The 72,089-nt window shown below is 44.8% G+C and overlaps 4 non-coding genes and 2 pseudogenes across 4 annotated transcripts; 4 read left to right on the top strand and 2 right to left on the bottom strand.

Annotated features, from left to right (window-relative positions):
- Positions 1–18,083: 18,083 nt before the first annotated feature.
- Positions 18,084–18,156, bottom strand: trnak-cuu (transfer RNA lysine (anticodon CUU)). Its single transcript has one exon. It is a non-coding gene; the product is annotated as a tRNA-Lys (tRNA).
- A 1,622-nt stretch (positions 18,157–19,778) lies between these two features.
- trnat-agu (transfer RNA threonine (anticodon AGU)) lies at positions 19,779–19,851 on the top strand. The gene has a single exon. It is a non-coding gene; the product is annotated as a tRNA-Thr (tRNA).
- Positions 19,852–28,010: 8,159 nt separating this feature from the next.
- Positions 28,011–28,219, top strand: LOC133143283 (U2 spliceosomal RNA; annotated as a pseudogene).
- A 16,545-nt stretch (positions 28,220–44,764) lies between these two features.
- Positions 44,765–44,846, top strand: trnas-gcu (transfer RNA serine (anticodon GCU)). Its single transcript has one exon. It is a non-coding gene; the product is annotated as a tRNA-Ser (tRNA).
- Positions 44,847–53,500: 8,654 nt separating this feature from the next.
- Positions 53,501–53,582, top strand: trnas-gcu (transfer RNA serine (anticodon GCU)). The gene has a single exon. It is a non-coding gene; the product is annotated as a tRNA-Ser (tRNA).
- Positions 53,583–64,369: 10,787 nt separating this feature from the next.
- Positions 64,370–64,578, bottom strand: LOC133143279 (U2 spliceosomal RNA; annotated as a pseudogene).
- Positions 64,579–72,089: the final 7,511 nt, after the last annotated feature.

Raw genomic sequence — 72,089 nt, forward strand, 5'->3', positions numbered from 1 at the left:
GTGGAAGAAAGCCATATCGAGAATCCAGTCCAAACCAGCGGCGACTGGAAAGCGGACTTTAAACCGATGATGATTGTTGAGAGATGCTCTCAATTATACATTCTTCTATTGTATGTTTTGTCATATGTTTAAATCGTATTATTTTCTTATGACAGCATCTTGATTTATTGTGATTGGAACCACCTGTGAAGAGCTGTTAAGTGGGCGTGTTTAATAAAAAGCCTTCCTGCATGCTGCACAGGGGGTCCCTACAAGCCAACGCCGCAGTAGAAGCAGTGAATGGTGTCCAACAGAGTTGATCGGCCTCCTCGTCTTTCTTTATTTTATTCCACCGAGTTTGGTGCAATTGGATTCCTCACAAGTACCTGCTGCTGTATGGCTACTCTGCCAACAGGTTATGGGCCCAGGTAAATCCAACACCGCATGTTCCCACCGACGTACTGGTGATGATAGCACGCTGTGAGCACCATGAGAGGACGGGTTGCAGAGAGGAACAGTTTTGCTAGCCGCTGGTCGCGGTTAATGTTCGACGGTGATGAAAAGAATTACGAATTATGGGAGGCAAAGTTTTTGGGCCACCTGCGATTGCAGGATTTGAAAGACGTTATCTTAAACGAGCCCACAACCGAGGAAGAAGACGAACTACAGCAAGACGCTAGAAAGAATGAGGAAGCGTATGCAGAACTCATTCAGTTTTTGGATGATAAAAGTTTGTCGCTGGTGATGCGCGATGCTGCAGATGACGGGCGAGGGGCCCTGCAGATCCTAAGAAACTACTATCAAGGCAAAGGCAAGCCACGCATCATAAGTCTCTACACAGAACTGACATCACTACAGAAGTCTGAGAGTGAAAGTGTGACCGAGTATGTGATCCGGGCAGAGACCGCAATCACAGCGCTAAGAAATGCCGGTGAGACATTAAGTGATGGACTATTGGTCGCAATGGTGTTAAAAGGTCTGCCGGAGTCCTTTAAACCATTTGCAATCCATGTCACACAACGTGATGAGACGATGCAGTTCTCTGAATTCAAAACAAAGATGCGCAGTTACGAGGACACAGAGAAGATGCGGGCTGAAGCAGATGACAACGTAATGAACGTACGGCAGAGGAGAGCGAGACCTGACAGACCAGCTGACCGGGGAGCCGAGAGGAGCGCCGCGGAGGTGGTATGCTTCAAGTGCGGCCTGAAGGGCCACATGGCCAGGGCCTGCCGACGTAAACTGTGGTGCAGTCATTGCAAGAGCAGCACACACCGGGACGCGACCTGCAGGCAGAAGCAGGGCGGCAACCGGGACGACGCACGGAGGGTCCACGGGAAGACGGAAGACCAGGACCGAGACGAGTACTTCTTCCGAGTGAGCGAGGGGGCAGCAAGAGTCGACGTGAGAGGCCTGATGGTTGACTGCGGGGCTACCTCGCACATCATAACAGACCTGGCGAAATTCAAGCGGTTTGATGACGGGTTCCAGGCCGAGACACACTGCGTGGAGCTGGCGGACGGCACGCGGTGCAAGGGCGTCGCGGAGCGCCGAGGTGATGCAGAAGTCTGCCTGATCGACAGCACAGGTAGACACCTGAACGCAACGCTGAGGCAGGCGCTGTACATCCCATCCTACCCACAAGACATCCTATCCGTGAAAGCAGCTACTGCCAGGGGAGCCACTGTGGTCTTCAAGGAGGAGAAGAACGTCCTCATCTACCAAGACGGTACGAAATTCCCCATCCACGTACGTGATAGACTATATTATTTGCATACAGTACATGATGATGATGATTGCGATCATGATCAGTGTAAAGGATGTCATGATATTCAGACGTGGCATGAGATACTGGGACACTGCAACTATAAAGACATTCAGAAATTACAAAATGTTGTTGATGGCATGAAAATTAAGGGGTCAATAAGCAAACCTCAACATTGTGAAGTGTGTACTAAAGGAAAGTTTTTCCAAACCAGGAACAAAGATCCTGATGTGAGGGCTAAGACCCCTCTAGAACTAGTTCACACAGATTTGGCAGGGCCAATCCACCCAGAATCTAAAGAGGGTTACAGATATGCAGTTTCATTTACTGATGATTTTTCCAGCACTGTTTTTGTGTATTTCTTAAAGAACAAAAGTGACACTGTTCAAGCTACAGAAAGGTTTCTGGCAGATGTAGCCCCATATGGCAAAGTAAAATGTATCCGATCTGATAATGGTACTGAATTTACAAGTAAATATTACCAGACTTTGCTCACTAAAAATGTGATTAAACATCAGAAATCAGCACCGTACTCTCCTCATCAAAATGGTACTGCTGAGCGCAATTGGCGAACACTTTTTGACATGGCAAGGTGTATGCTCATTGATAGTGGTTTGCCAAAACAACTATGGACCTATGCAGTCCAAACTGCTGCTGTGATCCGGAACAGGTGTTTTAACAAAAGAACAGGGCAGACAGCCATCCAGATGTTGACAGGAAGAAGACCAAATTTGTCTAGGATGCAGAGGTTTGGTTCAGAGTGTTATGCCTATAAACAAGACAAGAGAAAGCTTGATCCAAGGTGTGAAAAATGTGTTTTTATTGGGTATGATAAAACCAGTCCTGCATACATTGTATATTCCCCTGTCAGTAAGAAAGTGCAAAAGCACAGATTGGTAAAGTTTGTGGCAAAATCAGGTGTAGAACAACAAACACAGACTGTCACATCTGAGGATGATGACTTTGTAAGAACCAAACCAAGAAGTCCAAATCTTGTGTTCGGAGAACAAAAACCTGAAGTCAGCCACCACCAACCACAACAAGAAAGAGCTGAAGTCAAACGTGAGCCTGATGGTAGCCGTTACCCTACCAGAGAGAGAAGGCAGCCAGACAGATACACAGATTGTAATGTGTCCAAATATGTGTCTGATGATGAAGAGACTGATCAAGTCCAGAGTAACATTGATTACTGTTATCGTGTAATGTTTAACATACCTGTGTCATTTTCAGGAGCTGTAGCCTCAGATAAGGCCAAAGAGTGGGTTAAAGCCATGGATGAGGAAATGCATTCACTTAAAGAAAACAACACATTTACCCTGACCAATTTGCCAGAGGGCAAGAAAGCAGTGGGGGGTAGATGGGTGTATGCCATTAAAACAGATGTTGATGGTTCTGAGAAGTACAAGGCCCGATATGTTGCTAAGGGATATAGCCAGAAGATGGGTGTGGATTATGGGGAGACATTTTCTCCTACAGCTAATATGACCAGTGTTAGAGTTCTGATGCAGAAAGCAGCGCAGGAAAAGTTGATTTTACACCAAATGGATGTGAAAACCGCATATTTAAACGCACCCATAGACTGTGAGATCTACATGGAACAACCAGAAGGGTATGAGGAGAGATCCCAAACAGATAGGAAGTTAGTATGCAAAATTGAGAAGTCATTGTATGGGTTAAAACAATCAGGCAGAAATTGGAATAAGTTGTTGCATGATCATTTCACAGAAAATTATTTTACCCAAAACCAAGCTGACCATTGTGTTTACACAAGAGAGACAGAACATGAAAAAGTCATTGTGATAATATGGGTTGATGACCTATTAATTGCAGCAAATAATGAAGAAGCTATGGAGGTCACAAAAGACATGCTGACAGCAAGGTTCAAAATGCAGGACCTGGGTAAACTGAAACATTTCTTGGGCATCGATTTTGAGCAAACCAGTAACTGTGTAACCATGTCTCAAGCTAAATATGTTGAGAAAATTTTAGATAGGTTTAATATGCAAGATTGCAAAGGTAGATCGACACCTTGTGAACAAAAACTGAACTACACAGATGATGCTGCGTTACTGAGTGATGTTTCAATGTACAGAGAAGCAGTGGGTAGTCTTATTTATTTAACTGTATGTACAAGACCTGACTTGAGTTTTATTGTAAGCAAGCTGTCACAGTATTTTAATCAACCTACTGTTGAACATTTTTGTACAGTTAAACATGTGCTAAGATATTTAAAGGGTACTAGTGACAAGAAGTTGTGCTACCAAATGAGTGATGAAAACCTGGGTATAAAAGCCTACAGTGATGCAAACTGGGCTGGTGATGTAGATCGACGTAGTACAACTGGTTATTGTGTAACTCTATCTCAGGGTGGTACTTTAGTGTCATGGAAGACAAAAAGACAGCCAACTGTAGCACTGTCTACTTGTGAGGCAGAGTATATTGCTCTGGCTGCAACTATCCAAGAATGTCAATACCTCACACAACTGCTAGATGGTATTGATAAACATGTGTATATGCTACCTGTAGTGTTTGAAGACAACCAAGGCACGATTGCATTAGCAAAGAATCCTGTTAAAAGACAGCGATGCAAACATGTGGATATTAAATACCACTATATATATATATATCCGGTCGAATGTTACAGAGGGTAAACTGTCTCTTGTGTACTGTCCGACTGAACATATGGTTGCGGATGTAATGACCAAGCCTGCAACAAAATTTAAGTTGGCAAAATTTGCTGGATTTATGTTTGGGTCTAACTAAAGGAAAATGGACTTGTTTTCTGACTAAAATGTCAAGGTAATCTTTTCTTTAGGTTTATAATGTGAGAGCAAGTGGGGGTGTTGAGAGATGCTCTCAATTATACATTCTTCTATTGTATGTTTTGTCATATGTTTAAATCGTATTATTTTCTTATGACAGCATCTTGATTTATTGTGATTGGAACCACCTGTGAAGAGCTGTTAAGTGGGCGTGTTTAATAAAAAGCCTTCCTGCATGCTGCACAGTGGGTCCCTACAAGCCAACGCCGCAGTAGAAGCAGTGAATGGTGTCCAACAGAGTTGATCGGCCTCCTCGTCTTTCTTTATTTTATTCCACCGAGTTTGGTGCAATTGGATTCCTCACAAGTACCTGCTGCTGTATGGCTACTCTGCCAACAATGATGACGATGATGATGATTTGCTGATTGGTAATATTGTTTGCCATTCGAATTACCATTTCGTTCACTGATTTTTCTGAGAGAGGCAGGTCTTTAATTTTTGGAATGATTTCGGTTTTGTTTTTGAAGTCCAAAAATAGGCACTGATATTTTAACGAATGAGTCCTTCATCGGCCATCGGTGAATGGTTTTCCGCGCTTTATTATCTCCCGGGCTGCAACAAAACTTGCAGCAGTCGTAGAGTTTGGAGATGCAATCTATTTCTTGAAACTGTTTTTTCGTTCCTCAAATTGCACCTTTCCTCTCAGTTCCAACCTGGTGATCAGCAGCAAATTTAGCATGCTTTAGCTGAAAATGTCACTCCAAATTACTCTTCTTGTTATATTTGAAAACTTCTCATTGCAAATCCAACATTCAGGCAATCCTTCAGCATTGGTAATGAAAGCAAATAGTTGAGTCCCTTCTTTCTTAAACCCTCTGTTCTTATCAGCAATCTTTCTCTTTCTGCCTTTAGAATCCATGGCCCGTCACTCAAACACCTGTTTGTTTACAACTCGCCTGTGCTGTGTCGCTTGCTATGACGCAATTTTGCGCCATTCTAAAATTCAGTATTTTTAATATATTCACAACTACATACATTTTCTACAGAATAAGAATGTTTGTGTCATGATTACCATCTAAAAACATATATAAAAAAAACCCATCTTTTTCCATTTTCACACATTTTTGCAAGAGCTACAGGGAGCAGCTAGGATTGTGCTAAAGAGCTGCATGAGGCTCTGGAGCAGTGGGTTGACGACCCCTGAACTAGCCCCATTTAATCTGAGGTGCATGTCATATGGGCTATCAATTGCAATGAAACGGCTTGAGTTAATTGACCTTGGGTCTCTTTCGTCTGCTATTTTGATTCTCATCATACATGAAACATCACTTACATCTGCCACCATGTGTTACCCATTGCGCCACTCGCCCTACAACACTGTATTGACTGTAAACTTGTGTGGAAAACTGTCATTGTCCAAAGCAACAGTGACCAGCAGACAAATTCAACAAGGTAATTTGATTATGGCATAACCCGTATTCGAACCGAACCAAGAAACAAACCAAAAGGAACCAATCAGATGGCCCGAATCCAAGCACGGTGAATGGCGGCGGTGGTAAACAGTGATATTTGAGAAGTGAAATTAAGTTCATAGGATTTGCAGACAGTGTGGAATCATTATTTCAACGAAAGTAGGCAGGTGCATACATTTGGGCACCCCAAGAGAAAAATGACATCAATATTTAGTAGATCCTCCTTTTGCAGAAATAACAGCCTATAAACCAGGGGTCCTGAACCTGGAATCGGTCAAACTAGGGGTTCGGTGAGTCGGTCTCAGGGGTTCAGCAGAGCCTCTACTGGGGAGGTCCGAACACACCTGATTTATCAATTTGTGATAACGCATATCTGAACTGGTCTGGTAAAGGCAACAGCAGAAGTCACACTGATTTGCTGGTATGTCATTTGACGTGAATTCATGCATTATGTTGGTTTTATTCTTTGAACAAGGTGATGTTCATGCATGGCTCATTTTGTGTGCCAGTAAAAAACATCTATGTCTTGAATTTGAAAAAAATATATACATTTTTTTCACTAACGAGGGGTTCGGTGATTGCGCATATGAAACTGGTGGGATTCGGTACCTCCAACAAGGAACCACTGCTCTAAACACTTCCGAAAGCTTCCAATGAGAGTGTGGATTCTGGTTGAGGGAATATCGGACCATTCTTCTTGACAAATCGTTAACTCCAATAAACTTCATTTCACTTCTCAAATATCACTGTGTCTGTCTGCTATATGATATATTTAACTGAAATTGCTGATCCGAACAGCCAAGGATTTATAAAGAAAATGTTGAAATTGATTGGGGTGCCTAAACTTTTGCATACGACGTATTTGTATATGACTAAAGATTTGAGGTCCAACCGGGACTAAAACTGAGATCACTGGATTTAGAGTCTAGAGCGCTCACGGAACCCTCAAGTGTAGGGAAGCATACAATTTCATGGGGCAGCACACAAGCTATCACCATTTCGCAAATTTTTCCCAGCTAAATGACAAACAATTTGAGGTCCCACCAAGACTTGACCTCGGATCACTGGATTCAGAGTCCAGAGTGCTCACCATTACACCATAGAACCCTGGCAGTGACAGAAGGAGGAGCATAATTTTTCTGAGCACAATGGACTCACTAACTCAGGTGCTCATTTTACGAAATTGACAGAAGTAGTGGAGGCAGGGCTTACACACTCATAGGGCTGTCCACAAATTACTGAATTGGAATTTCCAATTGTTCCATGTAAATGACTACAAATTGGAAGTTCCACCAAGACTTGAACTTGGATTGCTAGATTCAGAGTGCTCACAATCACACCATGCCAACATTGATTAATTGATTGATTGATTGATTGAACATTTATTGATCCCGGGGGTGGAGAAATTCAGGCCCAATCAGAATCCATACCACAGAGCGGGTATACAAAAGACACAGATGGCATGAGCGCAACTCAATAGGCTCTCATAAGGCTGCCACACAAAATCGCCACAAAGAAAGCCAGTAAGTGCGAAAGATAAAAGCCATCAAAGCAAAGGAAAAAAAGTAACCGGCCAACCAGCACCCCTCAATATCAAAGAAAGCCCCAAAACACACAAAATAGCTTCCATGGGGTCCATAAACAGGTGTAAGGACAGTCCAGTTCAACGGCGCCCAATGGACCGTGGTCTGGTCATGAATTGGTGAAAACATCACAAAACAGGCAAACGTGTGAGCAGCGTCCTGGGCACGTGCAGATGGACACCACGGGGCTAGCACGGTGAAAGTCGTTGGTTCCGACGAGCACGAAGATGCGAGGCCAAGGCGAGTGTTGGAATAATTTAAGTGAAGCCTTGGCCTGCCAGACCTGTAAGCCTTGTCTTTACGAGTTTATGGCTTTCCTTTTATCTACGTTCTTTCTCTTTAGTGACAGGGATGTCTTTTGATCCCTGTCAGCCATATGTGTCCTTCCTGTCCTTATGTTATCTGTGTGTTTTTGTTCCTGTGAGAGGCCTTCACTAACAATGAGCAGAGCTTATTTGCATAGGTGAAATGTTCCTATTTGGTTTAAAGAAACTCCATTCCTTTTAGTTAACTGTAGGTTTGGTTCATATATTGTTGTTGATCAAAACTGTTTTTCTTTGTTAAGTGTTAAACACAGTTTGAAGTGGTTGCCTACAAGTTATCCCATATTTACTCAAGTCTTGTTCAAGTGTTTAGGACAAGTCACTCATTGTTATTGAGTCTTAATTTACTAAGTAGATAAAGTCTAGCCAAGGTTAAGTTGCATTGTTCCACAGGAAAAGCGGTAATTCAAGTTATCTGATCACACTCGAGGACGACTCGGCCAACAACTGGAGAAGAACAGATGGACAAACTCTGCGGGGGTCACGGGCCGACAATGAAGTGCTAATTCACACCACACTACATTCCTTAGCTAATCAACGTTGCTACAGACACAATCTTCCCTCCCTTTAGTGTAGCAACGCCTCTGTAACCAGGGCAACCAAAACATTAAATAGAGGAGCACGTGGAGGGAGAACTCAGAATTGATGGAGATTGTCCCCGAGTTTCCTCTCTCTATCGTTCTCCTCGCAAGAAAAGACTTAATATTCTGTCTCACTTGTGGTTTGTTTGCTGTTGCTCTTCTCTTAATAGTTATTCAGTCATTGAAATAAACCTGGCAGAAATTGGGGGCTCGTTCCGGGATCTCAACACGCCCTGAACGGTTCCAGCGGGCTCTTCGACACAGGCGAAAATCCTCGGCCGAGGTAAACAAAAGCCCTTTGACGGGACTGTCTCGATCAGTCCGGCTGGACACCGGGAGGGTTGACGAGATCTTCCGAGGAAGAGAATCAGCAGACCGTGAGTAGGAATATTAATTCTACTAAAAAGGAATGAATGAGCTGTGACAAGAGGTCACTTAATGAATGAGCTGTGACAAGAGGTCACTTAATACACTTAAAACCTTGAGAATTCTAGACCCTATCAAGTACAATTAGTAACAGTTAAATTCTGCAGGGGCGGATGTGGAGCTCCCTAGCTTTTAAGCTAGTTAAATTCCGCAGCAGGAGGGGCGGACTCCTCTGTTATTAAAAAAAATAAAAAAATAAAAAATAAAATCGCGCGTGGTATGCTTGTGTACGGTTTGACTGAAAGTGATCTCATTTGAGCGCTCTTGTATATAAACACAGAGGATTGTAAACGGTGGCTTTGTGTGGGTGCAGAGGTAACAACTCTCCGTTCCCTTTTGGGGGAGGTGAAAGGAGACTTACCACACATTTAATTTTTAACCACTGTCCTGTGAATAAAGTTGGTTTTAGGACACTGTAGGTCCCATCCAAATTACCAACTTTAAAATTTAGAAAAATAAACCATGGGAAACTTAAATAGTAAGCGAAAGTCCCTACCTCGACATGAACTAAAATGCAAGGATTGGAAATTAATGGAATGGGTCGACCCAGAAAATGTAAAATATCTTGACAAATGGATAACCGATTACAACTTTGATGGCCAGCTGAGCTCAAAATCATTAAACGACCTAAAGCAATCAATTAAAGCCAAGTGTGGCACGAATAAAAAGAACAAAGACGGGTATCATTTAATAGTACAATGGGAATTGGAAACTTAGAAAAGAAAATGTGGACAACTGAAAGAAAAATTGAAGAATAAGGGAAGTGAAGAAAAATCCAAAGAGAGCTTGTTGTTGCATAGGCAGGAAGATGATGAAACGACATCAGCGCGGCCTCGCTTGAGGGCCGTAGCTGAGGGTGTGACAAATGAAGATGAAAGGATGATCAAATTACAAAGAAAGGCGTTGTGGGACGCCAAAGCGAACCATCCTTTCCGACTTTGTACCCCAAATTGTCAAGCCCAGGTGATCCTCCAAAGTATAGTGATTCTGCTCATGCCATGGTGACGCGGAGCTGCGTGAAGTCAGAAGCTCCCTCTCCCTCCGCCCCCGCGGCGAGCTGCGGCCCAGGCTACATGGGAGCGGAAGTAGCTGACGCTTACCCTATGATTCAAATAGCAAATCCTCATGATGACGGGGGCCCCACAATTTTAGTATACAGAACATGGACACAAGCTGATGTAAAATCAGCTACAGAAGGAATAGCATTGCCTTCTGAAGACGTTGAACAATACTGCACCGACATAATACAACTCGTTGCTTCCTATAACTTGAGAGGTGATGAGGTGCAGCAGGTTTTTATGGCAACCTTGACCAAAGATTGGGCCGGTGTCAAGGGCGGGTGACACTTTTGATGACCAAGGCCGTCCATTAGAATATAATGGGGTGCCATTGAAAACTCAAATTGACCAACTATTGGGTAGGATCAAAATAAAATTTCAACGTAGAGCAAATTATACAGATATTGGCCGAACCAAACAAAAAGAGGATGAGTTGTTTGAAGATTATAGACACAGATTGGAGAAGGTGTTCAAAGCCAATAGTGGTTTGGAGCCTGGAACTGATGTCTATAACCAACAACTCAAAAATGCTCTACGTACATGCAAATTCACGACCAGCAATCCAAAACTGGGTTGCTAAACACATGATTACTTTCCCAACCTCTACATTGCCACAATTTATTGATCATGCTATACACGCTGAAAAGGTTGTCAATTTAAAAAAAGGGAAAAGAAAAAGGGAAAGTAGCCGCCATCTTTTTTGCAAATGATGATTCATCTGAGGTGTTTTATCAAAACAGAACCTTCGAACCACGCCAGAGAGGGCGCGGTCGTGAGAATTTCTGTGGCAGAGGGAGAGGAGGGTATAATCGTGGTGCGCTCGATTATGACCCAAACGGCCAGCCCGCCCAGGGTCAGTCAAAGCGATATGACTCCCGACCTCCTCTTTGTTGGTGATGTGGCAAAGAGGGCCATGTAGCAAAATACTGTCCAAATTCCCATAAGGGTCAGGCTGATCCTCCTTTATGACTAACCGATGGTCAACAGAAAATTGAAAAGACTGTCCTGGCGAAAGCTCCCCCTGCTGATGTAGATTTGAACATTCAGGACTTGTTGATGAACAATGTAGAGAAACCTTTGATAACTTTGATGGTAAATGGGACTCCCATAACGTTTTTGTGTGACTCAGGCGCGTGTGTGACCACATGTCGCGACATACCTGCTGATGTGCGAGAAGGAGGAAAGACTTTCTGGGTGAGAGCGGCAAATGGTGTGACAACCCCAGTACCCCAGTCTCGTCCAGTCTGGATACGGGACCCAGAAGGGGGAAGTTGTTGCATTCCCATTTTGCTGATGCCCAATTGCCCTGTTAATTTGCTAGGAAGAGATGCTCTCACTGCACTTAGTCTTTCCCTTGTGCCCAATAATGACAAAATCATTGTCAAAAGGCGACATCAATTACAGATTTTTGGCCAGTTTCATTGCTATTATTTCTATTCATTGGATTTGACTAATGCAGAAGTTGTGCAGTTTGGAACCCCTCTTTTAGCCCAGGCAGGCACCCTGTTGCGCTGCCCTGAACAGGCGATGGACCCAACCAACCTGCACGTAACCATGTGGCAGAAAGACACGCCTGGTCCTGATCACAACTACGAGAACATGCTTGAGGCTGTTACGCCTGCCTCCTTGAAGACATCCTTCCTCCTGCATGATGGTGAAAGCCGTGCCTGTGTTGTCATAGGGCCGGCTCCCTCTGAGGTGCAGAAATTGCACATGTCTCCCACTCCGCTCCACATCTCATTGTTTCGGCCTTTTACGGCCACATGGCAGAGTTTGGGATTTATGGCCAGAGATGCACTGGTGGCTTCTGATTGGACTCAAGTTGGGCCTGACTCCTTTTGTAGTCCTTCTACTAAGTTTTTTAAACAAAACATGAACCAGGTCCTGTCATTTGTTAGTGGAGTTCACGTTGACTCCTGTTCTGAGAAAGCATCCTCATTTTGACATTTTGTGCTGTCGTCAGATGACGAGCAAATCCTCGCTGGGATTCCAAGTGAACTTTGGTCGACAGGTCCCTCTGACGTAGGTTTGGTGAAAGGAGCACTTCCTGTTGTTATTAGACCTAAAAATGAATACCGCCCTTGTGTGAGACAGTACCCATTGAAACCCGATGCCTTGCAGGGTATTGCACCTGTTATTTCAGATTTATTAAGGGCAGGTGTCATCATTCCTTGCCCTGATTCTCATTGCAATACTCCAATTTTCCCTGTGAAAAAGGCACTACCTTCTGTCGGGTGGAGATTGGTGCAAGATTTGCAAGCAGTGAACAATGCTGTCATTCAAAGAGCACCTTGTGTCCCTGACCCGCATACCCTGTTGAATTCGTTAACACCTGATGCGAAGATATGTTAAGATGATGAACCAAAATTTACAGAGAGCTAGAGAAGAAGGGGGAGGTCTAGAGAAAGTAGAGAAGCATGTAGAGAAAACACATGCTACAAATTCAAAACTAAAGATCATAGCGGGAGGAATACATAAATCACACCCTCCATGCGGAAAGAGTAGTAATAGACAAACAAAAACGAAAACAAATGAAAGCTTCAAAAGACACTTTTCCGGTAGACCAATAGGATGCTGGAGTTGCGGGGTAAACGGTCACATGGCACGCGACCGCACAAATGAACAAAGACAGTTATGACTAGGCCAAAATCAAATCAGATTTCCATGTAATGAAGTGGGAACCTGGCTGCCAAAATTAAAGAGAAATTAGCTTAAATATCCATCCATTTTCTGTACCGCTTAGTCCCCACTGGGGTCGCGGGCGTGCTGGAGCCTATCCCAGCCGTCATCGGGCAGTAGGCGGGGGACACCCTGAACCGGTTGCCAGCCAATCGCAGGGCACACAGAGACAAACAACCATTTGCACTCGCACGCACACCTAGGGACAATTTGGAGTGTTCAATCGGCCTACCAAGCATGTTTGTGGGATGTGGGAGGAAACCGGAGTGCCCGGAGAAAACCCACGCGGGCCCGGGGAGAACATGCAAACTCCACACAGGGAGGGCCGGAGGTGGAATCGTACCCTCCTAACTGTGAGGCGGACGTGCTACCCAAGTGCGCCACCGAGCCCCTAGCTTAAATATACAGGAGATATTTGTGTTAAAAGGATAAAGTACTACAAAGTAACACTGAAGTTAAAGTTGGCAAAATAAATGGAAAGGAATTACAAATAGCTTCTAAAAGTAAAATAGAGAATAAATCTGACAAGTAATACGAGCAAAAAGGTGTTCCTAGTGCATTCTGTGTGTTCTTATATGTTGTGGGTCATCCTTTTGTGCTGGTGTGTGTGTGCGTGTGGGCGCAGAGGATCCTCATGAATGGGTGTGTGTATGAGTGCGAGTGAGATGTGTGTCCTATGGAAGAAATCAGTAATGGAGAATGTTCTGGAGGCTGTTGAGCAATAATAGGGAAATTGAGAAGTGGACGATGATGTGTTTAAGTTGGTTGGAGAAACTAAAATGAGCAGTGTGTGGCAGTAGAGAAAATAAGACGTGTGTGGCAGACAGTGACTAGAATGGTGGCTTGATAGGACGAGAATGAGACAGCAAATGTTGTGTAGAAGACTGAAAGCTGTTGAAGGTGAGCATGATGAAGGGGGCAACGGCAAAGTTGGCCTGCCCTTTGAGAAGGTGAAACTGATAAGCGTGCCTGCGCTCGCGCGTTGTCGCGAGGCGGGGCTGTCCGCGTGGGCCTTTGCTATGCTCGTGTGGGCGGTGGGCCGGCATCATGGTTTTTGCAGGAAATGGCCAGCCTGTGACCAATCAACATTGATGCTGCGCCCCCACCCCTCGCACAAGGGGTGCTGTGGCTGCAGGCGAAACAGAGAAAGTGTGAGTTTCTCAGAGAATGTTTGAATATTTGGAGCAGGGTGATGCTTAAGGAAAATGTGACAATGTTTGCATTAAGGATGAAAGGCACTGATGAAAAAAAAGAAGTATAACCAAAACGTCAAAGGAGGATGATGTTTGCGCAGCGTTGTTTGTTGGTATTGTTTGTGAGCTGTGTCTGAAATTGAAATTGGCTAATATAGGTGCACTAAGGTATTTATTAGTCTGTAATCTATCTGATTTGCACTGCAAAACAAAAACGATTTTGTAAAAATAGGAAGTAAAAAAAAGCAAGCAATTAGTTTATGGGCAGAAACTATATTAATGAAACTTAATTAGAAACTAGCATTAAGGCTAGGAATTAATGCCTAGCCTTGATGAAACAAAATTTGAGAGATGGAAAGAACTTGCTTTCTGGAATTGGATGAAGAAAAATTATAAAATAATGACATTTTGAAGCTAAAATTAAAGGGTATAGTCAATTGGTTGTGTCAAGACTTTTAAGTTTTTACATTTGAGAATAAGAGAGCGATCGAGTTGAAGTTAAGAAACAACAACAATTAACTATTATATTAATTTACTGACGGTTAATTTGTTGATTTTTATCTTTTCCAATTCTGCTTAATCCGGCCGGTGCTGACGTGTCCCTCGCCTTGCCTGTTTTGTGATGTTTTCACCAATTCACGACCACGGTCCATTGGGCGCCGTTGAACTGGACTGTCCTTACACCTGTTTATGGACCCCATGGAGGCTATTTTGTGAGTTTTGGGGTGTTCTTTGATATTGAGGGGTGCTGGTTGGCTGCTGTTACTTTTTTTCCTTTGCTTTGATGGCTTTTATCTTTCGCACTTACTGGCTTTCTTTGTGGCGCTGTTGTGTGGCAGCCTTATGAGAGCCTATTGAGTTGCGCTCATGCCATCTGTGTCTTTTGTATACCCGCTCTGTGGTATGGATTCTGATTGGGCCTGAATTTCCCCACCCCCGGGGATCAATAAATGTTCAATCGATCAATCAATCAATCAATCGTTTAATCAATGTTGGCATGGTGTGATTGTGAGCACTTTGAATCTAGCAATCCAAGTTCAAGTCTTGGTGGAACTTCCAATTTGTAGTCATTTACATGGAACACAAATTTGGAAATTCCAATTCGGTACTTTGTGGACAGCCCTATGAGTGTGTAAACCCTGCCTCCACTACTTCTGTCAATTTTGTAAAATGAGCACCTTAGTTAGTACATTGTGCTCAGAAAAATTATGCTCCTCCTTCTGTCACTGCCAGGGTTCTATGGTGATAATGGTGAGCATTCTGGACTCTGACTCAGCGATCAAATTATTTGTCATTTAGCTGGGAAAAATTTGCAAAATGGTGATAGCTTGTGTGCTGCCCCATGGAATTGTAGGCTTCCCTACACCTGAGGGTTCCATGAGCGCCCCTCACAGAAAGACGCATATTCCACCTCCACGAGATTTTCCCCCTTGTACAATGGCCCGGTCCGCCCGATAACACGCTAGCCGCTACATGAGATCCGCCTAGAGTTTTTAAAGGCTCTGGATGTTGTGGGACTGTCATGGCTGACACGCCTCAACAGCACTGCGTGGACATCGAGGACGGTGTCTCTGGATTGACAGACTGGTGTGGTGGTTCCCCTCTTTAAGAAGGGGGACCGGAGGGTGAGTTCCAACCATAGGGGAATCACATTCCTCAGCCTCCCTGGTAAGGTCTATTCAGGGGTGCTGGAGAGGATGGTCCGTCGGGAGGTCGAACCTCGGATTCAGGAGGAGCAGTGTGGCTTTCGTCCTGGCCGTGGCCAGTGGACCAGCTCTACACCCTCGGCCAGATCCTCGAGGGGGCATGGGAGTTCGCCCAACCAGTCCACATGTGTTTTGTGGACTTGGAGAGGGCGTTCGACCGTGTCCCTCGGGAAGTTCTGTAGAGGGTGCTTCGGGAGTACGCAGTGCTGAGCCAACTGATAAGGGCGGTTTGGTCCCTGTATCACCGATGAGTTTGGTCTGCATTTCCAGCAGTAAGTCGGATTTGTTCCCAGTGAGGGTTGGACTCTGCCAAGTCTGCCCTTTGTCACCGATTCTGTTCATAACTTTTATGGACAGAATTTCTAGACGCAGCCGAGGCGTTGAGCGTGTCCGGTTTGGGGACCTTTGTATTGTGTCTCTCCTTTTTGCAGACAACGTGGTTCTATTGGCTTCTTCAAGCCGTGATCTCCAGCTCTCACTGGGGCGGTTCGCAGCCGATTGTGAAGCGGTCGGGATGAGGGTCAGCACCTCCATATCCGAGGCCATGGTCCTTGGTCGGAAAAGCGTGGGATGTCCTCTTCGGATCGGGTATGAGATCCTGCCCCAAGGAGTTCAAGTATCTTGGGGTCTTGTTCCCGAGTGAGGGCAGGATGGAGCGTGAGATCGACAGGCAGATCGGTACAGCGTCTGCAGTAATGCGCACTCTGTAACGGTCCGTCGTGGTGAAGAGAGAGCTGAGCCAAAAGGCAACATTTACCGGTCGATCTACGCTCCTACCCTCACCTACGGATACAAGCAGCCGAAATGAGTTCCCTCCGCAGGGTGTCCGGGCTCTCCCTGAGAGATAAGGTGAGAAGCTCGGTCATCCGGGAGGGACTCGGAGTAGAGCCGCTGCTCCTCCACGTTGAGAGGAGCCAGATGAGGTGGCTCGGGCAGCTCACCAGGATGCCTCCTGGACGCTTTCCTGGGGAAGTGTTCCGGGCATATCCCACCAGTAGGAGACCTCGCGGCCGACCCAGGACGTGCTGGAGAGACTATGTCTCTCGGCTAGCCTGGGAACGCCTTGGGATCTCCCTGGTTGAGCTGGATGAAGTGGCTGGGGAGAGGGAAGTATGGGAGTCCCTCCTAAAGCTGCTGCCCCCACGACCCGACCCGGATAAGCCAAATAGAATCGATAAATGGATGGATGATAAACGAGGGATTGTCTGTCTGCACTTATTATATATGCACTTATTATGCACTTTATATTTACCTTATTTATCTTATCTTATTTCATATTTATATAGAAATGTCACTTTTTATCCAGCCGAAATGTCATTCCTTTGTTGAGAGCCGTATGCAACGTAATTTGGTGTTTACAAAATGACAATAAAGTCTGTCTAAGTCTAATATAGATTGGTCATCAAGGACTTTGTCAGCTAGTGTGAGCTCAACCAGCTTCAGCTGAACACCAGCAAGACGAAGGAGTTAATTGTGAGCTTCGGGAGGACAGCACCCATCTTCACTCCGGTGAACATCCAGGGATCGGGCATTGAGGTAGTGGAGAAGTACAAATTCCTGGGTGTTCGCCTTAACAACAAACTGGACTGGACTGATCACACCCACGGCCTGTACAAAAAGGGCCAGAGTCTCCTCCACCTGTCAGACTTTACAACATGCATGCCACCTGATAAAATGAATGTGTTTTGTCTTTACTAGCAGCACTTGTGTTTATCCTTGTCTGTTATTTACCCTTTTTTGTAATTCTGGCAGTTGTTTTATTCTTGCACTCGTATTATTCTTGCACCCATGCGCTGCTGTGACAAGTGAATTTCCCTGCTGTGGGATGAATAAAGTTCAATCAATCAAGAGTTGGTTCAGACTGAAATAAAGTGTTTGATTTCTAAAGCATGACATTAAATTGACTATGAAGGGACTCAAACTCGCAATCATCTGATCCGAAGGCAGACGCCTTATCCATGAGGCCACATCGCCATGTGAAAGACTCAATTTTTTAAGTGAGGCCTTGATAAGACTAAGAATTGAACGGCTCCCAACAAGCAGGGACGCCCAACGTGGGGCTTGAACCCACGACCCTGAGTTTTGTCTGCAAAACAGGGTATGTAATGTCTGCTGTAGCCGCACAACCCCAGGAATCATAGCATCTCCTGGACGGTGGGAGGCCGTGGGATGGAGTTTCTATGTTCAGGCGACATGGCGAGGCCACTAGGGGTCAGCACACGTTCCAGAAAAGTGACCTGTTGGCGACAGATTGCAGGTTCAGTCTTGACACCTTGAACCCTTTCTCCCCTAACCACAACAACACTTTCTTTGTTACTGCGTGCTCGTCTTTTGCTGCAATCAACAAATCATCGACATATTGCAACAACAATGTGCCGACCGGCATGGTTCGAGGAGTGTTTTGAGGACCTGATTGAACAATCCGGGCAAATTTTTTAATCCCTGCAGCACACGAGTGTATTGTAATTTCATCCCTTTGTAAGTGAATGCAAACACGTGCTGCACTAAGGGGGAAAGCGGGAGGCAGACGCCAAATCAATCACGGTGAAGCAGGGACGCCCAACGTGGGGCTTGAACCCACAACCCTGAGATTAAGAGTCTCATGCTCTACCAACTGAGCTAACCAGGCTTCTTCTATTAGGAAGTGTTTCATTCTTTCACTTTTTTTTTAACAGGTTTGGTTCACGAAAACCAGCAGACACGTTTTAAATCTAGCCTCTGAAACACATTCTTTGATAAGACTAAACATATAAAGGTTCCCAACAAGTGGCAGCTGTCCAATGTTGTCTCTAGTTGGAAACCCCAGCCCAAGTTGGAAACCCTAATTGGGAGCCCTTGCCCCAGTTGGAATTACTAGTTTGAAACCCTACCCGGAGTTGGAACCCTAGTTGGAAACCCTAGCCCTAGTTGGAAACGTTGGCCCTAGTGTATAACAGAGAAAGCATTTTTTCTTTTGGTTTTTGTTAGAATAATTAGTTTTGCTGAAGCGCTGGTCGGCCTGAAACCGAAGGTCACATATCTTCGCTCAAGTCAACATATGTGCCGGCTAGCCTTGGGGAGTCCTTATACTCCATTTCCTTGTCTTATCTTTGAGAGGCCCTCACAAGTTAGAAACAGAACATCTTTGTTGTTTGTTTCTTGTTAGTTCAAGAGAAGTCCTCTCTCTGTTAATTGTTTTGTCCGAGACAGTGTTTAGTTATCCCATATTTACTCAATGTTTGTTTAAGTAGACTTCATACAAGTTATCTCACATCGTTGTTGGAGTGTATGCACGAGAGAGACACGGCATCCAGTTTTGGAGATTGCAGCCAGGAACAAGGATGCCAACCATCTAAGAACAGACTCTGCATTCCTGGGGTCACTGATCGGCCAAGGCCATGCGGCCTCGCACCACACAACATTATTAGCTAGCTGAAACAGTGTTGCTACAGACACACTCTCCCCTCCCTTTAGTGTAGCAACGCCTCTTGTAACCAGGGCAACCCAATATAAAAAGAGGAGATGACGGTAGGGCAGGTCAGAATTGGTGGAGGACTGTGAACTGGGCCCTCTACCTAATTCTCCTCGCGAGCAAAAGAATACTGGTTGTCTTCTCCTCTTTGTTTCCAGCGTGTAAATAAATGTCTGATGGTATTTAGACCTGACAGTTTTTGTCCCTTTGTTGCACTGAAAACGGAGATTGGGGGGGAGTCAGCACAACAAAAAAAGAAATCAGAAACCAAAACCCTTTCTGACAGTATACAAGAGTTGGTTCAGACTCAAATAAAGTCATTAATGTCATATGAATTATATTAAATTGACCATGAAGGGACTTGAACCCTCAAGCTTCAGATCCAAACTCAGACGCCTTATCCATTAGGCCACATAGCCATATAAATGACTCTACCAAGTGAAACATGGCAACGACTTCTGATGACTGCAGCCTGCCAAGTGAAGTTCACAATTGTTACTGACATAAATGGCCTGTGGATTATTCAATTTACCGTAAAAGAGGATTGTAATGCAATTGACATATTACCTTGTTAGTGCAAGTGGTCGTGCATGAGTCTCAAAATCTGAAGGTTGTGAGCTCGACCCTCACACGGGGCGCTGTTTTCTATAGTCCACAGTAAAATCATTGTCAATTTCAGAAGATACTAGGTTGCTCAGAGTAGAATGAAGTTTTCTGTCTGTGAAGTTGAGTTTAATTGAAATGGCCGGTGGTTGAATCAGTTTTACAGTAAAACAGGTTTGTAAAACCAGCTGTTCACGGCCTTGTTAGCGCAGGTGGTAGCGCGTTAGTCTAGTAAACTGAAGGTCGTGAGTTCAACCCTCACACGGGGCTCTAATTTATTTAGTCCTAACTCGACCCCTTGTTGGAAACTCTTGCCCCAGTTGGAAACCTTAGTTGGAAACCCAAGTTTGAGAATGCTCAGACAAAAGTAACTTTTTCTTTCGATGAATTGCAGTTTGATGGAAATGGCCGGTGGTTGAATCTTTTTTACAGAAAAATAGAATTTTAAGACAGGTGCCACAAAGACTCGTTGGCGCAGGCGGTAGCGCGTCAGTGTCATAATCTGAAAGTCGAGGGTTCGATCATCACACGCATGATTTATATATAGTCCAACCCTAACTCTAGCCCTTCCTGGAACCCTAGTCTGAGTTGGAAATCCTAGCCTAGTTAAGTTTGATCAAAATGGGCGGTGGTTGAATTAATTTCACAGTAAAAAACAATTGCACAAAATGCAAAGACAAACCCTCGTTGGTGCAGGTGGTAGCGTGTCAGTCTCATAATCTGATGGTCGTGAGTTTGACCCTCACACGGGGGCACACTTTTATATAGTCCTAACTCGAGCCCTAGTTGGAAACTGGGTAGAAACAGCTTCGTTACATTCCGATTGGTAGCGAATATAAAATGGACCTGAGGACTGCCTTTCAGTGATTAATGAATTCTGATTAATATCATAGATGAGTCCTTTCAGGGTCGTAATTGTGTGTCGACCGCTTCCTCGTGGCAGCCAGCCCTAAAAAAAGATGGGAACGCCTAAGGGAGTTTCGCCAAGATGAATTAGGAAGAACTTTATGAAATAAAGTTGATGTTAAAACGTAGGTGGACATAATGTCTGGAAGCTTGGGTTCAACAGAAGACTGTTTGGTAACAGTGAACACAGACAAATTCATAAGGGTAATTTAATTACCCCATGACCCAGCTTCGTTCCGGGGATGCTACGGCCATAACGCTATACGATCATGCAATAGCATACAAGAAATTTATGGTCTTTTCTTTGGGATCTTCAGCCGACATACCCAGGCAGACCATGAAAGAATGTTGATGTTAAAATGTTGATGGAACTATCCAACTGCGCAGATCCGAGGATTCCAAACATTTGGGGTGAGACAACATTGAACAAATATTTTTCTTTGTTGACAGTGTCACTTCTTTTGTGGCTTAGCTCTTCTTCGTTTCACATCTAAAGTATCGTATCATTTTACCTTGTAGCTTATACTACACCGTACATGCCATATCATGTCGCCCATACAACTCATGCATGAGATGCGATGGCTGAGATATTTAGGCGATGGGTTGCTACTCCACTGTGCTCTCCACTCATCATTTCATATCACATCCTCGTCGGATTTTCAGGACTCACAAAGTATCTTGGTACAACGTACATAACGTGTATTGTCAATGCCAGATGAACAAGACGAGGTGGCGGAGAGGTTAAGGCAATGGATTGCTAATCAATTATGCTCTGCATTCATGGGTTCAAAATTCAATTGTCGAATCTCGCGAGCCGAGAGGACCCCATGCCCACTGACTCGGTTCGTTATTACATTCTTGTTACTCTGAGGATTGCAACAACTCTAATCATGCCTCCAAAGGAAGCAAGTGGGAGCAGTAAAGCCGTCCTAAAACACAAAGACGCTCCTAAAGCAATGCAACAGTGAGAGCCCAGCACGCTGCGGTTGCGTGATCGGACCAAATTAAGGTCCCTGCGCACTGAGGTCCACTTAAATTTTGGATAGTACATCAGGACTTTAAAAATATTTTCTAAATTTCAGTGACGGGTCTGTCACAATATTGCGACCAGTGCGGTGTAGTTGCGCGGTCGGCGACGCGCTACGGTTGCGCGGTCGGCGGTGCGCTGCAGTTGCACAATCGGACAAAAATGCGCAAATGAACAAATGCTTAAAAAAGGTGTTTTTTTGCTTGGAATGGGTTAATTTTTATTCCATTATTTGTAATGGGAAAACATGATTCGGAATTTGAACGATTCACTTCTCGAACAGCCTTCTGGAACGGATTGTTGTCGTCAACCAAAGCTCCACTGTATTTGTAATGGGAAAAATAGATTTGGAATTCGATCAATTCGCTTTCCGAACCGCTTTCTGGAACGGATTGTGGTCAAAATCCAAGGTTTGACTGTATTTTTGCTATTCTTGTTAAAATCACACTTACATGTGAACTGGAAATGACAATAATAACACATAGTGAAAACCAAATTGAGCAAATTGGCTACTTCAGAAGTGTGTGTCAAACTGGTAGCCCTTTGCCTTAATCAGTACGCAGGGAGTAGCTTTTGAATTAAGAAAGGTTGGTGACCCCTGGCATACAACAATAGGGAAAAACCACACTTAAACTATAACTAAAGAGAATAATGAATGGATCCAGGTTCATATGGAAAGCGTCAAAGAGAAGTGATTTCAGAGCCTTCTTAAATTGGTGATAAGATAAGTCCCATAAAAATAGTGGTAGCGAATCGATGGCATTTAACAATGTCACATTGAATTATATAGATGCATTAAGATGCAGATATAGAAGACATAGATGCAGTAAGATTATCAATAGAGCCGATATATGCTTGAAATATATCATTGGAGCCACCGTGTATCACTATATCCGAGTGGCTAGTTTTGTTGGAACTACGCTGTTGACTAGACCTATTGCGAGCTAGCACCCTTAGATTAGCTTCTATGTCGGGTGCTCCGTGTTGGGTTCACAACATTTATCTGAACAGAATCTCACAGAGGCGGGATATGTCTTTGATGGCCAGCAACTTCTGCAGAAGGGCGCACCCCAGCCACACAGCGAGTGTGGTTGAGATCCGCGCCTTCCCTCAGTTTGGTCGTGCCTTTTATTGAGGAACAAACAATGGGGCAAGTGTACATGAATGCATAGCTTCTTTAGACAGGAAGGACATTCCACAGCACAACAGGATACTATCTCGGACAGAAGCGGTATGGTCGGCTCGTGACTTTAGCTAGACAAATGGGACGGATACCCTTGTGGCGGTCTCATGATCGCCACTTAAACAGGACGTTTGTCTGCTTCAGACATCCAGGTGCGAGAGCCAGTAGGCCGAGATGGCTTGGGACGGCTATGCGTCTTAACTGGCTTATCGTGGTTTGGGGCTAATGCTAACTGGGCTAGCAGGCTGACTACAGTCCGCATCTGGGTCCGCCACATTTACTGTTATACCACTATTCTGCTCTAGCTGGCGGACACGTCCCTCTAGCAGGGACAACCTCTCTGAGAGAAGGGTGCAGTTGGTGCAAAAAGCCGTACAAACCTCTTGATCTGCAGCCATACTTACGTGTCCGATGATCGACGGTAGACAAACAGCCACGAAGCCTCCGCTGAGAGCCAAACAGTGACGCGATTGAAATGGCAGGAATTGACGGTCCGCGACTTTCAATAATAGTAAACTCCAAAAAGTGGAGTAAAAAGCGAGGAAAAACTAGAAAAGCATATAGAAATGTAGGAATGTAGATCGTCTCTCTAGTGACGCTGCGGCGCTCTACGTGGCAAACCGGAAGTATGATACAAAGTGAGGTTAAAAAGATGTAAAATAACACAAAGTAACAGAGAGCGACTTACCGAGGTGGCCATCTGCGGCGCCATCTTACGATGTAATGATACCAACCAATGCATCTATATAATTACTCTGCTGCAAAAACTGGTTAACGCACATGGATTGAAAACCTGCTTAAATGCTATTTCGCACAAAGAAGTAAACTCCCCATCGGGGAATCGAACCCCGGTCTTCGGCGTGACAGGCGGAGATATTGTCCACTATACTAACGAGGACTGCGCTGCAGGGGGCAAATTGCGGGAGAAAGGAAAGCGAGGGGGCGGGCGAGAACGCTCTCGGAACACATGCGCGCATAACTATCATGTGGATTTTAACCGTCTGTAAAGGTTTCTAAAACACTTCTGAAATGGGGCAATCTGCTGGTCCGGTTCGCATATGCCTGCTTTCAAGTTTAGAGAGCACTACCTTTAGTGGGAGCATTAGAGATTAAAGGTGAGGGGGTTATGGTAGGTGGGTTAGCAGGTTAAAGTTTAATTATTAGGGTTTGTTCATTGTTAGGGTTTTAGGGTTAGCGTTAGGGCTTGAAGTTGGGGAATTGGGAGCCTTAGGCCAACGAGATTTCATTTATTCCATAAATCACTGGCATTCAGTCTTCAGGGCTTCCAATCAGAATGTAACGGGGTCAGCTGGTCTACTATGGGGCTCATTGGTGCAGGGGAATGATTCTCGCCTAGGGTTCTTTGATTACCCGGGTTAAACTCCCGAACGAGCTTTTCTTTGAAACACTGTTGTCTATCGTTGTGTGGACTGTTTGACAGGCCAATGTTACACAGAATGTAACATGGTCTGCAAGCTTTCTTTGAGGCTCAATGGTCTAGGGAAGGGGTGTCAAACTCATTTTTGTCGCGGGCCACGTTGTAGTCAAAGTTTCCCTCGACGGGCCATTATGACTGTCAACCCAAATAAATAAACACCTCATATTATATACAGTATAAGGTACAAAACAAACTGACAATAATAATAATAATAATAATTGTTTTTTCAAGTCAGAGGAGTGGAAACTTTTCAAATATTTCAAGATTCTTGAAAGTTACGACAATTTGCAATTTTAGTATGACATACATTTAATGCACGATTTGTCGTTCCGGGCCACAGAAAATGATACGAGTTTGACACCGGTGGTCTAGGGGTATGAATCTTGCTTTGGGTGTGAGAGATCCGGGGTTCAACTCCCAGATGATCCCTTCGTTATCACATTGCTGTTGATCAACTAGCCCGATTTCATCTGAGGTGCATATTACATGGGCTGTCAATTAAAACGAAACGGGTTCAGTTAATTTACCTCGGGTCTCTTAAATCTTTTGTTTTGATTCTCATCACTTTTCGTCATGTGTCTTCTATTGCGCCACTCACCCTACTAGACTGTATCGACTGTAAACTTGTGTGGAAAACTGTCATTGTCCAAAGGAAGGCTGTCTAGCAACAGTGACCAGCAGACAAATTCAACAAGGTAATTTGATTAAACCATAACCCGGATTCGAATCGACCACTACACGATCATGGCGTGTATGCAGTAGCGTTAAAAAAGTTATGCATATTGGCTATGATCGTATAGTGGTTAGTACTCTGCGATGGAGCTGCAGCAACCCTGATTCGAATCTGGGTCATGGCATAATTTACTTTCTCCCTTGCTCACTATTGCTAAACTGCCATCTTGTGGACAACGACGATTTTCCACACAAGTTTACGGTCAATGGCCGTAACTTGTAGGGCGAATGGCATATTCAAATAATGTCACCTTTTTTTTTTTTTCATTTTTGCAAAAGTGTTACAAGCCACATATTCCCGTGGGGCTCGTGGAGCAATGGGTAACGCATCTGTCTACAGATCAGAAGATACCAGGACTCCTGGCCAGCTCACATGCCATTTTGTGGTCAACATTAGCTATGTGTAGTTTATGTGAACTTTTGGGTTGAAGTAACTCACAGACACTGTCAACAAATAGTCTTTCCAATTTTGTCTCATCTCAAGTCTTAGGGATCATCGGATCTGCGTAGTTATTGGATAGTTCCACCAACATTTTAATATCAACATTCTTTCATGGTCTTCCTGGGTATCGTGGTTGAAGATCCTAGAGAAAAGACCCTAAACATGCAACTGCATATTGGCCATAATATAGCATTGAGGCGGCTGCAACCCCAATTTGAATCTGGTTAATAGCAGAGTTTTTATTCACCCTAAACAGTCTTACGTTGGACCATGACAAATTTACATACACACAAGCTTACAGAAAATGACAACTTCCCGTGGGGCTAGTGGCTCGTTCCTTGCTCTGAACGGACAGCCAAAACGATTCCTAACACTTACTTATTAAGTCCTAACCAGTTCCTGTGTGTGTATGGGGGGGGGGCAAAGGAACCAAATCCATGCATGGCCGATGACGGCAGTGATCAACACAGTGATATTTGAGAAGTGAAATGAAGTTTATAGGATTTGCAGACAGTGTGCAATCATTATTTAAACAAAAGTAGGCAGGTGCATACATTTGGAAACCCCATCAGAAAAATGACATCAATATTTTTGCAGAAATAACAGCCACTAAACCAGTGGTTCTTAACCTGGATTCGGTCAAACTCTATGAGTTCGGTGAGTCGGTTTCAGGGGTTCAGCAGAGCCGAACACACCTGATTTATAAATTCGTGATAACGCATATCTTAACTGGTCTCGCAAAGGCAAAAGCAGAAGTCCTACTGATTTGCTGGCATGTCCTTTTTCGTGAATTCATGCATTGTGTTGGTTTTATTCTTTCAACAAGGTGGTGTTCATGCACTTCTGCATGAGTTCCGCTCCATTCTTCTGGCCCAACTCTTTCGGCGCAGCCGTTAGGTAGATATGATGACCATGGAAAGTTCTTTGTGAATTGTCAATCTTTGCCTTTCATATTCATCGGGACTACACTTTTAATAGGTACCTACTCTGTGTATTTGGATAGAGACTGCTGAAAGGGTACACATATGCCTCGTGAACTACATGCATTACTGCGGGTGAAGCGTGAACAAATAAGTCAGCAGACAAGTTTGCCGATTTATTAGTGCCCAGAAGAGAAGCACTTCACAGTTTAACTATTTAATGTCTGCCAGAATGATCGATGTACAGCTGTGGAGCCCTTTCTGCGAGATGCGAAAGAAGGTCCCTCTTTCAGCGCCAAGGTTCTTTATACTACTCTGGGCCGCCTTCCTGCAAGGAGGCGACTCTGCCTAGCCTAGCGGTGGCCAACCCGCATGCGGCTCTTTGGCTGGTTTCATGCGGCTCTTTTACGTTCATATCAACATTTGTGTTTATTTTTTGTGCGTATTTGCTTCGCTTGAGTTCAATATGGTATTTTGGTCAAACGCGTATCCGCGTGAGGTGAAATCCCGCAAAGGAGGAGGGACAAACAGAGCGACTGGTTTTGCTGGCTTTTTAATGAATGGCGACTGTGACTACGGGGGCCCATTAGGTCCAGAAAAGCTGACACGACGCTTGCCAAAATGGCAAGGGAAAAATGAAAAGCTAAACGAATATATGACGATGAACACAGGATGGTTTTAACAGAGTTAAAGTTGTTTTTTGTTGAACGCTATGGCAAGCCATTCTGCCTGATATGTCGGACGTCATTGGCGCATTTAAAAGCTTCAAATGGTCAGCGCCACTTCAGCTCACTTCATGCCAATATCGATAAGGACTTTGCAAAAGGGACTGAATTTCGCAAGCACAAGTTTGGAGACTTTGTTTTTGTTTGTGGAATTTGTTGAACTGAGTTTGTCTGTGTGAGACAATGCACACGATGTTCATTGTCTAAAATGTGGTCTTTGGTCTGTGGTTTTAGTACTTTAGGAGTCAATTTGTCATTATCATGTCGGTGCGTGACATAATAATGTCACACAATAAATTTGGCTGAGCAGAGGGGTGTCTGTGTGTGTGTGTGCGTGCGTGTGTGTGTGGGTGTGCGTCATTGTGTGTGTGTGTGTGGGGGGGGGTCATGTGTGCTCAGGTGTATGATGTGGCTCTTTGCGATGACACAGTAAAAAATGTGGCTCTTAGTCTGTGATAACGTGTGACCTTGTAGTCTTAACTGAGAGCGACTTCTACATATGTGCAAAGGGTGTCATAGAGAAGAGAAAGCTAATAAAGCAAGACAAGGGTTACAGCGATATAACAGCATAGCTAAAGCTACCTAGCTAATCAGATGTGCCAAAGAGGCCTATTCTAACAAACCGTTGGTGAGAATGGGTAGACAGGGAAGCCTGTAATGTCATGACTCGTCCCCGGTCACGTCCATGTTGTCATAGTTCTGTCCGTGTGTCTGTGTGCTCACCCCTCCCCTCCTGTGTGCCCATGATCAGTGCGATCATTCTCACCTGCCTCTTGTTACCTGTCTTGTATATTAAGTCCTGTCTGTGTATCACTCCCTGTCGGAGCATTGATGTGTTTGTCACTGTCATGAGGTTTTTTTGGTTCCTGTCTTGGTAATGTCACCGTGTCTTTTTGTCTCACGTCTCTGTTGTTGGTTTTGTTAGTAAGTCTTGTCAGTTTGCCGAGTCTTTTGAGTTTGCTTCAATAAACCGTGGTCCAAGCTGCACTTGGTCTCCCTGCTCCATTTCCACACTCCGTTCGTAACATGTAAGCGAGTCCATCACTCGTGTACTCCATCGCTTTTCGGCCTTTCGGCTAAAATCAAGTGTAGTATCTGTTCTTGGGTTTGGGGAATTAAGAGAGCTGACCATAGAAGAGAGAATTTTAACCATAAAAGTGGTGATTTTACCCTTGGTTTTACTAATCAGTTCTGTTTTCATCCCAACAATGAAGGTGCTTTTAGAGTTGGACCGAGCCATTTTTTACTTCATCTGGAAATCCAAGTTGGAGAGACTGAAGAAGGACACCATGAAGAAAAACAAAAAAAATGGAGGAAAAGGAGTGCCGGACTTAAAGCTCTTCTTAAAGCCTCCGAAGCAGATATGTTGCCCTGCACCTGCGAAGCGCGCTCCTTACACCAAATGCACCGAAAAGCCAAGCAATGACACGATTCTGGATGGACTCATACCTCCGGAAACTAAAACTAATAACCACCGACCAAAGAATTCCTGTGTCTTTTAACCTGCCACCTTCTTATTCCTTAATCAAGAAGTTTTTGAAGAACTTTAAATTAGAGCAAGAAAATAGTGAAATTTTAACAAATCACAGATGTATGATCTCTGTCGTACAGGAGCGGGAAGCGGTGCGTCCAGTGCGCGGGCTTGCATTCGGCGAGCCCGCAACAGTTTGGCGCAACGACAACCACCCCGCCCTGTCAAAACAAACTTCAGGACCTGTCATGGATGGTGGCCCATGATGTCCTCCCAGTCAGGTCCGTTATGCACTCTCGGGGCATGTCAGCTCTCTCAACGTGCCCCTGACCTGGCTGTGGCGCCCAGGAGTCAGTGTGGGACCTGCTCTGGTAGTGCAGGGCTGCCGTAGACCTGTGGGTGACCTGCAATTCCCCGCAAGGTAAGCGCAGAATGCAGACCTTGTACTCTATGCAGTGACCCCGTTGAAAATCAAGCAAGAAGACTTTACAAAGCAGTCGCTGACCTTTGCTGCCATCAAAGACGCCATGTGGACTTCCAGTAACTTGCTGGTAAGGAAGAACAGACAGATACCCCCCCAGCCCGTGGCTGTGCTCCAAATGGCTGCAGCAACTCTCACAGCTGCACACGGCAAACCTAGGAGACATCGACCTGGTATTGCAGTACCTCCAGGAATGGTGCACCCCCTCTACTGGTCAAATCAATAGTTCATATGTTAGAAAACCATTTCAATCCGTTCGCTTCATTCTTACAGGATTAAGCAGTCAATTATGACTTGATGGAGTCTGATCTCAATGTAAGATGTTAGGATTTGAGGCTTCCCCACCAAACGGTTTGCAAATAGGTTCATTTCTCGAGGCTTCATGTGCACACAACCCCCCCCCCCCCCTTGCTGGTCAAAAGGAGTAATTTATTCCATTAATGAGAATTACACTCACCTTTATATTTTGCTTCATGCAGTCTGATCAAAATGAATAAAACTTCTCTGTATGTCCATTCACGTGTAACATTGAAGGATGTGGACGTGTGTTTCAATATGTAAATAAATACCATCGTTGTCTATTAAGAAGTTAAAAGTTGATGAAACACATTTCTTTTTTGTAGGGATGCTGTGTTTTAACAAGGAAAGACTGATATGCTTATGGATGAAGATGACTTGTACTTGTGATTGTGCTTGTAAACAGTAAAGAGGAGTGCGTGTGCAATTGAGGGGGTGGTTATTGGTTTTATTCAAAAACAATATTTTTGGCCAGATTACAATAGACTGACATGTGCCCATTCAGTGGGAACCACCAGAAATTAAACTGCATTGATAAACGAGGTCCCTTCGTTAGTCGTCACCTTACCGTGGTGGAAGGGTTTGCGCGCCCCAAGGATCCTGGATCCGTGTTGTCTGGGGCTTCATGCCCCTGGTTGGGTCACCCATGGCAAACGGATCCTAGGTGAGGGGCCAGACAAAGCACGGCTCTCACAAGCCCCTTATGAAGAAAAACATAATTGGATTTTGTTTTTCCTCACCCGGACGCGGGTTACCGCCCCCCCCCCCCCCTTTGGAGCCAGGCCTGGAGGTGGGGCTCGAAGGCGAGTGTCTGGTGGCCGGGCCTTCGCCCATGGGGCCCGGCCGGGCACAGCCCGACAAGGAAACATGGGTCCCCCTTCCCATGGGCTCACCACCTGTGGGAGGGACGAAAGGGGTCGGGTGCAGTGTAAGCTGGGCGGCGGCCAAGGGCAGGAAACTTGGCGGACTGATCCCTGGCTTCAGAAGCTAGCTCTTGGAACATGGAATGTCACCTCTCTGGCTGTAAAGGAGCCCGAGCTGGTGTGCGAGGCAGAAAGGTTCCGACAAGACATGGTTGGACTTGCCTCCGCACCCATTTGGGTTCCGGTATAAGCTGGCCCTGGACTCTCTTCCACTCTGGAGTTGCTCACGGTGAGAGCAGGTGTGGGTATACTTATTGCCCTCCGGCTGGGCGCCTGAACATTGGAGTTCACCCCGGTCAACGAGAGACAACCCTAACCTACCTGTGTAGGTGGCTACACCAATGTGGCTACGCAGAACGGGAAAACAAGTTCAGGATCCTAACAGCCTGGAGTATGAATGAATGGGTGCCTTTGTGTCTGTTAGTTTGTACGTGTGTGCGCGCATATGAATGGCCTAGGTAGGTTGATGTGGAGGCGACGTGATCAAAATTGAAGATAAGCTCCCTCTCGCCTGTAAGTGTAATACAAATTGAGATGAATAGGATTTGATGATTACTCAGGGGCACCATTGACGTCAAATGGTTCAATGGAGAAGGCCCGTTTCCTGTGGCTGGACAAGACAGGACCATCTAGTCCAGCTGGGATGGGTATGATAATGTGTCAGAGACACCTTGCTGGTCCTTTTCGCTCCCCAACGACGCTATTGACACATTACGTGAATGTGTCAAAACGGTGGGGGAGTAGAATGATTTAATCTACTGTAAAATTCAATGTTTTGTCAAATGTGATTGTTTTTGGAGTCTTAACAGGACACGTAAGAATTTAACAGACAGTGATGGGAGGAGCAGAAGAAACATCTCGAATGAGCCCATCTACCATGCCGTCCGGCTGGCCGGCAAAGGAGATACGTGGTATCATCTGTCCCAGTGCGCCCCGAAGAAGGTTTCCTGCCAGGAACCAGATCCGCCATCAACAGCATCCCCGCCCCCGGTACAAACAGAGGCAGAATAATCCTCTTCCCCCTTGGTGGCCAGGTAGTCCACCCTGAGCCACTGAAGACAACGACCACGCAAGTTTCCAAGTTCTCCCCGGACGGCGCAGATCTGCGAAGGGGGTGAGAATTGTCCTCACCCTCCACCAGTGGGCGTGCGAAGCCCCCAACGGCTGAACAATCACGAGCAATTTTTATTTTGATTGATAACATTCTGGTCGCCTAAGGCAGAGGGGCCGTGTAACTCTTTTCCTGCATTTAATCTGGCCGCAGGTTTTTTAAATTACACACACCATTTGGACTGGAGTATTGAGAAGAAACCTCATCTTCCCTGGACGTTATTGCTTTCATTGTATTTTCTCACTTATGTTTGATTGATCGAGGTTGACATAATCATATGATAAAACAGGAGGGATATGTTAGGGTTTGCAGAATATCTTCATCGTATGATTATGATGGAATGTAACCTGTAATAATTTAATTAGTTTGTCCTGTCTAGACAAAATTAGTTTACCACCGATTGACTAATCGCAGAGGAAGCAATCAAAGTTGCTTTGTTTACAGAAAGTCGTAAAAGGCCCCCTGCTATGCTTTGATCAGCAGGGGACCGTCTTCACCTTATCCTGTGTGTTCCCACACCCCCACTTTCAACCCCACTCTGTTTCTCTCAATAAATAAGCACCTGACGAGGCCTGAGTCAGACTTCATTCGACCATCGCTGTAAGCACAGCGACGAGTGAACTCTCCACCTGTAGGTGTCTAAAATGACTTGCTTGACTCCTGTGTGGTTCTTGCAAAATAAGTTAGAGTGAGCACCACCCTAACATTGACCCATCCACAAACCACCTTTCCCCTTTGACAAGTGGTGTGTCAATTAAATCTTGTCTGGGCAGCTGTAGATGTTCTGTAGCATCCAAACAGTTATGTGGTGTACCATCCCCTGGCAACGGAATCAACGTTGCTGGGTTAAGGACTGTGCACCTCTTTATCACAATGTGTGGTTGTGACAGAAGCGTAGCAGTGTAGGATAGGTGTCTGGCAGGTGACAAAAAGTTCATCTTGCTTTGCAGTTGCAACACATCTACAGCATGTGGAACCAGCAGCTCCATTTTGTGAAAGAGCACCACATCTGCAGATTGTCTCACTGCAAGCGCTGCCGCGCATACTGCTTGGACACAGTCTGGAAAGGATTGAGCCACTGGATCCAATTTTTTCGAATAAAATGCAATTGGTCGTAGTTTGCTGCCATGGCTCTGCAGCAACACTGAAGTCATAAAACCATTCCTGCAGTCTGCTGTTTGTACAAAGGTTTTATTGTAGTCTGGCAAGATAAGAGATGTGGTTTCCATCAGAGCCTGTGTCAGGTTTATTTCGCTGACTGAATAACTATTAAGAAGAGCGACAGCAAACAAACCACAAGTGAGACAGAATATTAAGTCTTTTCTCGCGAGGAGTGCAGTACAGATAGCTTAATACAATCTCTACACACACTGAATATCTGTAGGCACTCCCGCTCTTTTTATTTGGATTTGCCCTACCCACAGTGTGAGACATAAGCCACTAAAAGGGGAGGAGGAAAGCATGTGGGCTTTGTCTCGTAAGCAAAAATCACTAGTTGTTTACATACTGATAAGAACATCTGGGAAGAGAAGTTTGAGTGGACTGGATACAGAAGAAAAAACCTTTGACCTCTAGTTAAAACATAGCAAGGGAAGTTTTACGACATTGTGTAGGATGCAACAAGCTAAGTTATTTATTACTGGTTATATACATTCCAACCTAATCCTACGATCAAGATAGTTGGGAAACCCTGACTTTAATGGTCACTTGGAGGTTCATCTGGGGTGCAGGACAGCAATGAGGCATGTTGTCTAATAAAGTGGTCTTTGTTAGAAAGGAACTGTCCTTCTGTGGTACATCATAAAAACAGCAAGGCCAAACAGCAAGCATATATTGCAGTAATATTGCGGTAAGGCATTGATTAGAGAACGCATGATAAAATACTATATATACATTTTTCTAACAGCCTGTTTCAGCACTACAAAAGCATCATCTGCTTCTGGAGTCCACATTCATTTTTCTGTCATTGCCATGGGGACTCCATGCGCAATATCTAACAGCGGTTGCGTATTTTCCGCATAATGTGGGATCCATGCTCTGCAGTAATTGCAGAGCCCCAAAAATGACATAATTTGTTTCTTCGTCTTCGGTTTTGGTGCATCTGCAATGATGTCTTCCAGAAGCTGTCAACGTGTGACCTAAATAGTTCACTTCCTGTCTGACCCATTGGAGTTTGTTCTTGTTCACTTTATTCCCTGTTTTGCAGAGATAGCCGAACAATGCTAAGGATTCTTCCCTGCAAGCAGCTTCAGTTTCAGAGGCCACCAGGAGCTCATCTACATAAACTAGAAGTTGGCTTTTGTTTGACATCTGAAAATCAGCCAAACAGGCCATGATAGCTTGCATAAAAATAGTTGGACTATCAGCAAATCCCTGTGGCAATCTGGTGTACGTATAACTTTGCCCTTTAAAGGTGAACGCAAACCAGAACTGTGAGTCTGGGTGAATTGGCACTGAAAAAAATGCATTGCTAAGATCAATTACCGTGAAAAACCTCTGGGTAGGTTTCAAAGTGTTCAGAAGTGTGTGTGGGTCAGGCACATTAGGTGCTCTTGTCTGCACTGCATCATTCACTGCTTGTAAATCTTGTATCATTCGCCAATCAATTTTATTGGCCTTTCGAACTGGAAAGTCAAAGTCTGCTTTATTGTCAACATTTTCACATGCCGAGACACACAAAGTGATCAAAATTACGTTTTCCCTATCCCACGGTGACAAGACATATTACACGACAGACATACAAGTAAACGACGCAATATAAAAAACAAGAAGGCACAAACAATAAATAATAAGAGTAACAATAAATAATAAATAAATAGATAACACAACGAATAAAAGCCAGTGTGCATACAGACAGTAAAAGTACAGGACGCTACGCAGAACGGGGAAGCGAGTTCAGGATCCTGACAGCCTGGAGTATGAAGCTGTTTGAGAGTCTGGTGGTGCGGGAGCAAAGGCTTCTGTACCTCTTGCCAGAGGGCAGAAGCTCGAACAAAGAGTGAGCGGGGTGACTCACATCACTCACAATCGTGGTCGCCTTGCGGGTGAGATGGGAGGTGTAAATGTCCTTCAAGGAGGGGAGCGAAGCCGTGTTCACTGTGCGCTGCAGGGCCTTCAAGTTGTAGTCAGTGCAGCCGCCACCCCAAACAGCAATACAGCTGGAGAGGACGCTCTCAATGGTGCCGCTGTAAAATGTAGTCATGACGGCCGGAGGAGCGCTCGCTCGCCTGAGTTTCCGCAGGAAGTACAGGCGGCGCTGGGCTTTCTTTGCCAGTGATGCGGTGTTGGTGGACCAGGAGAGATCCTCACTGATGTGCACTCCCAGGAACTTGGCGCTGCTCACTCTCTCCACCACAGCACCGTCGATGGTCAGCGGCAACCCACGGCCCTTTAACGTTCTCATGGCGCTCTCAACTACGTCCGCCTTACAATAACACACACAAACACACACATACACACGCACACAAATACACACACACAGCAGTGACTCTCCAATACACATCGATACCAAATGATCAGGTGTTGCTTTCCCGCCTTTTCCGGACAGTATAAAACCTTCTCACCTGGAGATGGAGGATGTTGTGCTGAATTGCCATGTGTACTGACCGCCATTAAACAACCCAAGATCTTGCCAATAAAGAACAAACCGTTACCCCACATCTTAGTTTTCCTGACCCAACAACGGACATCATCAACAACACGCAACAGCCGTTGATGGAATCGAACCCGCACTTTCTCAACTGTGAAGCGGAGATGCTAACCAGTTCTCCACCGAGCCGCCAAAGAGTATAAATATTACGATATTGAGTCAAATACAAACCAGATTACAGATACAATGGAGCCTCGGTTTTTGACCACAATCCGTTCCAGAAGGCTGTTGGAGAACTGAATCGTTCAAATTCCGAATCATGTTTTCCCATTACAAATAATGGGGGGAAAAAACACCTTTTTGAAGTATTTTCTCATTTGTACATTTTTGTCCGATCGCGCAACTGCAGTGCTTAGCCTTATTGTGATAGAGCGGTCACTAAAATTTAGAAAATATTTTTAAAGTCCTGATGTACTTTCCAAAATTTAAGTGGACCTCAGTGCGCAGGGAGCTTAATTTGGTCCGATCGCGCATCCGATGTTGCATTGCTTTATGAGCGTCTTTGTGTTTTAGGATGGCTTTACTGATCCCACTTGCTTCCTTTGGAGGCATGATTAGAGTTGTTGCAGTCCTCAGAGTAACGAGAATGTAATAAAGAACCGAGTCGGTTGGCATGCGGGTCCTCTCGTGAGGTTCGACAATCGAATTTCGTTCGACATCCGGAGCAAAGAATTCTCAATTTTTTTGTTCAAATATTGATTTGTTCGAGAACCCGGACGTTTGAAAACCGAGGCTCTACTGTAAAACAATGTAACATTAACCTTCGATGAGGATGGGATTTGAACCCATGCGTGCAGAGCACAATGGATTAGCAATCCATCGCCTGAACCTCTCGGCCACCTCGTCTTGCTCATATGGCCTAGACAACACGTTGTGCCGAGATACTTTGTGTGAAATGCTGTGGAGAGCACAATGGAGTAGAAACCCATCGCCTAAATATCTCAGCCATCGCATCTCATGCATGAGTTGTATGGGCCACATGATATGGCATGTACGGGGTAGTATAAGCTACAAGGTAAAATGATACGATACTTTAGATGTAAAATGAAGATGAGCTAAGCCACAAAAGAAGTGACACTGTCAGCAAAGAAAAAAAATGTTTCAATGTTGTCTCACCCCAAATCTTTGGGATCATCGGCTCTGCGCAGTTGGATAGTTCCACTAACATTTTAACATCAACATTCTTTCATGGTCTGCCTGGGTATCTCGGCTGAAGATCCTAAAGAAAAGAACCTAAATTTCTTGTATGCTATTGCATGACTGTATAGCCTCCGGCCGTCATGACTACATTTTACCGTGGCACCATTGCGTCCTCTCCAGCTGTATTGCTGTTTGGGGTGGCGGCTGCACTGACTACAACTTGAAGGCCCTGCAGCACATAGTGAACACGGCTCGTAAGATTATTGGTGCTTCACTCCCCTCCTTGAAAGACATTTACATCTCCCATCTCACCCGCAAGGCGACCACGATTGTGAGTGATGTGAGTCACCCCGCTCACTCTTTGTTTGATCTTCTGCTCTCTGGGAAGAGGTATAGGAGCCTGCACTCCCGCACCTGACCTTGACTTTTGTGGCCGTAGCATCCCCGGAACGAATCTGGGTCCTGGCGTATTTAAATTACCGTCCGTTGTCCACTTTTAGACGCAGAGACCACTGCTCCAGCAGAAGAAGCCGAAACCCTACAAACAGCAACCACAGAATCATCTCAACCACTAGACCGGACCCAGACCGACCCTCTATCGCCTACAGCCGCCGGTACGGAGACCAACCAAGCTCAGCAGCTCCCACACGCTTCAGACCCCCCCACCTCTCCAACTCCAGAAACCCATCACCCCCCCCCCCTCTTCTCATGTATACCCATGTATAATATGCACCCAATTTTTTTTTTTATGAAATTTTTCTTTTCTTTTTTTTTTTTTTTTTTTTTTTTTTAAGTCCCAATGATCGTCACACGCAGGGAGGCAATGGGTCCCATTTTTATAGTCTTTGGTATTGTCTTAACTAGGCTGGATGTAATTTTTTTTGTTGGCGTTGATTTCTCCGACTGCCCGTAAATGCACCACCGCGCTCCGTGCGCGTACGGGAAAGAGGCGTGCGGACGTGAAAAAGGCGGCTCTGTATGGGAGAGACGTTGAAGAGGAATAAAAACACCCTTGGAAACCAAAACTTGCCCCTCGTCGTGACTCGGAGCCGCAACAAATGTTTCGGATTTGTGTAGGGTACATTGTGACAGACAGCAAACGAGCAGGTGATCAAGCAAGCCTTGTCTGATACGAGAGCATTGCGCTCGTATGGAGCGTGTTTGAAGTGAACAGCAGAGACGAAAGGAACAAGGCAAAGTGTTGTGAAATAAAATATGACCGACCTGTAATACGCATTTTGTTATTTGCTGATTGAAACTGCAAATTAAACTGTGAATTGAAACTAATAGGTGGAGTGTAGTTGGTTGGAATAATTCACCCGGAACCTAAGTTCACGTTGCCGAGTTCCGGTGGGATGGTTTAGAGGTGTGGGAGTTTCCTGTTTGGTTTAGTTGGTGTTAGGATCTCGAGGGGAAAAGAGTCGGCCCGTGGTTGAATGAAGATAATTATAAATGTCATTAAAACAACTGCCGTTGCCACCGTCATTTGTCACTCCGCCTCCAACTCCAGTCCTTGCACACCACAGGAGAACTGAACTCTCACTCTTTATATAGCTGACGTGTCTTGCGCATCCGTTCTGCGCATCTGTAATGGCGGCCTCCGTATGACGTCCGGTCCGCGATGGAGATTAAAAAACAAACAATATTTGACAATAACACACCATCAAGGATTGCACCATCGCATCAAACGATGTGTCGTCAATTATGGATTTTTTTTGACTAAGTGTGTTGGGACAGGATGGCTGAATGCGATGCGCGATTGACAACAAACAAGAAAAAAGGTGGTTACAAGTTTTATTTCGGGGGAGATTTCTCATGTCTCGTCCCCAGTTTTGCTATTTGTCTAAGTTGCCATAGTTTCTGTTTGCGTCGCCCCTCTCTTCCTGTGTCACCTCAATCGATGTAACGTGTTTTGTATTTAAGTCCTGTCTGCCCCTCGCTCACCGTCGGATCATTGCACGTGTTACTGTCATGATGTCTGTTTGCTTTCTGTTCCTGTCTTTGGTAATGTCACCCTGTCTTTTTGTTCCACGACTTTGTCAGTCAGTCCTGTTGTTGGTTTTGTTTTCTAAAAAAAAATAATAAAAAATAAAAAATTTAAAAAAATTTGTACCCATGTATAATGCGCACCCCAGATTTTAGGACAATAAATTCGTTAAATTTTGCGCGGTATACACGGAAAAAAACGGTACTCAAAACATGAACAGAGCAGCCTATTTTGACATGAAATAGCCTCGCGTGTATAGCAGCTATCGTTATAGCATTAGCCATCCGCAATTTCCTATGAGCCTCAGCTAGCAATCTCCCATGAGCCTCAGCAAAGTGTAAACAATCGCGTTTCTCAAACGATCTCCTATAAAATGATCAGAACTAACTAAAGTTCGATCTAACGCATTGGTACTACTTACCTATGTTTCCCTTCCATATCGATCCGTATATTTACTCGAAACATTAACGAAGCAGCCTATTTTGAAATGAAATAGCCTCACGGGTACAACAGCTATTCGGTGACGCCCCCTGACTACAGTTACCGTAATGTTGGGAAGCGATGCGACCTTGTAATTTACTAGTCGTACTAAAACGTACTAAAACATTTTGGGAGAGCACTGAGTACAACCAGTATGGATCAACAAATTCATCACTTGATCCATATATAAGGCGCACCGGACTATAAGGCGCACTGTCGACTTTTGATAAAAAAAATGGTTTTTAGGTGCGCCTTATAGGGCGGAAAATACGGTAAATGCTATGCTTTGCTTCCCCTGCTTCAATAATTTGTTTTGTATAGCATTTTGAATTGCCTCTGTGTATGAAATGTGCTATATAAATAAATTTGACTTTGTTACCAAACAGCCTTCTGTTGAACACAAGCTTCCAGACATTACGTCCAACTACATTTCAACATCAACTTTATTTCATAAAGTTCTTCCTAATTCATCTTGGCGAAACTCCCTTAGGCGTTCCCATTTTTTTTTAGGCCTGGCAGCGGTGGACACAATTATGACCCTGAAAGGACACGTCCAAACCGGCTATGATATCAGAATAATCACTGAAATGCAGTCCTCAGGTCCATGTCATATTCGCTACCAATCGGAATGTAACGAAGCTGTTTCTACCCAGTCACAAACTGGGGACTTTTCGCGTGTTAGGCAAACATGATAATCACTACACTATGGAAACATCTGCTACAGTGGTGGACCTTACTTACTGGACCAAAGGTGAGGGCAGGTGCTCCCTGTGTGGAGTTTGTAGGTTCTCCCCGTGCCTGCGTATGTTTTCCCCGGGTTTTCCTCCCACATCACACAAACATGCTTGGTCAGCCGATTCAGTAATCCAAACTGCCCATAGGTGTGAGTGCCAGTGTGAATGATTGTTGTCTCTGTGTGCCCTGCGATTGTCTGGCAACCAGTTATAATGTGTCCCCCGCCTACTGTCCGATGACTGCTGGGATAGGCGGTTTCCAACCAGGGACCTTCCGCGTGTGAGGGAATGTGATAACCACTACACCATGGAAACTGCGCTGACACATAGCCTTTTGAAGAGCCTGGCAAAAGTTAAAGAAAAGTGCGAAACCTGGTTTTCACCCAGTCTCAAATCAGGTACCCTTTAGCGAAACGACTCAGCCTGGGCTCGGCAAATCGGGCTTCAATTCCCCGACGTGGAGTTTATTTCTTTGTATAGAAAAATTGCTTTTGCTAGCACAGTTTTGTAAAGCAAATCAAAAAGTTCATAAGTGCCTGCTTTCTTCCTCACTCACTTTTGTTGGATTTTTGCCAGGCTTCTCAAAATGCTTAGGACGTCACAGCAGTTTCCATAGCGTGGTCATCATGTTCTTCTAAGACGCGAAACTGGGTGGAAACAACATTTTTTAAATGTATTTTCCAGTGTTGTCTGCTTTGCAAAGTGTGCCAGGGACACCTCGGCAAACAGGAGCCATATAGTATTTGATAAAGTAATCACATGTTCTCCAAAGTACAATGTCAACTGGTGGAACTTACTTTAGATCTTGGATGGTTTTAAAGCTAATGCTCTCTGGATTACCGAGTAATCGGTTGAAACCGGCGTAACTCTACAACGGCTTCCTGCTTATCCGGCCGGTGCTGACGGGTCCCTCGCCTTGGCCTCGCAGCCTCGTGCTCGTCGGAACCAACGACCTTCGCCGTGCTAGCCCCGTGGTGTCCATCTGCACGTGCCCAGGACGCTGCTCACAGGTTTGCCTGTTTTGTGATGTTTTCACCAATTCACGACCACGGTCCATTGGACGCCGTTGAACTGGACTGTCCTTACACCTGTTTATGGACCCCGTGGAGGCTATTTTGTGTGTTTTGGGGTTTTCTTTGATATTGAGGGGTGCTGGTTGGCCGTTGTTACTTTTTTTCCTTTGCTTTGATGGCTTTTATCTTTCGCACTTACTGGCTTTCTTTGTGGCGCTGTTGTGTGGCAGCCTTATGAGAGCCTATTGAGTTGCGCTCATGCCATCTGTGTCTTTTGTATACCCGCTCTGTGGTATGGATTCTGATGGGGCCTGAATTTCCCCATCCCGGGAGATCAATAAATGTTCAATCAATCAATCAATCAATTAATCAATGTTGGCATGGTGTGATTGTGAGCACTCTGAATCTAGCAATCCAAGTTCAAGTCTTGGTGGAACTTCCAATTTGTAGTCATTTACATGGAACACAAATTTGGAAATTCCAATTCAGTACTTTGTGGACAGCCCTATGAGTGTGTAAGCCCTGCCTCCACTACTTTTGTCAATTTCATAAAAATGAACACCTTAGTTAGTGCATTGTGCTCAGAAAAAATATGCTCCTCCTTCTGTCATTGCCAGGGTTCTATGGTGAAATGGTGAGCACTCTGGACTCTGAATCCAGTGATGCAAGTGTAAGTCTCGGTGGGACCTCAAATAATTTGTCATTTAGCTGGGAAAAATTTGCGAAATGGCAATAGCTTGTGTGCTGCCCCATGAAATTGTATGTATTCGATGATATTCTCATTCTTTGCTATCCTTTCGCAATCACTCAATCTGTCAACCAATCAATCTGTCAATCTGTCAATCAATCAGTCAATCAATCTGTCAATCAACCAATCAATCAACCAATCAATCAATCAAATAATGTTTGCATGCTGTGATTGTGAGCACTCTGAATCTAGCAATCCAAGTTCAAGTCTTGGTGGAACTTCCAATTTGTTGTCATTTACATGGAACAAACATTTGAAAATTCCAATTAAGTACTTTGTGTACAGTCCTATGAGTGTGTAAGCCCTGCCTCCACTACTTTTGTCAATTTCGTAAAATGAGCGCCTTGTGCTCAGAAAAATGATGCTCCTCCTTCAGTCATTGTGTTAGAAAAATGTATATATATGTTATCATGCGTTCTCTAATCAATGCTTTACCCCAATAGTACTGCAAGAGATGCTTGCTGTTTGGCCTTGCTGTTTTTATGATGTACCACAGAAGAGAGATTACAGCTGGGTCAGACAGGACGCAGCTGGCAACTCAGTGACACAGCAAAATGAAGACATCTACCAAGACAGTTCCTTTTCAACAAAGAATGATTGCTGATCAGTCATGTTTCCTGATTTCATCACAGACACAAACAATGATTGCTGATCACTCATGTTTCCTGAATTCATCACAGACACAAAGAATGGTTGCTGATCACTCGTACTCTTTCTCACACTGTTCCATATCAGTATGTAACACCTTGTGATTTTTCTTCTTACGAGACAAAGCCCACGTGCTTCCCTCCTCCCCTTTTACAGGGCTTGTCTCATTTTGTGGGTAGGGCAAATCCAAATAAAAAGAGCAGGAGTGCATACAGATACCGTTTTTTTCCGTGTATAGTGCGCCTCCATGTATAATACGCACCCTAAAAATGGCATGCTGATGCTGGAAAAAAGCCTGTACCCATGTATCATACGTACCCAATTTTTATGAATTTTTTTATGACATTTTTTTTTCTTTTTTTTTAAGTCCCAATGATCGTCACCCACGCAGGGAGGCAATGGGTCCCATTTTTATAGTCTTTGGTATGGTCTTAACTAGGCTGGATGTAATTTTTTTTGTTGGCGTTGATTTCTCCTACTGCCCATAAATGCACCACCGAGGCGTGCGGACGTGAAAAAGGCGGCTCTGTATGGGAGAGACGTTGACGAGGAATAAAAACACCCTTGGAAACCAAAACTTGGTGATTTCAAGTTTCATTTCGAGGGACATTTGTCACGTCTCGTCCCCAGTTTTGCTATGTGTCTAGGTTGCCATAGTTTCTGTTCGCGTCGCCCCTCTCTTCCTGTGTCACCTCAATCGATGTAACGTGTTTTGTATTTAAGTCCTGTCTGCCCCTCGCTCACCGTCGGATCATTGCATGTGTTACTGTCATGATGTCTGTGTCACGAACGGAGTGGAAGATGGAGCAGGGCGACCACGTGCAGCTTGGGCCAGGGTTTATTGCAGGAACTTACGGAATGACTCGGTAAACAGACATAACTTGCAACCAAACCAACAGCAAATACTGACCGAGATGTGAGACAAAGGGACCGGGTGACATTCGCAATGAACCGACAGGGGAGTGACACAGAGACAGGACTTAAATACAAGACTGGAAATGAGAGGCAGGTGAGAATGATCACACTGATTGAGGGAACACAGGAGGGGAGGGGCGACGCGAACAGAAACCATGGCAACCTAGCAAAACTGGGGACAAGACATGACAGAAGCCCACATGATCCACGGACATGAGCACACAGACGGACAAAACAATGACAACCTGGACGTGGCCGGGGACGAATCATGACAGTCTGTTTGCTTTCTGTTCCTGTCTTTGGTAATGTCACCCTGTGTTTTTGTTCCACGACTTTGTCAGTCAGTCCTGTTGTTGGTTTTGTTTTCTAAAAAAAAAAAAAAAAAAAAGTTTTTTAATTTTTTTTGTACCCATGTATAATGCGCACCCCAGATTTTAGGACAATAAATTCGTTAAATTTGGCGCACTATACACGGAAAAAAACGGTAATTAGTGTAGTGAGATTGTTGTGAAGGATCTGTACTGCACTCCTCGCGAGAAAATACTTAATATTCAGTCTCACTTGTGGTCTGTTTGCTGTTGCTCTTCTCTTAATAGTTATTCAGTCATCAAAATAAACCTGACAGATTGTCTGGATTTTTGTAGTTCTTGGTTATAGGATTTAAGGCTGTCTTTGTAAATATCATGATGAATGTGAAGTTTAGTTTTTCGCCATTTGCGTTCTGCTTTTCTAGGCTCTCTTTTTTTATCTTTTACAGAGAGAGAGTATGTCCATGGTGCTTTCTTCTTACCAGAGATTAATTTGGTTTTCAGAGGGGCTACTGCGTCGATATCTTTTAGGGTTTTAGAGTTGAAGTTATCTAGGAGGTCATTGACAGATTCTGATGGAAGGGTAGGGGCCTGCGAGAAGGCCTCCATAGTGTACTAGTGGCCTCATTAAAGTGCCGCTTTTTAATGGTTTGTGGTTGACTGAGAGCTATAGGGGTGACCTTCATTTCGATAAAGATGCAGAAGTGATCAGATAAGGCAATATCGACTGCTGAGAGGAAAGATGACTCAAGACCTCTGGTTATGAATAAATCGAGTGTATGGCCTCCGTTGTGTGTAGGTCCAGAGATATGCTGGGATAGGTCGAAGGTGTCAAGGAGGTCGTTTAGTTCTTTGATGTTATTATCATTGAGTTTGTCTATGTGAATATTAAAGTCACCTACTATTGATATACAGCCATGTTCCAAGGAGATTATAGTGAGGAGTTCAGAGAATTCGACAAAGAAGTTATTAGCATAACCTGGGGGTCTGGATACAACCATAAGTAGGACAGGGGGAGAAGACTTCATTACAACTGCAAGACACTCAAACGAAAGACAATCTCCAAATGACGTCCGTTTACATTGAAACAAATCAGAATAGATTAGGAAAACGCCTTCCCCTCTCTTTCCGATTCTGAGGGCGTCAATGCAGTTGAAATAAGGTGGAGTTGATTCATTATATTATATTATCATTATATATAATAATATAATGATTTAATATTGAGCAGGGTCGCTCGAATTGTTTTGGTTCTGGTGGAGTGTTTTGATTTCTGGAGCTGTTTCTGACGGATGGGTATCAGGTTTGATCCAGGGACGGAACAAACTGGGATGATAGGGTTGTTTATTCTAGGAGTGATCAGCGTTGTAGTCAGTGCAGCCGCCACCCCAAACAGCAATACAGCTGGAGAGGACGCTCTCAATGGTGCCACGGTAAAATGTAGTCATGACGGCCGGAGGCTATACAGTCATGCCATAGCATACAAGAAATTTAGGTTCTTTTCTTTAGGATCATCAGCCGAGATACCCAGGCAGACCATGAAAGAATGTTGATGTTAAAATGTTAGTGGAACTATCCAACTGCGCAGAACCGATGATCCCAAAGATTTGGGGTGAGACAACATTGAAAAAAAAAAATTCTTTGCTGACAGTGTCACTTCTTTTGTGGCTTAGCTCTTCTTCATTTCACATCTAAAGTATCATATTATTTTACCTTGTAGCTTATACTACCCCGTACATGCCATATCATGTCGCCCATGCAACTCATGCATGAGATGCGATGGCTGAGATATTTAGGCGATGGGTTGTTACTCCATTGTGCTCTCCACTCAGCATTTCATATCACATACTCGTCGGATTTTCACACAAAGTATCTCGGCACAACATGTTGTCAACACTCTATAAGCAAGACGAGGTGGCCGAGAGGTTAAGGCGATGGATTGCTAATCCATTGTGCTCTGCACGCATGGGTTCAAATCCCATCCTCGTCGAAAGTTAATGTTACATTGTTTTACAGTGGAGCCTCGGCTTTCGAACGTCCCGGTTCTCGAACAAATCAATATTTGAACGAATAAATTCGAGAATTTTTTGCTCCCGATGTCGAACGAAATTTGATTGTCGAACCTCATGAGAGGACCCGCATGCCAACTGACTCTGTTCGTTATTACATTCTCGTTACTCTGAGGATTGCAACAACTCTAATCATGCCTCTAAAGGAAGCAAGTGGGATCAGTAAAGCCAGTAAAACACAAAGACGCTCCTAAAGCAATGCAACAGTGAGCGCTCGGACCAAATTAAGCTCCCTGCGCACTGAGGTCCACTTAAATTTTGGAAAGTACATCAGGACTTTAAAAATATTTTCTAAATTTTAGCGACCGCTCTGTCACAATAAGGCTAGGCACTGCAGTTGCGCGATCGGACAAAAATGTACAAATGAAAAAATACTTTAAAAAGGTGGGGTTTTTAATTTTTATTTTTTTTTTCCATTATTTGTAATGGGAAAACATGATTCGGTATTTGAACGATTCAGTTCTCCAACAGCCTTCTGGAACGGATTGTGGTCGAAAACCGAGGCTCCATTGTATCTGTAATCTGGTTTGTATTTAACTCAATATCGTAATATTTATACTCTTTGGCGGCTCGGTGGAGAACTGGTTAGCATGTCTGCTTCACAGTTAAGAAAGTGCGGGTTCGATTCCATCAACGGCTGTTGCGTGTTGTTGATGATGTCCGTTGTTGGGTCAGGAAAACTAAGATGTGGGGTAACGGTTTGTTCTTTATTGGCAAGATCTTGAGTTGTTTAATGGCGGTCAGTACACATGGCACTTCAGCAGATGTAACAACATCCTCCATCTCCAGGTAAGAAGGTTTTATACTGTCCGGAAAAGGCGGGAAAGCAACGCCTGATCATTTGGTATCGATGTGTATTGGAGAGTCACTGCTGCGTGTGTGTATTTGTGTGTGTGTGTGTATTTGTGTGTGTGTATGCGTGTGTTTGTGTGTGTTGTTGTAAGGCGGACGTAGTTGAGAGCGCCATGAGAACGTTAAAGGGGCGTGGATTGTATATATAAAACCCGCAGGGTGATAAGCGCAGTGGTTTTTTAACGCTATCCCAAGGTGTACAGCCATGGGATGTATGTATATAACGAGTAATAAATAACTTAGCTTGTTGCATCCTACACAATGTCGTAAAACTTCCTTTGCTATGTTTTAACTAGAGGTCAAAGGTTTTTTCTCCTGTATCCAGTCCACTCAAACTCCTCTTCCCAGATGTTCTTATCAGTATGTAAACACCTAGTGATTTTTGCTTACGAGACAAAGCCCACATGCTTTCCTCCCCCCTTTAGTGGTTATGTCTCACACTGTGGGTAGGGCAAATCCAAATAAAAAGAGCAGGGGTGCCTACAGATATTCAGTGTGTAGAGATTGTCTCAAGCTATCTGTACTGCACTCCTCGCGAGAAAAGACTTAATATTTCTGTCTCACTTGTGGTTTGTTTGCTGTTGCTCTTCTGTTCACTTATTCAGTCAGCGAAATAAACCTGACAGAAATTGGGGGCTCGTCCGGGATCTCAACACGCCCTGAACGGTTCCAGCGGGCTCTTCGACGCAGGTGACAATCCTTGGCCGAGGTAAACAAAAGCCCTCTGACGGGACTGTCTCGATCGGTCCGGCTGGACACCGGGAGGGTTGACGAGATCTTCCGACGAAGAGAATCAGCAGACCGTGAGTAGGAATATTAATTCTACTAAATAGAAACAGTTAAATTCCGCAGGGGCGGATGTGGAGCCCCCTAGCTTTCAAGCTAGTTAAATTCCGCAGCAGGAGGGGCGGACTCCTCTGTTATTAAAAAAAAAAAAAAAAAAAAACTTGAGAATTTTAGACCCTATCAAGTACAATTAGAAACAGTTAAATTCCGCAGGGGCGGATGTGGAGCCCACTAACGTTTTATGTTAGTTAAATTCCGCAGCAGGAGGGGCGGACTCCTCTGTTATTAAAAAACGCGCGTGGTTTGCTTGTGAACGGTTTGACTGAGAGTGATCTCATTTGAGCGCTCCTCTTAAATAGTAAGCGAAAGTCCCTACCACGACATGAACTAAAATGCAAAGACTGGAAAATAATTGAAAGCCAGGATCCCAACCGATTAAAAAAAGATTTCGATAAATGCGTTAAAAAATATAAATTTGAGGGAGAACTAGAAGCAGTACAAAAACGAAAACAAATGAAAGCTTCAAAACACACTTTTCTGGTAGACCAGGATAGTGACACTTTTTACCAAAATGCAGGCAGAGGACAGAAAGGCCAGAGAGGGCGAGCAATGTCTAAAGGAGGCTTTAGAGGCCGAGGAAGAGGAGTTGTGCAACCTCCAATAAAATGCTGAAATTGCGGAGAAAACGGTCACATGGCACGTGACTGCACAAATTAACAGAAACACTATGACTAGGCCAAAATCAAATCAGATCAGGTTTCCATGTAATGAAGTGGGAACCTGGCTGCCAAAATTAAGGAGAAATTAGCTTAAATATAAGGAGATATTAATGTTAAAAGGATAAAGTAAGATAAAGAAACATCGAAGTTAAAATTTGCTAAATAAATAGAAAAGAATTACAAATAGCTTTTAAAAGTGAAATAGAGAATAAATCAGAAAAGTAACACGAACAAAAAGGTGCGTTAGTGGGATCGATGTGTGTTCTATATGCTGTGCGTCATCCTTTTGTGCTGGTGTGTGTGTATGTGCGCAGAGGATCCTCATGAATGGGTGTGTATGAGTGCGAGTGAGATGTGTGTCCTATGGAAGAAATCAGTAATGGAGACTGTTCAGGAGGCTGTTGAGGAATAATAGGGAAATTGAGAAGTAGACGATGATGTGTTTAAGTTGGTTGGAAAGTGACTAGAACGGTGGCTTTATAGGACGAGAATAAGAGACAGCAAATGTTGTGTAGAAGACAGTGGACGATGTTGAATGTGAACATGATGAAGGGGGCAACAGCAAAGTTGGCCTGCCCTTTGAGAGGGCGAGACTGAGAAGCGTGCCTGCGCTCGCGCGTAGTCGCGGGGCGGGGCTATGCGCTTGGGCCTGTGCTATGCTCGTGTGGGCGGTGGGCTAGCATCATGATTGTTGCAGGAAATGGCCAGCCTGTGACCAATCAACATTGATGCTGCGCCCCCCTCGCACGAGGGGTGCTGTGGCTGCGGGCGAAGCAGGGAAAGTGTGAGTTTCTCAGAGAATCTTTGAATATTTGACGCAGGGTGATGCTTGGGGAAGATGTGACAATATTTGCATGAAGGATAAAAGGCACTGATGAGAAAACAAAAGTATAACCAAAACATCAAAATAGAGGATGACGTTTGCGCAGCGTTGTTTGTTTGTATTGTTTGTGAGCTGTGTCTCTGCTGTAAGTTTTTGTGTTGTCTGTGTGCTGTCGGTGTTATGTGTTAAAATTGGCTAATGTAGGTGCACAAAAGAATTTGCTAGACTGTAGTCTATCTGATTTGCACTGCAAAACAAAAGCAATTTTGTAAAAATAAGAAGAAAAGAAAGGCAAGATTTTTTTTGTGGGCAGAAACTGGTCCACACTGCATTAATGCCTAGCCCTGATGAAACAAAATTTGAGGGATGGAAAGAACTTGCTTTCTGGAATTGGATGAAGCAAAATTATTAAATAACAACATTTCAAAGCTAAATTTAGAAGAAATAGTCAATTGGTTGTGTAAAGACTACACAAGTTTTTACATTTGAGGATAAGAGGGTGTTTAAGTTAGTTAAAGTTAAGAAACAACAACAATTGACTATTATATTAATTTACTGGCGGTTATTTTGTTGTTTTTTATCTTTATCTTGAATGGTTTGACACCTTGAGGGAGGAAAGATTAGGATGTGGAACACGGGTTGAGACAACCAGTTACACACGCAAAACATGTGTGCAATGGGACACTGAGAAGCGTTTTGAAAGGTGTGTCAAATTAAATGGAGATGAAATCATATGTAGTAATACAATACTTTACTACATATGGATTCTCTAAATCGTACAATTGAGTAAAATAAAACATACTTTTTGATTTTTGTTCAAATTACTAAGATTCTTGTGATAAACGATGAGAAACTGATTGAAAAGAAACTACAAGAAACTACAACTAAGCTAGTTGTGGAAGCAGTCCAATTGCCACGACAAATAGCTATATGCACGTGTGCAGGGCACGCACGAGACTGATAAGGTGTCAAGAGGTAACAAGCTTGCAGACAAAACCGCATAGCTGCAGTGCAAAAGACGCTTCAAATTTTATACACACAAGAAGCGGATTGAATTACTGGAATTTTTAAAAAAAAAAGATGTGCAGCGACAAAGTCCATCGACTGAAATTCAATTATGGACGTAAAGAGGGGCAAGAGTGGAGAATGGTATTTGTCAGGTTTTTATTCACCGACTGTATAAATGTTAAGAGAAAAGCATCAGCAGACAAACCACAAGTGAGGCAGAATATTGAGTCGTAGCTTGCGCAAGGAGTGCAGTACAGACAGGTTACAATGCCCAAACTACACTAAAGTCTGTCTGCATCCTTGCTCTTTTTATTTGGGGTTCGGCCTACCCACAAGTGTAGCAGAAACCGCTAAGGGAAAGGGGAAGCGCAAAGGCTTCTGCTTTGGTAAACGTAAAAAACGGCAGATGATATACTTATATGGCGATATAGGAAGAAGCACACAGAGTTCAGCAAGTTCAGAGAGCCGCACTCGGGGGGCGGCGACTAGGGGCAGAGAGCCGCACTCGGGGGGCGGCGCCTAGGGGCAGAGAGCCGCACTTGGGCGGCGGCAACTAGGGGCAGAGAGCCGCACTCGGGGGCGACTTGGGGGACAGAACTGCACTCAGCGGAGGTCAGGGGCCCAGGGCCACACTCGCAGCACACACTGGGGGCCTGACGCGCAATCGGCAGGACCTTGGGGAACAGAACTGCACTCAGTGGAGGTCAGGGGCCCAGGACCACACTCGCGGCACACACTGGGGGCCTGACGCGCAATCGGCAGGAACAGAACTGCACTCAGCGGAGGTCAGGGGCCCAGGGCCACACTCGCGGCACACACTGGGGGCCTGACGCGCAATCGGCAGGAACTTGGGGAACAGAACTGCACTCAGCGGAGGTCAGGGGCCCAGGGCCACACTCGCGGCACACACTGGGGCCTGACGCGCAATTGGCAGCACTTTGGGGGACATGAACCGCACTCGGGCGGCGACTTGGGGGACATGAACCGCACTCGGGCGGCGACTTGGGGGACATGAACCGCACTCGGGGGACATGAACCGCACTCGGGCGGCGGCTTGGGGGACATGAACCGCACTCGGGCGGCGACTTGGGGGACATGAACCGCACTCGGGCGGCGACTTGGGGGACATGAACCGCACGGGCGGCGACTTGGGGGACATGAACCGCACTCGGGCGGCCACTTGGGGGACATGAACCGCATTCGGGCGGCGACTTGGGGAAACAGAGCCGCAAACGGCGGCAACTCAGGGACAGAAAAGCAAACTATGGCAACTCAGGGACAGAACCGCGCTCGGTGGAAACTCGGGGAACGGGGAGGCATCCGCCCTGCACACGCCTCCGAAGACCGACAGGGTCGAGGGTCGGCCGCTGGATCCGTGGCGGCCGTAGCATCCGCGCCGTCGGGACTGGGTCAGGGGTCGGCCGCTTGATCCACGCCGCCTGGATTGGTGGCGGCCGTAGCATCCGCGCCGTCGGAACAGGGTCGGGAATCGGCCGCTGGATCCACGCCGCCTGGATTGGTGGCGGCCGTAGCATCCGCGCCGTCGGGACAAGGTCGGGAGTCAGCCGCTGGATCCACGCCGCCCGGACTGGTGGCGGCCAGAGCATCCGCGCCGACGGGACAGGGTCGGGGGTCGGCCGCTGGATCCTGCGTAGCTGAAGGCGGCTTGGCTTGGTTTCTTGGCTTGGTTTCTTGGTTTGGTTTCTTGGTTTGGTTTCTTGGTTTGGTTTCTTGGTTTGGTTTCTTGGTTTGGCTTCTTGGTTTGGCTTCTTGGCGTGGCTTGGTTTCTTGGCGTGGCTTGGTTTCTTGGCGTGGCTTGGTTTCTTGGCGTGGCTTGGTTTCTTGGCGTGGCTTGGTTTCTTGGCGTGGCTTGGTTTCTTGGCGTGGCTTGGTTTCTTGGCGTGGCTTGGTTTCTTGGCGTGGCTTGGTTTCTTGGCGTGGCTTGGTTTCTTGGCGTGGCTTGGTGGCGTGGCTTGGACAACGGAAGCTGGTGGTGGAGGGGGGTCCAAGCGCTTGTCGCTGTGTTGGTCGGTTCATTCTGTCACGAACGGAGTGGAAGATGGAGCAGGGCGACCACGTGCAGTTTGGACCAGGGTTTATTGCAGGAACTTACGGACAGACTCGGTAAACAGACATAACTTGACACCAAACCAACAGCAGATACTGACCGATATGTGAGACAAAGGGACCGGGTGACATTCGCAATGAACCGACAGGGGAGTGACACAGAGACAGGACTTAAATACAAGACTGGAAATGAGAGGCAGGTGAGAATGATCACACTGATTGAGGGAACACAGGAGGGGAGGGGCGACGCGAACAGAAACCATGGCAACCTAGCAAAACTGGGGACAAGACATGACAGAAGCCCACATGATCCACGGACATGAGCACACAGACGGACAAAACAATGACAACCTGGACGTGGCCGGGGACGAATCATGACAGTCTGTTTGCTTTCTGTTCCTGTCTTTGGTAATGTCACCCTGTGTTTTTGTTCCACGACTTTGTCAGTCAGTCCTGTTGTTGGTTTTGTTTTCTAAAAAAAAAAAAAAAAAAAAAGTTTTTTAATTTTTTTTGTACCCATGTATAATGCGCACCCCAGATTTTAGGACAATAAATTCGTTAAATTTGGCGCACTATACACGGAAAAAAACGGTAATTAGTGTAGTGAGATTGTTGTGAAGGATCTGTACTGCACTCCTCGCGAGAAAAGACTTAATATTCAGTCTCACTTGTGGTCTGTTTGCTGTTGCTCTTCTCTTAATAGTTATTCAGTCATCAAAATAAACCTGACAGATTGTCTGGATTTTTGTAGTTCTTGGTTATAGGATTTAAGGCTGTCTTTGTAAATATCATGATGAATGTGAAGTTTAGTTTTTCGCCATTTGCGTTCTGCTTTTCTAGGCTCTCTTTTTTTATCTTTTACAGAGAGAGAGTATGTCCATGGTGCTTTCTTCTTACCAGAGATTAATTTGGTTTTCAGAGGGGCTACTGCATCGATATCTTTTAGGGTTTTAGAGTTGAAGTTATCTAGGAGGTCATTGACAGATTCTGATGGAAGGGTAGGGGCCTGCGAGAAGGCCTCCATAGTGTACTAGTGGCCTCATTAAAGTGCCGCTTTTTAATGGTTTGTGGTTGACTGAGAGCTATAGGGGTGACCTTCATTTCGATAAAGATGCAGAAGTGATCAGATAAGGCAATATCGACTGCTGAGAGGAAAGATGACTCAAGACCTCTGGTTATGAATAAATCGAGTGTATGGCCTCCGTTGTGTGTAGGTCCAGAGATATGCTGGGATAGGTCGAAGGTGTCAAGGAGGTCGTTTAGTTCTTTGATGTTATTATCATTGAGTTTGTCTATGTGAATATTAAAGTCACCTACTATTGATATACAGCCATGTTCCAAGGAGATTATAGCGAGGAGTTCAGAGAATTCGACAAAGAAGTTATTAGCATAACCTGGGGGTCTGGATACAACCATAAGTAGGACAGGGGGAGAAGACTTCATTACAACTGCAAGACACTCAAACGAAAGACAATCTCCAAATGACGTCCGTTTACATTGAAACAAATCAGAATAGATTAGGAAAACGCCTTCCCCTCTCTTTCCGATTCTGAGGGCGTCAATGCAGTTGAAATAAGGTGGAGTTGATTCATTATATTATATTATCATTATATATAATAATATAATGATTTAATATTGAGCAGGGTCGCTCGAATTGTTTTGGTTCTGGTGGAGTGTTTTGATTTCTGGAGCTGTTTCTGACGGATGGGTATCAGGTTTGATCCAGGGACGGAACAAACTGGGATGATAGGGTTGTTTATTCTAGGAGTGATCAGCGTTGTAGTCAGTGCAGCCGCCACCCCAAACAGCAATACAGCTGGAGAGGACGCTCTCAATGGTGCCACGGTAAAATGTAGTCATGACGGCCGGAGGCTATACAGTCATGCCATAGCATACAAGAAATTTAGGTTCTTTTCTTTAGGATCATCAGCCGAGATACCCAGGCAGACCATGAAAGAATGTTGATGTTAAAATGTTAGTGGAACTATCCAACTGCGCAGAACCGATGATCCCAAAGATTTGGGGTGAGACAACATTGAAAAAAAAAAATTCTTTGCTGACAGTGTCACTTCTTTTGTGGCTTAGCTCTTCTTCATTTCACATCTAAAGTATCATATTATTTTACCTTGTAGCTTATACTACCCCGTACATGCCATATCATGTCGCCCATGCAACTCATGCATGAGATGCGATGGCTGAGATATTTAGGCGATGGGTTGCTACTCCATTGTGCTCTCCACTCAGCATTTCATATCACATACTCGTCGGATTTTCACACAAAGTATCTCGGCACAACATGTTGTCAACACTCTATAAGCAAGACGAGGTGGCCGAGAGGTTAAGGCGATGGATTGCTAATCCATTGTGCTCTGCACGCATGGGTTCAAATCCCATCCTCGTCGAAAGTTAATGTTACATTGTTTTACAGTGGAGCCTCGGCTTTCGAACGTCCCGGTTCTCGAACAAATCAATATTTGAACGAATAAATTCGAGAATTTTTTGCTCCCGATGTCGAACGAAATTTGATTGTCGAACCTCATGAGAGGACCCGCATGCCAACTGACTCTGTTCGTTATTACATTCTCGTTACTCTGAGGATTGCAACAACTCTAATCATGCCTCTAAAGGAAGCAAGTGGGATCAGTAAAGCCAGTAAAACACAAAGACGCTCCTAAAGCAATGCAACAGTGAGCGCTCGGACCAAATTAAGCTCCCTGCGCACTGAGGTCCACTTAAATTTTGGAAAGTACATCAGGACTTTAAAAATATTTTCTAAATTTTAGCGACCGCTCTGTCACAATAAGGCTAGGCACTGCAGTTGCGCGATCGGACAAAAATGTACAAATGAAAAAATACTTTAAAAAGGTGGGGTTTTTAATTTTTTTTTTTTTTTTCCATTATTTGTAATGGGAAAACATGATTCGGTATTTGAACGATTCAGTTCTCCAACAGCCTTCTGGAACGGATTGTGGTCGAAAACCGAGGCTCCATTGTATCTGTAATCTGGTTTGTATTTAACTCAATATCGTAATATTTATACTCTTTGGCGGCTCGGTGGAGAACTGGTTAGCATGTCTGCTTCACAGTTAAGAAAGTGCGGGTTCGATTCCATCAACGGCTGTTGCGTGTTGTTGATGATGTCCGTTGTTGGGTCAGGAAAACTAAGATGTGGGGTAACGGTTTGTTCTTTATTGGCAAGATCTTGAGTTGTTTAATGACGGTCAGTACACATGGCACTTCAGCAGATGTAACAACATCCTCCATCTCCAGGTAAGAAGGTTTTATACTGTCCGGAAAAGGCGGGAAAGCAACGCCTGATCATTTGGTATTGATGTGTATTGGAGAGTCACTGCTGTGTGTGTATTTGTGTGCGTGTGTGTGTTTGTGTGTGTTATTGTAAGGCGGACGTAGTTGAGAGCGCCATGAGAACGTTAAAGGGGCGTGGGTTGCCGCTGACCATCGACGGTGCTGTGGTGGAGAGAGTGAGCAGCGCCAAGTTCCTGGGGGTGCACATCAGTGAGGATCTCACTTGGTCCACCAACACCGCATCACTGGCAAAGAAAGCCCAGCGCCGCCTGTACTTCCTGCGGAAACTCAGGCGATTGAGCGCTCCTCCGGCCGTCATGACTACATTTTACAGCGGCACCATTGAGAGCGTCCTCTCCAGCTGTATTGCTGTTTGGGGTGGCGGCTGCACTGACTACAACTTGAAGGCCCTGCAGCGCACAGTGAACACGGCTTCGCTCCCCTCCTTGAAGTACATTTACACCTCCCATCTCACCCGCAAGGCAGCCACGATTGTGAGTGATGTGAGTCACCCCGCTCACTCTTTGTTCGAGGTCTGCCCTCTGGGAAGAGGTACAGAAGAGCTTCATACTCCAGGCTGTTAGGATCCTGAACTTGTTTTCCCGTTCTGCGTAGCCACATTGGTGTAGCCACCTACACAGGTAGGTTAGGGTTGTCTCTTGTTGACCGGGGTGAACTCCAATGTTCAGGCGCCCAGCCAAAGGGCAATAAGTATACCCACACCTGCTCTCACCGTGAGCAACTCCAGAGTGGAAGAGAGTCCAGGGCCAGCTTATACCGGAACCCAAATGGGTGTGGAGGCAAGTCCGATCATGTCTTGTCGGAACCTTTCTGCCTCGCACACCAGCTCGGGCTCCTTTACAGCCAGAGAGGTGACATTCCATGTTCCAAGAGCTAGCTTCTGAAGCCAGGGATCAGTCCGCCAAGTTTCCTGCCCTTGGCCGCCGCCCAGTTTACACTGCACCCGACCCCTTTCGTCCCTCCCACAGGTGGTGAGCCCATGGGAAGGGGGACCCATGTTTCCTTGTCGGGCTGTGTTAGGGTGCTGCTCACTCTAGCTTATTTTGCAAGAACCACACTGGAGTCAAGTTAGTCATTTTTGGCACCTGCAGGCGGAGAGTTCACTCGTCGCTGTGTTCACAGCGATGGTCGAATGAAGTCTGACTCAGGCCTCGTCAGGCGCTTATTTATTGAGAGAAACAGAGTGGGGTTGAAAGTGGGGGTTGAAAGTGGGGGTTTGGGAACACACAGGATAGGGTGAAGACGGTCCCCTGCTGATCAAAGCATAGCAGTAAACAAAGCAACTTTGATTGCTTCCTCTGCAGCTAGTCAATAAGTTGAAATGATCTTAGCACTTTGGTAAACTAATTTTGTCTAGACAGGACACACTAGTTAAATTATTACAGGTTATATTCCAACATAATCATACGATGAAGATATTCTGCAAACCCTAACATCTCCCCCCTGTTTTATCATATGATTATGTCAACCTCGATCAATCAAACATAAGTAAGAAAATACAATGAAAGCAATAACTTCCAGTGAAGATGAGGTTTTTCCTCAATACTCCAGTCCAAATTGTGTGTGTAATTTAAAAAACCTGCGGCCAGATTAAATGCAGGAAAAGAGTTGCACGGTCCCTCTGCCTTAGGCGACCAGAATGTTATCAATCAAGATAAAAATTGCTCGCGATTGTTCAGTCGTTGGGGGCTTGGCACGCCCACTGGTGGAGGGTGAGCACGATTCTCACCCCCTTCGCAGATCTGCTCCGTCCGGGGAGAACTTGGGAATGTCTGCTGCGTAGTCGTTGTCTTCAGTGGCTCAGGGTGGACTACCTGGCCACCAAGGGGGAAGAGGATTATTCTGCCTCTGTATGAACTGGGGCGGGGACTGTCGATGGCTGGTCTGGTTCCTTGCAGGAACCCTTCACTGGGGCGCACTGGGACAGATGATACCACGATCCTCCTTTGCCGGCCAGCCGGACGGCATGTGAGATGCGCTCCACCAATTTATAGGGTCCAGTCGACGCAGGCCCCGTCCCCCTCCTTCTTGGGAACGTTGGGATGATCTGGACCTGGATCCGCCACCGAAAGGACAGCAGCACGTCCGGAAAACAGCAAAAAACAGCACCTTTTCTGCAACCTTTGCATTAGTCATTTGAGATGTTCTGCTCCTCTCATCACTGTTTTGGTTGCCCTGGTTACAGAGGCGTTGCTACACCAAAGGGAGGGAAGATTGTGTCTGTAGCAAGGTTGATTAGCTAAGGAATGTAGTGTGGTGTGAACTAGCACTTCATTGTCGGCCCGTGACCCCCGCAGAGTTTGTCCATCTGTTCTTCTCCAGTTGTTGGCCGAGTTGTCGGCGAGTGAGATCAGATAACTTAAATTGCCACTTTCCTGTGGAACAATGCAACTAGACCTTGGCTAGACTTTATCTACTTAGCAAATTAACACTCAATAACAATAAGTAACTTGTCCTAAACACTAAAACAAATGTTAAATTAATGTAAGGTAACTGGTATGCAGTTCCTTAAACAAACATTGAGTAAATATAGGATAACTTGTACGCAACTACTTCAAACTATGTTTAACAAAGAAAAACAGTTCTGATCAACAACAATCTATGAACCAAACCTACAGTTAACTAAAAGGAATGGAGTTTCCTTCAACCAAATAAGAACATTTTGCCTATGCAAATAAGCTCTGCTCATTGTTAGTGAAGGCTTCTTACAGAAACAAAAACACACAGATAACATAAGGACAGGAAGGACACATATGGCTGACAGGGATCAAAAGACTTCCCTGTCACTAAAGAGACTTCCCTGTCACTAAAAAGAAAGAACGTAGATAAAAGGAAAGCCATAAACTCGTAAAGACAAGGCCTACAGGTCTGGCAGGCCAAGGCTTCACTTAAATTATTCCAACATTTCCCTCCTGCTTATCACGCATTTGCTAAATTTTTACATTACCAAAAACAACCACTTCACTTGATTTTCAGTTGTCGGATCACAAGTATGCGCACAAATATTTCCACCAAAGAGGATAAATGTTGCGACATCATTATTCTGAAACACACAGATCTGGGAAAAAGTCTGTAAACTCAAGTGCAAAAATTGCATCACCATCATCGTTATCAACATGCTGTCGTTCAGACATTAGACATACCCGGGCCATCTCGTCGTCCATGGGCGAGATTGCTGTAGTGATAAGACGATTAAACAGAGCACGGACACATGGAATACAACAACATCCACACAAGGTGAGTATAGCAGTTATTGAGGACACAAGGGCTTCATACTTCCCAAAAGCAGTCATCCACTTGTTGTGCTCTTTCATCCTCGTGTTGAGGGATTGCAAGTTTGCAATCACCTTCGTCAGGGTCCCATCAGGGGCGGTGTCATTCTGGATGAAGGTGCAGCATTGTTCCCTGAACATTGCGCAGACCCTTCCTTTCCCAGACAACAACATAACAAGAGCATTGCGGTTCTGGATTGACATTAGGGAAGTCATGGCTAGCTGTTCGTGCACTGCCTCAAGTCCCGCTTGTGTCCGTTTGCCCAATTTCTGCATGTTGCAATGGATGTAATTTATCCTGTCAACGTTCTTGTTCATCGTCCACCAGCAGCAAATGGAGGACTCCCATCCCGCTTCAATTTGGTCAGTTAATTCTTATTAATCAGGAACTCCTCTGGGGACTCTAATTGCATCAATTTCAGTCAGATCATTGTCGCCTCTCAAATTTAAAGACATTATGTTTTTATTTTTTCCAGCTTTTTCCCAGATCTTGGCATGTTGGTACATATATAATTTTGGTTGACTACATTCTCTAAAAGCAATGGTTACTTTTCTTTTTCTTCCATTCAACGGATATTATTTAGAACACTTTGTCGCACATTTCACAATCAGTAAACAACCTATCCACATTCATTTTCGAGATATTGATTCCATTCTTTAACATCTACAGCAGTTGTTGACAAACTATTATTTCTTTACATAACCCTTCTGCCACTGTTAAGGCATTCAATGTTTATTTTGAAGCCGATTCAATCCATTTTTAGAATGCATCTATTATGACCAGGCATTATAACCCTGTGGATTGTGTTAAGCACATGTTAAACAAGCTCTAAAAAATTTTTCATAAACGTTTTGAATATGAATCAAATTCATATGTTGTATAAAGCTGACTGAACTGCCCTTCCATCCCCCCTGTTGAGCCAGGTGTCAACAGCACGTGACAACCCCATGGCTCAATACAGCTGCCCATTTGTATCGTTTCCTTTCCTTTCTCAACGTAACAACCCAATCCACCAATCGAATAAAAAAATAATAATAATAAAAAAATTAATAATAATAATAATAACTGCTGGTAAAATAATATAATGGTTAACTGTTGTAGTTCCATAACTTTAACTAACTCAATCGCTCTCTTATTCTCAAATTTTAAATTTAGCTTTGAAATGTCGTTACTTCATAATTGTTCATCATCCAATTCCAGAAAGCAAGTTCTTTCCATCTCTCAAATTTTGTCTAACCAAGGCTAGGCATTAAAGGAGCGTGGACCAGTTTCTGCCCATAAACAAATTGCTCGCTTTTTTATTTTTCCTTCCTATCTTAACAAAATCGGTTTTGTTTTGCGGTGAAAATCAGATAGACTACAGATAAATAAATTCTTTAGTGCACCTATATTAGCGAATTTCATTCTTTTAACACATAACACAACACACAGACAACACAAAAACAGCAGAGACACAGCTCACAAACAATACCAACAAACAACGCTGCGCAGACGTCATCCTCTATTTTGACGTGTTGGTTATACTTTTTCTTTTTCTTTTTTCTTTCCTCAGTGCCTTTTATCCTTCGTGCAACTATTGTCACACCTTCCCTAGGCATCACCCTGCTTCAATATCACTTGCCACCACGCACTCAGCACACCCCTGGAGTGGGTACGACCCTACTCTGCGCGCAGCCACAGCAAGGGAAGCAAGAGGGGGGGGGCCCGGCATTTTCATACTGATTTATCCCAGCCTGGCCAGTACTGGGACAATCAATGCCGCCGTCCCCCACTCGCGCCAACCCAGCAAACAGCTACCCGCAGAGTCCAGAGCCCCACACCTACATCAGTTTCCCCCACAATCAAATTACAATATCAATCACCACAGGAGCCGGCTCCTACACCCTTTTCACACCACAATACCACACTCCCCCCTCCACAGTCCAGTCTAAGTGGAGACAATGGAAGGCAGGAAGGCACAGGTGAGACACTGAAGGAGCAAGCTCCAGCAGTCCTCCCACTAACCAATTACAACAAACAACAAACGCCCAAATCACTTATGTATGTTTGGGAAGTTCACAACAGCCAAACGTTACAAATGACAAACCACAAGACGCAGGTCTTGGAACCACATTGACGACCGCCAAACGCAAATGCCGGGTCAAGGACTGTTCCTTTGTCTGTCCTTTGCAACTCTTGTCAAAAGCAACCTTTTTTTTCTCTCTTTTGTTTGTATTTGTTTCTTTCTTTTCTTTCCTTCCTAGCATCTAACTTACTCAAAATCATTCTTCCTTCAAAGTCGCTCAACTACTTGTCCATAGCAGTCTCCAACAACTTCAACCATTCAACCTGTATTTTCCCTTCAGTCGGGCATTCAGTCATCAATGCTCATTTGCATCTCACACACAGTCTCCAAAAAGGAATCTTTCCATCACATTGGTCCCAATTCATCCAAGCACTCCACACAACATTCACATACCATTTTCAATTCAAGGTTCCTAATAGAACAATCCACTAATCCCCCAAAAAACTCAATACAATAAAAACGGCTGGCAAATTAATTAAATTAAGTTTTTTCTTTGTTTTCAAATTTAAAGAACTCAATCTCTCAGATTCAGCTTGCATATAGAAGATCGTATAATCTTACAACACAACCAATCAATAATTTCCATTAAATGTAGCATACAATGTCTCTGTATTAGCATGAGCGGTCAAAAAAAGGGGGGGGAAGCTTGACATTTTCCTCTGCCTCCTCCTCCACCCTTTGATTGGTATTGTTTTACACGACGACATACTCTCGCCAAGTGGCTCCGTTTCCCACAGTTCCAACAGTCCAAATTTGAGCTGGAGTTTGAATTGAATGGCGGCCTGCGGCCTTGTTGGTCTCTTACTCCTCCTCTGCCCTTTTGGGAGCTTCGGAAGAAGATCGTTGCATCTTCATTTAGATCATTATCATCATCAAATGTGACGCCACTGTGCACCCAGAATTCTTTTCCAAACCTTAATTGAATGGTGGTCTCATCACTTTTTATCTTTCCATTTTTTGTCTCTTGAGTTTGTTCTCTTCTCTCTTGCGAAGCTTTCAACCACATTCTAGCACGATTCAACTCTCTCTCTTTCCTTCTACACCATACTTTTTCCTCCACTTCGGCATGTATTGCATACAATTAAGACATTTACTCGCCATGAACTTCTCATCTTCTTCAAGAGCTAGAAATCTACCGTTCTTATTTCCCATCTTAATTTGGTACTTTAGGTTTATACAATTTTTTTTTGTTATTTCTTTTTTTCTTTTCTATGAGGATCCTCAATGCAGGTTTAAATTGACCCCTCACCAAATTCTCTCTGCAGTCAATTTATCCTACCAGTCGCACACTCTCAACCACACAACATTCATGCAAACAGCTTGGAACAACGGACAAAAAAAATAATCCACGCCCTTCTTCACTTAAGAAAAAGAAGCTCTGTTCTTTTTCTTAGCCCGTTCCTTCCACTGGGACTTGAAACCCAGCTGTTTCATAGCTTGGAAACACCAAAGCCGTATCTCATAGCTAGGACAAACCAAAGCCGTATCTCATAGCTAGGACGAACCAAAGCCGTATCTCATAGCTCGGACAAACCAAAGCCGTATCTCATAGCTCGGACAAACCAAAGCCGTATCTGCACTTTTTTCCATGACTTACTTGTGTCCTCGGTCCGCTGCAATGTGGGACCCCGTCAAACCACCTCTGACAGACGAAGGCAGACCTAAGATGCTGGCCCAGCGAAGAAATTCTCTTCCCAGGACTTTCTTTTCCAGGTCCCCATAAAGGACGCTGGCTTGTCGACAATGCAGCACGTCCTCCTCCGTCAGCCAGATGGCGGGTATGAGGGTCCCGGGTTTTGGCACCAAAATGTTAGGGTGCTGCTCACTCTAACTTATTTTGCAAGAACCACACTGGAGTCAAGTTAGTCATTTTAGGCACCTGCAGGCGGAGAGTTCACTCGTCGCTGTGCTCACAGCGATGGTCGAATGAAGTCTGACTCAGGCCTCGTCAGGCGCTTATTTATTGAGAGAAACAGAGTGGGGTTGAAAGTGGGGGTTGAAAGTGGGGGTGTGGGAACACACAGGATAGGGTGAAGACGGTCCCCTGCTGATCAAAGCATAGCAAGGGACCTTTTACGACGTTCTGTAAACAAAGCAACTTTGATTGCTTCCTCTGCAGCTAGTCAATAAGTTGAAATGATCTTAGCACTTTGGTAAACTAATTTTGTCTAGACAGGACACACTAGTTAAATTATTACAGGTTATATTCCAACATAATCATACGATGAAGATATTCTGCAAACCCTAACAGGCTGTGCCCGGCCGGGCCCCATGGGCGAAGGCCCAAACACCAGACACTCGCCTTCGAGCCCCACCTCCAGGCCTGGCTCCAGAGGGGGGGCCCCGGTAACCCGCGTCCGGGTGAGGAAAAACAAAATCCAATTATGTTTTTCTTCATAAGGGGCTTGTGAGAGCCGTGCTTTGTCTGGCCCCTCACCTAGGATCCGTTTGCCATGGGTGACCCAACCAGGGGCATGAAGCCCCAGACAACATGGCTCCAGGATCATTGGGGCGCGCAAACCCTTCCACCACGGTAAGGTGACGACTAACGAAGGGACCTCGTTTATCAATGCAGTTTAATTTCTGGTGGTTCCCACTGAATGGGCACATGTCAGTCTATTGTAATTTGGCCAAAAATATTGTTTTTGAATAAAACCAATAACCACCCCCTCAATTGCACACGCACTCCGCTTTACTGTTTACAAGCACAATCACAAGTACAAGTCATCTTCATCCATAAGCATATCAGTCTTTCCTTGTTAAAACACAGCATCCCTACAAAAAAAGAAATGTGTTTCATCAACTTTTAACTTCTTAATAGACAACGATGGTATTTATTTACATATTGAAACACACGTCCACATCCTTCAATGTTACATGTGAATGGACATACAGAGAAGTTTTATTCATTTTGATCAGACTACATGAAGCAAAATATAAAGGTGAGTGTAATTCTCATTAATGGAATAAATTACTCCTTTTGACCAGCAAGGGGGGGGGGGGGGGGGTTGTGTGCACATGAAGCCTCGAGAAATGAACCTATTTGCAAACCGTTTGGTGGGGAAGCCTCAAATCCTAACATCTTACATTGAGATCAGACTCCATCAAGTCATAATTGACTGCTTAATCCTGTAAGAATGAAGCGAACGGATTGAAATGGTTTTCTAACATATGAACTATTGATTTGACCAGTAGAGGCGGTGCACCATTCCTCGAGGTACTGCAATACCAGGTCGATGTCTCCTAGGTTTGCCGTGTGCAGCTGTGAGAGTTGCTGCAGCCATTTGGAGCACAGCCACGGGCTGGGGGGGGGGGGGTATCTGTCTGTTCTTCCTTACCAGCAAGTACTGGAAGTCCACATGGCGTCTTTGATGGCAGCAAAGGTCAGCGACTGCTTTGTAAAGTCTTCTTGCTTGATTTTCAACGGGGTCACTGCATAAAGTACAAGGTCTGCATTCTGCGCTTACCTTGCGGGGAATTGTAGGTCACCCACAGGTCTACGGCAGCCCTGCACTACCAGAGCAGGTCCCACACTGACTCCTGGGCGCCACAGCCAGGTCAGGGCACGTTGAGAGAGCTGACATGCCCCGAGAGTGCATAACGGACCTGACTGGGAGGACATCATGGGCCACCATCCATGACAGGTCCCGAAGTTTGTTTTGACAGGGCGGGGTGGTTGTCGTTGCGCCAAACTGTTGCGGGCTCGCCGAATGCAAGCCCGCGCACTGGACGCACCGCTTCCCGCTCCTGTACGACAGAGATCATACATCTGTGATTTGTTAAAATTTCACTATTTTCTTGCTCTAATTTAAAGTTCTTCAAAAACTTCTTGATTAAGGAATAAGAAGGTGGCAGGTTAAAAGACACAGGAATTCTTTGGTCGGTGGTTATTAGTTTTAGTTTCCAGAGGTATGAGTCCATCCAGAATCGTGTCATTGCTTGGCTTTTCGGTGCATTTGGTGTAAGGAGCGCGCTTCGCAGGTGCAGGGCAACATATCTGCTTCCGAGGCTTTAAGAAGAGCTTTAAGTCCGGCACTCCTTTTCCTCCCTTTTTTTTGTTTTTCTTCATAGTGTCCTTCTTCAGTCTCTCCAACTTGGATTTCCAGATGAAGTAAAAAATGGCTCGGTCCAACTCTAAAAGCACCTTCATTGTTGGGATGAAAACAGAACTGATTAGTAAAACCAAGGGTAAAATCACCACTTTTATGGTTAAAATTCTCTCTTCTATGGTCAGCTCTCTTAATCCCCCAAACCCAAGAACAGATACTACACTAAGAAGGTGGCAGGTTAAAAGACACAGGAATTATTTGGTCGGTGTTTATTAGTTTTAGTTTCCGGAGGTATGAGTCCATCCAGAATCGTGTCATTGCTTGGCTTTTCGGTGCATTTGGTGTAAGGAGCGCGCTTCGCAGGTGCAGGGCAACATATCTGCTTCCGAGGCTTTAAGAAGAGCTTTAAGTCCGGCACTCCTTTTCCTCCATTTTTTTTGTTTTTCTTCATGGTGTCCTTCTTCAGTCTCTCCAACTTGGATTTCCAGATGAAGTAAAAAATGGCTCGGTCCAACTCTAAAAGCACCTTCATTGTTGGGATGAAAACAGAACTGATTAGTAAAACCAAGGGTAAAATCACCACTTTTATGGTTAAAATTCTCTCTTCTATGGTCAGCTCTCTTAATTCCCCAAACCCAAGAACAGATACTACACTTGATTTTAGCCAAAAGGCCGAAAAGCGATGGAGTACACGAGTGATGGACTCGCTTACATGTTACGAACGGAGTGTGGAAATGGAGCAGGGAGACCAAGTGCAGCTTGGACCACGGTTTATTGAAGCAAACTCAAAAGACTCGGCAAACTGACAAGACTTACTAACAAAACCAACAACAGAGACGTGAGACAAAAAGACACGGTGACATTACCAAGACAGGAACCAAAAAAACCTCATGACAGTGACAAACACATCAATGCTCCGACAGGGAGTGATACACAGACAGGACTTAATATACAAGACAGGTAACAAGAGGCAGGTGAGAATGATCGCACTGATCATGGGCACACAGGAGGGGAGGGGTGAGCACACAGACACACGGACAGAACTATGACAACATGGACGTGACCGGGGACGAGTCATGACATTACAGGCTTCCCTGTCTACCCATTCTCACCAACGGTTTGTTAGAATAGGCCTCTTTGGCACATCTGATTAGCTAGGTAGCTTTAGCTATGCTGTTATATCGCTGTAACCCTTGTCTTGCTTTATTAGCTTTCTCTTCTCTATGACACCCTTTGCACATATGTAGAAGTCGCTCTCAGTTAAGACTACAAGGTCACACGTTATCACAGACTAAGAGCCACATTTTTTACTGTGTCATCGCAAAGAGCCACATCATACACCTGAGCACACATGACCCCCCCCCCACACACACACACAATGACGCACACCCACACACACACACGCACGCACACACACACACAGACACCCCTCTGCTCAGCCAAATTTATTGTGTGACATTATTATGTCACGCACCGACATGATAATGACAAATTGACTCCTAAAGTACTAAAACCACAGACCAAAGACCACATTTTAGACAATGAACATCGTGTGCATTGTCTCACACAGACAAACTCAGTTCAACAAATTCCACAAACAAAAACAAAGTCTCCAAACTTGTGCTTGCGAAATTCAGTCCCTTTTGCAAAGTCCTTATCGATATTGGCATGAAGTGAGCTGAAGTGGCGCTGACCATTTGAAGCTTTTAAATGCGCCAATGACGTCCGACATATCAGGCAGAATGGCTTGCCATAGCGTTCAACAAAAAACAACTTTAACTCTGTTAAAACCATCCTGTGTTCATCGTCATATATTCGTTTAGCTTTTCATTTTTCCCTTGCCATTTTGGCAAGCGTCGTGTCAGCTTTTCTGGACCTAATGGGCCCCCGTAGTCACAGTCGCCATTCATTAAAAAGCCAGCAAAACCAGTCGCTCTGTTTGTCCCTCCTCCTTTGCGGGATTTCACCTCACGCGGATACGCGTTTGACCAAAATACCATATTGAACTCAAGCGAAGCAAATACGCACAAAAAATAAACACAAATGTTGATATGAACGTAAAAGAGCCGCATGAAACCAGCCAAAGAGCCGCATGCGGGTTGGCCACCGCTAGGCTAGGCAGAGTCGCCTCCTTGCAGGAAGGCGGCCCAGAGTAGTATAAAGAACCTTGGCGCTGAAAGAGGGACCTTCTTTCGCATCTCGCAGAAAGGGCTCCACAGCTGTACATCGATCATTCTGGCAGACATTAAATAGTTAAACTGTGAAGTGCTTCTCTTCTGGGCACTAATAAATCGGCAAACTTGTCTGCTGACTTATTTGTTCACGCTTCACCCGCAGTAATGCATGTAGTTCACGAGGCATATGTGTACCCCTTCAGCAGTCTCTATCCAAATACACAGAGTAGGTACCTATTAAAAGTGTAGTCCCGATGAATATGAAAGGCAAAGATTGACAATTCACAAAGAACTTTCCATGGTCATCATATCTACCTAACGGCTGCGCCGAAAGAGTTGGGCCAGAAGAATGGAGCGGAACTCATGCAGAAGTGCATGAACACCACCTTGTTGAAAGAATAAAACCAACACAATGCATGAATTCACGAAAAAGGACATGCCAGCAAATCAGTAGGACTTCTGCTTTTGCCTTTGCGAGACCAGTTAAGATATGCGTTATCACGAATTTATAAATCAGGTGTGTTCGGCTCTGCTGAACCCCTGAAACCGACTCACCGAACTCATAGAGTTTGACCGAATCCAGGTTAAGAACCACTGGTTTAGTGGCTGTTATTTCTGCAATAATATTGATGTCATTTTTCTGATGGGGTTTCCAAATGTATGCACCTGCCTACTTTTGTTTAAATAATGATTGCACACTGTCTGCAAATCCTATAAACTTCATTTCACTTCTCAAATATCACTGTGTTGATCACTGCCGTCATCGGCCATGCATGGATTTGGTTCCTTTGCCCCCCCCCCATACACACACAGGAACTGGTTAGGACTTAATTAGTAAGTGTTAGGAATCGTTTTGGCTGTCCGTTCAGAGCAAGGAACGAGCCACTAGCCCCACGGGAAGTTGTCATTTTCTGTAAGCTTGTGTGTATGTAAATTTGTCATGGTCCAACGTAAGACTGTTTAGGGTGAATAAAAATTCTGCTATTAACCAGATTCAAATTGGGGTTGCAGCCGCCTCAATGCTATATTATGGCCAATATGCAGTTGCATGTTTAGGGTCTTTTCTCTAGGATCTTCAACCACGATACCCAGGAAGACCATGAAAGAATGTTGATATTAAAATGTTGGTGGAACTATCCAATAACTACGCAGATCCGATGATCCCTAAGACTTGAGATGAGACAAAATTGGAAAGACTATTTGTTGACAGTGTCTGTGAGTTACTTCAACCCAAAAGTTCACATAAACTACACATTCATCATTCTCTTGGTATGGCGCCGTGAGTGGCTGCCTCCCAGCAGTGTTCTCTCTTTTCCTCTTTATTTCCTTATTTTCTCCTTTTTCTTTCTGTCTTTTTGTCCATTCGGCGATGCTGGTGCCTTCTACCGCACCTCGGATATTTTATTTTATTTATTTTTACTTCCTGGGACCGGACCGGGATCATCGGTCGAGGCCGGCGTAACTCTACGACGGCTTCCTGCTTATCCGACCAGTGATGACCGGGTCCCTCGCATTGGCCTTGCAGCCGCAACACCTGTGGGGAGTCCGCTCCCTCGTGCTCGTCGGAACCGACGACTTTCGCCATGCTAGCCCCGTGGTGGCCATCTGCACGTCCCCCGACAGGGTGCCCGGGACGCTGCTCACACGTTTGCCTGCTTTGTGATGTTTTCACCGATTCACCACCACGGTCCATTGGGCGCCGTTGAACTGGACTGCCCTTACACCTGTCGATGGACCCCGTGGAGGCTATTTTGTGTGTTTTGGGGTGTTCTCTTGTATTGAGGGGTGCTAGGTGGCCGCTGTTGCTTTTTTTTCCTTTGTCTTTTAGCTTTGATTTGCTTTGATGGCTTTTATCTTGTGCACTTTCTGACTTTCTTTGTGGCGCCGTTGTGTGGCAGCCTTGTGAGAGCCTATTGAGTTGCGCTCATGCCATCTGTGTGTTTTTTGTATACCCACTCTGTGGTATGGATACTGCTGGGGCCTGAATTTCCCCACCCCTGGGGATCAATAAATATTCAATCAATCAATCAATCATAGCTAATGTTGACCACAAAATGGCATGTGAGCTGGCCAGGAGTCCTGTAATCTTCTGATCTGTAGACAGATGCGTTACCCATTGCTCCACGAGCCCCACGGGAATATGTGGCTTGTAACACTTTTGCAAAAATGAAAAAAAAAAAAAGGTGACATTATTTGAATATGCCATTCGCCCTACAAGTTACGGCCATTGACCGTAAACTTGTGTGGAAAATCGTCGTTGTCCACAAGATGGCAGTTTAGCAATAGTGAGCAAGGGAGAAAGTAAATTATGCCATGACCCAGATTCGAATCAGGGTTGCTGCAGCTCCATCGCAGAGTACTAACCACTATACGATCATAGCCAATATGCATAACTTTTTTAACGCTACTGCATACACGCCATGATCGTGTAGTGGTCGATTCGAATCCGGGTTATGGTTTAATCAAATTACCTTGTTGAATTTGTCTGCTGGTCACTGTTGCTAGACAGCCTTCCTTTGGACAATGACAGTTTTCCACACAAGTTTACAGTCGATACAGTCTTGTAGGGTGAGTGGCGCAATAGAAGACACATGACGAAAAGTGATGAGAATCAAAACAAAAGATTTAAGAGACCCGAGGTAAATTAACTGAACCCGTTTCGTTTTAATTGACAGCCCATGTAATATGCACCTCAGATGAAATCGGGCTAGTTGATCAACAGCAATGTGATAACGAAGGGATCATCTGGGAGTTGAACCCCGGATCTCTCACACCCAAAGCAAGATTCATACCCCTAGACCACCGGTGTCAAACTCGTATCATTTTCTGTGGCCCGGAACGACAAATCGTGCATTAAATGTATGTCATACTAAAATTGCAAATTGTCGTAACTTTCAAGAATCTTGAAATATTTGAAAAGTTTCCACTCCTCTGACTTGAAAAAACAATTATTATTATTATTATTATTGTCAGTTTGTTTTGTACCTTATACTGTATATAATATGAGGTGTTTATTTATTTGGGTTGACAGTCATAATGGCCTGTCGAGGGAAACTTTGACTACAACGTGGCCCGCGACAAAAATGAGTTTGACACCCCTTCCCTAGACCATTGAGCCTCAAAGAAAGCTTGCTGACCATGTTACATTCTGTGTAACATTGGCCTGTCAAACAGTCCACACAACGATAGACAACAGTGTTTCAAAGAAAAGCTCGTTCGGGAGTTTAACCCGGGTAATCAAAGAACCCTAGGCGAGAATCATTCCCCTGCACCAATGAGCCCCATAGTAGACCAGCTGACCCCGTTACATTCTGATTGGAAGCCCTGAAGACTGAATGCCAGTGATTTATGGAATAAATGAAATCTCGTTGGCCTAAGGCTCCCAATTCCCCAACTTCAAGCCCTAACGCTAACCCTAAAACCCTAACAATGAACAAACCCTAATAATTAAACTTTAACCTGCTAACCCACCTACCATAACCCCCTCACCTTTAATCTCTAATGCTCCCACTAAAGGTAGTGCTCTCTAAACTTGAAAGCAGGCATATGCGAACCGGACCAGCAGATTGCCCCATTTCAGAAGTGTTTTAGAAACCTTTACAGACGGTTAAAATCCACATGATAGTTATGCGCGCATGTGTTCCGAGCGTTCTCGCCCGCCCCCTCGCTTTCCTTTCTCCCGCAATTTGCCCCCTGCAGCGCAGTCCTCGTTAGTATAGTGGACAATATCTCCGCCTGTCACGCCGAAGACCGGGGTTCGATTCCCCGATGGGGAGTTTACTTCTTTGTGCGAAATAGCATTTAAGCAGGTTTTCAATCCATGTGCGTTAACCAGTGTTTGCAGCAGAGTAATTATATAGATGCATTGGTTGGTATCATTACATCGTAAGATGGCGCCGCAGATGGCCACCTCGGTAAGTCGCTCTCTGTTACTTTGTGTTATTTTACATCTTTTTAACCTCACTTTGTATCATACTTCCGGTTTGCCACGTAGAGCGCCGCAGCGTCACTAGAGAGACGATCTACATTCCTACATTTCTATATGCTTTTCTAGTTTTTCCTCGCTTTTTACTCCACTTTTTGGAGTTTACTATTATTGAAAGTCGCGGACCGTCAATTCCTGCCATTTCAATCGCGTCACTGTTTGGCTCTCAGCGGAGGCTTCGTGGCTGTTTGTCTACCGTCGATCATCGGACACGTAAGTATGGCTGCAGATCAAGAGGTTTGTACGGCTTTTTGCACCAACTGCACCCTTCTCTCAGAGAGGTTGTCCCTGCTAGAGGGACGTGTCCGCCAGCTAGAGCAGAATAGTGGTATAACAGTAAATGTGGCGGACCCAGATGCGGACTGTAGTCAGCCTGCTAGCCCAGTTAGCATTAGCCCCAAACCACGATAAGCCAGTTAAGACGCATAGCCGTCCCAAGCCATCTCGGCCTACTGGCTCTCGCACCTGGATGTCTGAAGCAGACAAACGTCCTGTTTAAGTGGCGATCATGAGACCGCCACAAGGGTATCCGTCCCATTTGTCTAGCTAAAGTCACGAGCCGACCATACCGCTTCTGTCCGAGATAGTATCCTGTTGTGCTGTGGAATGTCCTTCCTGTCTAAAGAAGCTATGCATTCATGTACACTTGCCCCATTGTTTGTTCCTCAATAAAAGGCACGACCAAACTGAGGGAAGGCGCGGATCTCAACCACACTCGCTGTGTGGCTGGGGTGCGCCCTTCTGCAGAAGTTGCTGGCCATCAAAGACATATCCCGCCTCTGTGAGATTCTGTTCAGATAAATGTTGTGAACCCAACACGGAGCACCCGACATAGAAGCTAATCTAAGGGTGCTAGCTCGCAATAGGTCTAGTCAACAGCGTAGTTCCAACAAAACTAGCCACTCGGATATAGTGATACACGGTGGCTCCAATGATATATTTCAAGCATATATCGGCTCTATTGATAATCTTACTGCATCTATGTCTTCTATATCTGCATCTTAATGCATCTATATAATTCAATGTGACATTGTTAAATGCCATCGATTCGCTACCACTATTTTTATGGGACTTATCTTATCACCAATTTAAGAAGGCTCTGAAATCACTTCTCTTTGACGCTTTCCATATGAACCTGGATCCATTCATTATTCTCTTTAGTTATAGTTTAAGTGTGGTTTTTCCCTATTGTTGTATGCCAGGGGTCACCAACCTTTCTTAATTCAAAAGCTACTCCCTGCGTACTGATTAAGGCAAAGGGCTACCAGTTTGACACACACTTCTGAAGTAGCCAATTTGCTCAATTTGGTTTTCACTATGTGTTATTATTGTCATTTCCAGTTCACATGTAAGTGTGATTTTAACAAGAATAGCAAAAATACAGTCAAACCTTGGATTTTGACCACAATCCGTTCCAGAAAGCGGTTCGGAAAGCGAATTGATCGAATTCCAAATCTATTTTTCCCATTACAAATACAGTGGAGCTTTGGTTGACGACAACAATCCGTTCCAGAAGGCTGTTCGAGAAGTGAATCGTTCAAATTCCGAATCATGTTTTCCCATTACAAATAATGGAATAAAAATTAACCCATTCCAAGCAAAAAAACACCTTTTTTAAGCATTTGTTCATTTGCGCATTTTTGTCCGATCGTGCAACTGCAGCGCACCGCCGACCGCGCAACCGTAGCGCGTCGCCGACCGCGCAACTACACCGCACTGGTCGCAATATTGTGACAGACCCGTCACTGAAATTTAGAAAATATTTTTAAAGTCCTGATGTACTATCCAAAATTTAAGTGGACCTCAGTGCGCAGGGACCTTAATTTGGTCCGATCACGCAACCGCAGCGTGCTGGGCTCTCACTGTTGCATTGCTTTAGGAGCGTCTTTGTGTTTTAGGACGGCTTTACTGCTCCCACTTGCTTCCTTTGGAGGCATGATTAGAGTTGTTGCAATCCTCAGAGTAACAAGAATGTAATAACGAACCGAGTCAGTGGGCATGGGGTCCTCTCGGCTCGCGAGATTCGACAATTGAAT

The sequence above is a fragment of the Syngnathus typhle genome, linkage group LG18 (assembly GCF_033458585.1).
Source record: "Syngnathus typhle isolate RoL2023-S1 ecotype Sweden linkage group LG18, RoL_Styp_1.0, whole genome shotgun sequence".
Classification (NCBI taxonomy): Eukaryota; Metazoa; Chordata; class Actinopteri; order Syngnathiformes; family Syngnathidae; genus Syngnathus; species Syngnathus typhle.